The sequence below is a fragment of the Homarus americanus genome, unplaced genomic scaffold (genome assembly GCF_018991925.1).
Source record: "Homarus americanus isolate GMGI-L3 unplaced genomic scaffold, GMGI_Hamer_2.0 scaffold7626, whole genome shotgun sequence".
Lineage (NCBI taxonomy): Eukaryota > Metazoa > Arthropoda > Malacostraca > Decapoda > Nephropidae > Homarus > Homarus americanus.
In genome coordinates this window covers 5,676,119-5,748,207 of record NW_024718273.1, presented here as the reverse complement: position 1 = coordinate 5,748,207, position 72,089 = coordinate 5,676,119, and the positions used below count along the sequence as shown (strand labels likewise).

At 42.5% G+C, this 72,089-nt stretch overlaps 1 protein-coding gene across 1 annotated transcript; it reads right to left on the bottom strand.

The window, feature by feature from the left end:
- Positions 1 to 15,888: 15,888 nt before the first annotated feature.
- On the bottom strand, positions 15,889 to 60,905 carry LOC121859394. Its single transcript, XM_042356176.1, has 5 exons — positions 60,775 to 60,905; positions 37,657 to 37,809; positions 36,564 to 36,716; positions 30,127 to 30,291; positions 15,889 to 17,805 (listed from the first exon to the last, which is right to left on the bottom strand). Exons 1-5 carry the CDS (start codon positions 60,877 to 60,879, stop codon positions 17,296 to 17,298), a joined length of 1,086 nt encoding a protein of 361 aa, XP_042212110.1. The 5' UTR covers positions 60,880 to 60,905; the 3' UTR covers positions 15,889 to 17,295.
- Positions 60,906 to 72,089: the final 11,184 nt, after the last annotated feature.

Below are 72,089 nucleotides of genomic sequence, written 5' to 3'. Positions count from 1 at the left end.
GGATTGACACAGACATCATGGTGTTGACCATGTTTGTGGCACAGGATCTGTAACCAAAAGATGAACTGTGGCTAGCGTTCGGAACTGGAAAAAGCTTCCAGTACTTTGCAGAAGAGGGTATAAGAAATAAACTGTCAAAGCTAAAGGTCCATAAGAGTCCCGGCCCTGACATGGTGCATCCCAGAGTGCTAAGAGAGTTATGCAACAAGCTTGCCGAGCCCCTGAAGAACCTGTTCTGTAAATACTTGGATGGACAAAAGGTCCCCAGTGATTGGAAAATGGCTTATGTGAGTCCTATCTTCAAAAAGGGGGATCGTCACTCCACGAAGAACTATAGACCGGTGAGCCTGACCAGCATAGTATGTAAAGTACTTGAGAGCATTATCAGAGATGCGGCGATGGAACATCTACTACGAAACAACCTTGTAAAGGATTGCCAACACGGTTTTATGCCGGGGCGCTCCTGCTTCATACAATTGCTCAAGGTAATGGATATTTGGACCCATATTCTAGAACTAAGTGGTAATATAGACAATATATACCTAGATTATGTCAAGGCTTTCGACAGTGTACCACATGAAAGTCTGAAAATCTCTAACTGGAAGGGTACGGAATTCGAGGAAATATCCTAGCGTGGATAGAAGACTTTCTACGTGACCGCAAGCAGTGTGTGGTGATTAATGACACGAATTTATCATCTGTACCTATCACAGGCGGAATACCACAGGGCAGTGTATTGGGCCCGCTGTTGTTTGTTTGTTTCATAAATGACATGCTTGATGCTGTACATTCCTCCATACAAATGTTTGCGGATGATGTCAAGTTATTTTGGGAAATAAAAAACCAAGCGGATTGTGGAGAGCTGCAGAAGGATCTCTGTGAGCTCCAAGAATGGTCGTAAAGATGGCTGCTGAGATTCAATGTCACAAAGTGTAAGAGGATGCACCTGGGGCATACCAACGGTAAGGAGGCGTATCATATGTCCCAACGAGATGAAGAAACTGCACTATTTGAGATTGAATGTGAGAAAGACCTAGGTGTGTATGTTGACAATGAGCTGAAGTTCTCGGGCCATTGCGAGAAGAGGGTAAATCAGGTAAATAAATTATTAGGCCTTATAAGAAGGTAGTTCAGATATCTAGACGGTCCGTCCTTCGTAACGATCTTCGAGAGTGAAGTGCTTCCCCATCTGGAGTACTGTCACCCCGTCTGGTTCCCGAGATATACTAGGGGCTGTCAGTTGATTGAAAAATGTTCAAAGGAGGGCCACCAGACTGGTGCCTGCCCTTCTGCACCTCAGCTACCCTGAGAGATTGGAGCGCCTGAACTTGCCTAGCTTATACTACAGACGAGCAAGGGGTAACTTAATTGAGGTGTATAAGCATCTCAAGGGGCACTACTCATTCAAGTGTCCTTACCTGGAGCTGGCGGAAGCTCACTCCACAAGGGGTCACAGCTCAAGGCTGAAGAAGCTGCAGGTCCAGAAAACTGTGAGGGCAAACTTTTTCGGAATGAGATTTGTGAACTCTTGGAACAATCTGCCAGAGAGTGTTGTGACGGCACCGAGTGTGAGCTCTTTGAAGGCCAGACTTGAACAACACTGGAGCAGGTTCAAGTACATTCAGGAGCCAGTGCATGCCACATTCTTGCCAACAGTGAAAAACAGAGACGTGGCCGATCGCCCAAGCGGCTAACGAGCCGATCAGTGGTGAAGAGGATAAACGTGAAAGTAAAAAGGATTGAAAGATCAGTAAGACAAGCATGACCTCTTTCTATGATTCTCTATATATTTTTCAAATAACCTCTTTATTTAGTATTGAACAGCAATGCCAGAATAATTCACCCACAGTTACCAAACAATATAAAAATTCCCATATCGGGATATGCTGATGATTCTAGTTTTTGTTGCTACACACCAGCCCATAATTGAGGTTAGCAGAGAAATACAAAGGTTTGAGGAAGCAACAGGTGCTAAATTAAACAGAGATAAAACAAGTATTAATTATGGGCTTGGGTGAGTGGAAGATAAAGAGATTTATGGCCTGTGCTGTAGATGAGATCAGCAGAATATTCCAAAGTCTTAGGTTATGAACACACAGGATGAATTGGAAGAAAATCTTGGAAAATTGTTTATCAAACAGAAAATTATCTTTGTACCAAAAAGCAATCACTGTTAATTCAAAAGTTTTGTCCAAGGTATGGTACCTACTCCATACATTTCCATTAAATAAAATGTACTCACAGAAAATTGAATCATGTATTTTTACATGCATATGGAGTGGTATGTACCAGCCAATTAAAAGACAAACTCTGTATTTACCTGTCAAACAAGGAGGTATTGGAGTAGTTAATGTGTTTTGTAAAGCAGATGCTATATTATGTACAACTTTCATAAAAATAGCTTCAGACCATGAAAAGAGGAAATCTTTAACTCCATATTATACAAGTAAAAGGACCAGTTATCTATTAGATAAGAAACCTTCAGATAATGATTCCTACTTGTCTCCACCTTATTATAGTACAGGGTAATGCAATCAATACCCTAAGAAGGATAGCAAGGCATGAAAACTTTCCCAATGTCAGGAATAAAGATGTATACAATATGTTAATGACATGGACAAAACCAGCAGCTGAAGAAAGTATCTTTTGTTTAAATGGCCTTTTATTTGGGAAAATATTACATGCAAATATTTGGATCTTCACCAGAGAGGCTTCATATATAGGAATATTCATGGAACTCTACCAACAACTCAGAGACTAAAAATAAAACAAAATGATAGTTGTGTAAGATGTGGTGAGGTAGATTATCCATTACATATATTTTACTTCTGCTTCCATAACAAAGAAATAATTAAATACGTAGTTTAAAAATATCCTGAATACAGTCTGCAATGTTAATAGCAAATTATTTGTATATTTTTTAATGTTTAATATTAACTGTAGTAATAATAAGGATAAGAACACAATAATCATGCTAATGTTAGATTATATTTACTGTACTGTATGTGGTTAATTGGAAGGGAAATTATAATGTTTAGGAGACTATAGTCTTTATTAAAAGCAGGATATATTATAATAAATGGATGATCAAGTGTATTTTAAAAGAAAAATCATCCAAATATATCACGGACAAATATATTAATAATGTATTCAATATTAATGTATATGTAAATTTTAAGATTTTTAATAAAAGATAAAAGAATCAGGTGTCAAATGAAAGAAACAAATACTTTAAATTGCACTGTAGTTCACAGAAGCCATCGGGTAGTGTTGCTCATGTTTTATTACTACAGAATGTCTATAAAGTTCAGTATCATAAGAAAACCAAGCTCAAGATATTGTGTGTTGTTTTACAGCTCAATATCTTACATCGAGTTTAAGAGCTTTTTTGTTTCACATTACAATACCACGGTAGTTTTTCATATTTTTTATGTGGCTTCTAGTGCTCACTCGGGGCATTTTCCTTGAAATCAATGTTTTGTTTGTTATCATTATGATAAAGCAGTTCAGGGGATAATGATGTTGGTAGCAATTTTTAGGCCAATTGAGATCTGATAAACTCTTATTCAATTATATTCAAAACAAGTCTAGATTCCTTCTCCAATACTGAGTCAGAGGTACGAGGCAGGTGAGAGAGTTGTTTGTCCAGTGCCTCAGTGTTATAAACTCTATGCTAGGGTGCTAGAGTATTTGTTTTTTACTCCTTTGTTTTATTTTTTGTGAGAGGAGTTATGTGTACCCTCAAGGAGATTTGTTATGGGTAATTAATGAAACTTCCTGGAACCCTTTATAATTTTCTTCTCTGACTTACAACTTACAGTACTTCATAGTTCAAAATTTAGAAATTTGTGGTTCCTTGATATTAAATGTCATTATTGTTTATCACAAATTATCAGCACAAATTTGGCTCACGTTTCAAGAAATTTGAGACCTTGATAGCCACTGAGAAGTCTCCAGACTTAATTCTCCAATAGAAATGTTGTGTTCTGACCTCACTAGAGGAAAGGTCACGGCAGGCTTAGCTCCCGGGGGATAATCATCAGATATGGCCAGTGCTACGTGTGGTCAGGGGTGTGCACTTTTGTGGGCCGAGTTGGAGAGGGCCAAGGAAGAAATAGAGAGGGCCAAGTTTGAGAACTTGAAATTAAAGGAAGAGCTGGCGAGGATGAAGGAAGAGGCGAGACAAGGAAAGCCAGTGTCTGACGAAAACTCAGGCGAATGGAAGGTTGTGAGGAGAGGGACGACCAAACTGGTGGTGAAAAAACACACCAAGGATACGACAACAACGACAACAACGACAACAACAGCTAAGTGTACCAACTCGTTCATTCCCTTGATAGACGAATTGGACGTTAGTACAGTCAGGGACAGGGCTGACAACGAAAGTACAAAAACTTTAATTGTTGGCGACCCACAGGTACGGTGCTTGGACAGAGCCTTTTGTGGTAAAACTAAAAATAGGATGAGGGTGTGTTTGCCAGGAGCTGGGGTGTGGGATATAGTTAACAGGATGGACAATATCTTGTCTAGTAATGGGAACAAACCCATTATCTGCCTCAGTGCAGGAGGCAATGATATTGGCCGGTGTAGGAGCGAGGAGCTACTTGATAAGTTCAAGGCAGCTATAGATCGTATTAGGTCTAAGGGAGGGATCCCTATCATATGTGGTGTCCTGCCTAGAAGGAGAGTTGGCAATGAATGGTTGTCAAGGGCAGTTGGTGTCAACGGCCGTCTTGACAGATATTGCAAGTCAATATCAGTCCCATTCATTGACAACTGGTACAACTTTTACGGCAGAAGGGACCTTTATGCTAGGGATGGGGTGCACCTGTCTAAGGATGGGATGGCAACCCTCGCTGGGTCTCTAGAGGGGGCAGTTGAAAGATATCAAAGTCTTTAAACTACTAGGGGAATATATGGGCACGGGGGTGGAGGAGACTGCAATGGGAGCGGGTAAACAAAGTGAAAGATTACAGGGAAATAGTGTTAGGAATGATGACAAAACTAAATTAGGCAGGGAGTTAAAACCTAAACGCGGTAAAGGGAGGACTCAGAACACGACTAACTTAAATGTCTACTACGCCAACAGTAGAAGTATGAGAAACAAAATGGATAAAATTAGGGCCTTGGTATGTACCGAAAAAAATCGATATAATAGCATTCACTGAAACATGGATCAACCTAGACTCACGTGAGTTACCTGTCGAATACCAAATTGCAGGTTAATAATTATTCCATACCGATAGGCAGATCAGGAAAGGAGGCGGAGTAGCAATCTATGTCAGGGATAATCTCAAGTGTGAAATAAATATGGAAATAAAAATTGAGTGGATTACAGAAACAATTTGGATAGAATTATTCGATGGTAGGGAAAAATTAATCACAGGAGAAATATATGGACCTCCCAATCTTGATAGAGTTAATGAGCGACTTATCTGGGATGAAATGCGCAGGGCTTCCATACACAACAAAGTCTGTATAGTAGGCGACTTTAACCTTGGCCAAATAGATTGGATTGACCTTACGGGTAACTCAGAATCAAAGGATTTTCTCGAAACGATCCAGGACTGTTTCCTAAGTCAACATATAACCGAACCCACCCGGGGTAATAATATACTCCTTTTAGTTCTGTCAAACAGAGAAAACCTCATTAGCAATGTCGAGGTAGGGAAAGAACTTGCAAACAGTGACCACAAAGAAGTTAGATTCCAGTTAGATTTTCAGGGCAGACGTAAGGAAAATTCCACAAGAGTCCCAGATTTCAGAAGGGCAAACTTTGATGGTTTGAAGAGACAGTTGAGAGAAGGAGTATCATGCTTGGGGGTGAACTACACCGACCTCACCCCACCCATGAACCTGACGGTTGAATCCGACCTGATAACGAGATGTGAGGTTGCCGAGTTCCACGACAATTTAAATAATGAGTTACTTAATGCACAAAGGCAGAGCACACCATACAAAAAACTCAGATCAGACAACAATGACCCTAAATGGATAAATAATTATTTAAAGAACATTATTGGCCAAAGGAAGGCTATAGGTAGAAGGATAAATCGTGGCGAAATTTACCTCCGGGATTATTATAAGGTATTGGCCAGCAGGGTTAAGACCGAGATGAGGAAAGCAAAGAGGAATCATGAGGTGAAGATAGCAAGGGAGGCGCAGACAAACCCCAAAGGATTCTATCAAATGTATCAACTAAAACACGAGAAAAGATTGGACCAGTACAATCAGATACCAGCGAGCTAAATGATAATGACAGAGAAATGAGCAATAATCTGAATAAATATTTTTCAACAGTTTTCACCACCGAAAATTTAAACATGATACCCGAAGCACCGACTCTATACAGAGATAGTGAAGAAAACAAATTAAGCGAGAGAGTAGTGACTAGTAACGATGTTAGTAAGCAAATAGACAAACTAAAGACTAATAAGTCACCTGGTCCCGATGAGATATTTGCCAGAGTATTAAAGGAATGTAAGGAAGAGCTTAGTATGCCCTTGGCAAAGTTGTTTAACATGTCCTTAAAAGCAGGTGTAGTACCAGAATCTTGGAGGATAGCGAATGTAATACCACTTTTCAAGAAGGGGGATAGATCACTATCCTCTAACTACTGTCCAATCAGTCTAACATCAATAGTAGGCAAATTACTGGAAGCAATAATTTCAAACTCTATTCGAAATCACCTGGAGAAGCACCAATTGATCAATGATTCCCAGCATGGCTTCACAAGCGGGTGTTCATGTCTAAATAATCTATTAACATTCTTTTCATCAGTTTTCGAATCGGTGGACGAGGGGCACAATTATGATGTGGTATATCTCGACTTTAGCAATGCCTTCGACAGAGTCCCCCACGAAAAACTTATTAGAAAGGTAGAAGCACATGGCATCAAAGGTAATATCCTTAAATGGATTAGGACGTGGTTACAGGACAAGAAACAGCGAGTGAGCATTAACGGCACTAAATCCCATTGGAGCAACGTCACTAGTGGAGTTCCTCAAGGCTCAGTACTTGGACCATTATTATTTATTATATACATAAATGACATAGATATCGGCATAGACAGCAACATAAGTAAATTTGCTGCTGACACTAAAATAGGACATGTAATTAAATCTGACGAGGACTCTGCAAAACTACAGGAAGATCTAAACAAATTTTTCGAATGGTCTGCAAAATGGCAGATGAAATTCAACGTGGACAAATATAAAGTACTCAGTATAGGAGATGTAAACAGGGAAACCAGATACCAGATGAACAACGATGCCATTGAGAAATCCGACTGCGAGAGAGATTTAGGAGTAATGATAAGTAGGAACCTTAAGCCAAGTAAACAATGCTCGTAACAAGGCTAATAAAGTACTTGGGTTCGTACAAAGGAGTGTTTGTTACAAGACTAGCGAGGTCATCTTACGATTATATCTTGCGCTTGTGAGACCTCACCTGGATTACGCAGTTCAGTTCTGGTCACCGTATTACAGAATGGATATAGAATCCTTGGAAAGAATTCAGAGGAGAATGACAAGACTAATCCCGGGCATTAGGAACCTTGAGTAGAGAGACAGGTTAAAACAACTTAATTTGCACTCCCTCGAGAGACGTAGAGCGAGGGGCGACTTGATAGAGGTGTATATATGGAAGTCAGGGCTAAACATAGGGGACATTCCAAAGTACTCAAACTATCCAACTAGGAGCGAACTCGTAACAATGGTTTTAAATTAGACAAATTTAGTTTTAGGCCCGAAATAGGTAAACACTGGTTTGGAAACTGAGTAGTGGATGAATGGAACACGTTACTAAATATCATTATTAACTCGAATACGCTGGATAGCTTCAAACATAGGTTGGATGCTTATATGAGCAATAGGGGTTGGGTGTAAATGGGACTGCCCAGTATGGGCCAATAGGCCCGCTGCAGTTTCCTCCATTCTTATGTTCTTATGTTAAATCAGATCACTGGTATGACAGTAGCTACCCCAGTGTCCAGTATTACTCTACTGAGCTCTGTGGATGTCAGTTGGAGAGTTCATAAGGTTATAGCCAAAATGAAAGTAGGGATAACTCCCCTTGTAGAGTACAAGTTAGTTAGCACTTGGTGCCGCTCCTTTCCATTAGCTAGCTGGTTTCAGATATGCAACCAAGCTATTAATCCATCTCCCAATGGGTAACTTGGAAATCAGCTGGAACTGACTGTTCTGTTGCCTGGAGTTCCATTATAGTCAAACCAGCAGACAGATGAGGCGTGAGCATACTGGTGTTGCATCACAACTCATTGCCTTCTACTTTAAATGGAGACTGTTACTTCATTAAGTGAACTTTCAGGGACTTGGTTGTGATAGAAAGGTGATAATAGTTCATGAAATTGTCCCAGCCACTGATATTTGAGGGTTTGTCTGAGTTTCCTGTCTGTGAACTTAGTACTAAACATTAAAAAAATATGTCTAATAGTTCTGAACTTGACCATGCAATAGGATTTCAGGATCAATCCTTTAATAATATTTTAGTACAATATGTCATTGAAAACATTGTTTATATAATTTGTTAGAATATAGAATCTCTCATTAGAGCAAGACACTAAATTACCTTCATAATTTTAATTTAATCTTTTGTTCAGGTCCCTACCCTTTATAATAAAATATTTTCTCCTGTTTGTGTACAGATGACCTTGGCAGCTGTAATTCCACCAAGCACTGCACAGTCCTTCACTGAAAGTGATGACAATTTGCAAAACACACATTTTATATTTGCAAGCTTATTATTGCTACATGTCTGTATTATCCTTGATGAGCAGCATGAACTGAGATGAATTAAAATTGCCTTCTCATATAAAATCATTTTGTCAATTGCTGATCTGACTTTCTGCCTCATTTACACACAATTACAGGGTCTCAATTGTTTCTCTTACTTTGACAACACAACATATATATATCAGTTCTCACTCTTGATATATTTTTTTTTATTTATTTATGACTCTTTATTATTATTACAGGTATTATTATTATTATTATTATTATTATTATTATTATTATTATTATTATTATTATTATTATTTATGTACATTTAAATTTTTATTATTATTATTATTGTTATTTGTTTTCATATATTTTATTAATTTTATTATTATTATTATTATTATTATTATTATTATTATTATTATTATTATTATTATTATTATTATTATTATTATTATTATTATTATTATTATTATTATTATTATTATTATTATTATTATTATTATTATTATTATTATTATTATTATTATTATTATTATTATCATAATTATTATTTTATTATATTTTCGCCCCTCAGGCCTTTATGTGGGTCATTAAAAATGACCTGTGCCCGGGTGGGCTGAAGGGAACGGGACACCACAAAGAGTCCTCCACCGCAACCCCGTCACAGTGACCGTCAGTGACACGAGACTAAGTGTGTTAACCTAGGTTGTTATCCCCGTGGAAATATCACGTGTGGATGCCTGGTTGTGACAAGAGCAATCCAGGCTGGCCTATCAAACCTACAGTAAATGGTTAATCAAGTCACTCTTACAGAGTTAGAAGAAGAAGAACATAAGAAAATAAGGAGTCTGCAATAGGCCAGTTGGCCTGTGCATGGCAGCTCCTGTCGAGAGTTACTACCACTCTCTCTTATCCATGAATCTATCCAGCCTCCCTTTGAAACTTTCCAGGGTTCCAGTACTTACTACAAAGTTGCTAAGCTTGTTCCACTCGTCCACCACCCTCTTTGTAAACCAGTTCCTTCCTATCTCCCTCCTAAACCTAAGCTTATCCAACTTGAATCCGTTGATCCGAGTACTATCCTGCTCGGATATTATAAGAACTTTATCTATATCACCTTTATTGATTCCTTTCACCCACTTGAATACTTCTATCATATCTCCCCGCACTCTTCGTCTTTCTAGGGAATGCAAGTTTAGTTTCTTTAACCTATCATGATATGGAAGGGTTCTAAGTCCAGGAATCATTTTCGTCATTCTTCGCTGCACCGACTCTAGTGAATTGATATCCATTCTATAATAAGGGCACCAGAACTGAACCGCATAATCGAGGTGCGGCCTGACTAGCGCAAGATATAGTTGCAATAAGACCTCTGCACTCTTATTACTTACACTTCTAGATATAAAACCCAATACAGTACTCTGTTTGCCTTATTTCGAACATTAACGCACTGTTTTCTAGGCCGTAGGTCCGGGCTTACAAGTACCCCTAGGTCTCTTTCACAAGTCGACTTCTCTAGGTTGATGTTGTTAAGGCTGTATACATTGACAGTATTTGTTCTTCCAATATTAAGTACGCTGCACTTGCTGGTGTTGAATTTCATTTGCCATTTTTCAGACCACCCCTGCAGCTTATTTAGATCCTCCTGTAATGCATTTACATCCTGCCCTGAATTAATCTGCCGCCCTATTTTGGTGTCATCCGCAAACTTGCTAATGTCACTGCTGATCCCAGTATCTAGATCATTTATGTAGATAATGAACAAGAGTGGGCCTAGTACTGACCCCTGGGGAACCCCACTGGTTACACGACCCCACTCAGATTTAACACCATCTACGCTGACCCTTTGCGTTCTATCGGTGAGCCATGATTTTATCCAATTTAAAACTTTCCCCTCGATACCATGAGCCTTAATTTTTCTCAGAAGCCTCTGATGCGGTACTCTGTCAAATGCTTTGGTAAAGTCTAAGTAAATAACATCGTAATTTTCGTCATTATCTACTGTTAGGTATTCTGGGTAATAAGTTCTATATACAGGAGAGAACACAAACACCTGTATAGTTTTGTAGGTTCGGTTTACTGGATAAGAGTATGTACACAGAGGTGGATAGCACTGCTCCCTAGCTAAGGTCCTGGTCAACTACCATAGACGACGTATGGCAAGTGATACATTAGCAGCTTCCATACGTCGCCAGGCACATTAATTAAGCGTGTGGGATATGGTAATAACATTGCCACACGCTGCTAGCTAGGCTGAATAAATATAAATGGAGCACATACATAATATACATACATAATACATAATCCAGCATACATAATATACATACACCTCCCTCCCCCCTATACGCTCATAGCAAAGTCTTGAGCGGACCTCTTCTTCTGGATCCGTTCTGAGCGTCGAGGGACTTCATCACTGGGAAGGGTGTGGGACTCAACACTGGTGGCGGGGCCAGCAGAAGGCAGTGTTACGGGGCGGAGAAAACGGCGGTTCCTCCACCACACGCGACCACTGGGTAACCGCACCTGGTAGTCCCGTGACCTGCCGAGACCCATGACTACGCCTACTTTGTCCCAACGTAGGGAGGTCGGGTCCTGAACACGGACTTGGGTACCGACACTCAACCTGGGGAGAGAACGGGCGTGGTCGTTGTAGCGGGCGACGACGTCCTGAACACGTTCGGCGGCTCGGCGATCACAATCCTCTGTCTTAGCCTGCCACTCCTTGGAGAAGGATTGAGGGTGAGCAGGGACACAAGAACGAAGGGGGCGTCCATACAAAACCTGGGCAGGGGAGCGTCCGGTGTAGTTAGGTGTGTTGCGGAGTTCAAGAAGACCCCGGTCGAAGGCCTCGCAGTCAATATTCCCAGAAGGGGCCACCTTAAGGATGAGGTGCTTCAAAGATTTGACAGCAGCCTCAGCGTGGCCGTTGGACTGCGGGTAATGGGGCGATGACAACACATGCCGGACTCCCCATCGGTCAAGGAACGCAGCAAAGTCCCGGCTTGTGAACTGAGGCCCTCCGTCGGTTCGCAGGCGTACAGGAACGCCCACGTCACGGAAGTAGTGGCGGAACTTGCTGATGGTGGCGGCAGACGTCGTGTCATTACCGCCCTTGATGACAACCGGCCAACCAGAGAGACGGTCGACGATAACCAGGAAGGACTTTCCTGACACACAGAAAAAGTCGGCCGACACAGACTCAAAGGGGCGGGTGGGGTTGTCGTCACTCATGAAGGGTACCTGCTGCTGGCTGGGTTGTAATACGTGGCGGGGCTTACACACCTGGACAGCATTGGAGATGTCGGGGTCGATGCCAGGCCGGAACACAGTCTGTCGTGCACGTCGTTTGGTGGCCTCAGCTCCACGGTGACTGTCGTGAAGGCGAGCCAAGGCGTGGGGACGTGATGCAGCAGGGACAACTACCGAAGGAGAGGTGTCACTGGCCAGAGGTAGGGGTAGGGCGGCAGCAGGGTAGTTGCTGCTCCCTTCATGCACCCTGTTGGCGTAATTTACCTCGAGAATCGGTGTTGGGAAGTCCTGGGAGATGATGGCCAACTCTTGACAATGTCTGTAGGACAGCAAGGGAGTCGGGACACCATTATGCACGTCAATCCAGGCCTGACACGACCTGTTGCCAAAGGTGACATGTGCATAGAGTGAACCCAGGGCTGGGGCCATCTGTGAACCATCTGCCATGACGCAGAGGTCCTCGGGAGGCGGTCCTAGATCGCTTGGAGAGAGCCCCAAGCATCGCAAATGCTGGGGACCGATGACTGTAGCATCAGCGCCGGTGTCGGGCAACATCTGAAGACGGGATGACACACCGCCGTAGGTCACGATGACGCTGATGTACTGGGGGACTTTGGTCCTGGGATGCGAGGAGTACACCCTCCTAAAATGGGTCGGGCTTTGTCCAGGGTCGTCGTGCCTCTGATTTGGCGACTGTGGGCGGCCCTCACTGGTAGAAGGGCGCCGAAGCTTCCGCCGACGCTGTCCCTTGGGTTCGTGGGTAGGGCAACACTTGTCATAGTGGCCCAGACGACCGCACACATTGCACTGTACGTACTTAGCTGGGCACCGCACTGTGAGCGACCAGTGGCCCATACGGTCACAACTGTTGCAGGTAGACTGAGCAGCTGGACACACCTGTGTTCCGTGCTGCTTACCACAGTTGTTACAAAATGAACCGGGCGTGGACGTGGTGGGCGAAGGCGTAGGAGCAGACTTCTTGTCCTTCTTGTACCGGGACACAGCGCGTACAGCTGTAGGGGGAGCTCGGATGGCAGAGGTGGCACACCTGGCAGCCTCATAGGAGCGACATATCGTCAACACATCCTGAAGAGAAGAGGAAGAGTCGAGGGAGGTGAGGCGTTGGACAAGTTCCTCGTCCTTAACACCCATCAGGATCACCTGCTTCAACTGGGTCTCCTCGCACTGCTGGTGGTGGCCTAAACATATATCTACCTCTTCCGAGGCTCTCTTAAGACGTACATAAAAAGCGTCAAAAGACTCACCCTCCATCTGTCTGCAGCTAAACAATTCCCTCCTGCGCAGAGCTTCATTCTGCTGTCCTTTGATGTGCCGTTGTAGAACGTCCAGTACCTCCTCTACAGACAGCGAAGAGGTTGGGGGTACCTGCAACGTATGTTCTAAGACACGCTGAACTTCCAAGGACAGGCACATACGCAGCTGGATGAGTTGTTTAGGCTGTGACAAACTCTGGAGATCCACCATTGTAGCATAATCAGCCCACCGCCGCCGCCATTCGCGAAAAGTCTGGAAATTTACATCAGGCTCCAAGATGGGCGGCGTTTGAGCTGCTGCTTTAGGTGGGGCTGGGGGGCGTGAAGGAAGCATGGATGAGGTATCTGAACCATTCAGTACCGAGGCAGTGTTAGAGCCAGGGGCTTGGTTAACAGTGAGGCGAGATATCAAGGCTTCAAACCGTGCACTGTCTTCCATTCTCCGTTGGTGGTCTCGTTCTGCCTCTGCTTGCCTTCTGTGCTCATCCGCCAAACGTCTGTGAGCTTCATCCTCGCGTCTCTCATCTCTCATAAACTTCATTAAGGCAATTATCTCTGGAGATAACGCTGAATGTTGAGGTGAAGGGCTGCGCGATGTTGTGGGAGCTGGGCCGGCCTGGTCATCCATCTCTGGGGGACTATCATCCGCTTGACTCATCCAGGCGCTGGGTCCACGGCTACGTAAGGCATGAGACATAACTACTTTATCTGTGTACTGTGTCTTAAATCAGTGTTGACCGGTCAGCCCGTCGTATCAACAAGATTTCAGACAAAAAATTTAATTAAATACACAGATAAGTAGGTTATATATATAAAATATATATAAGAAAGCCGCGCGGTCAGCAAGTGTTAGTACATGTATGTGTGTGTGTCCCAGGCAGGCAGAGCGTCTCGCCCCAGCTGTGAGGGGGGGTGGAGGCGGCGCTGTGAGGGAGGGGGGTGGAGATAGGAGTAGCTCAGTCGCTCTCTGTAAACGGTCAGAGGAGGGTGCGCTGAGCTCTACACCCCACAAATGCCCAGAACATGCCGTATACCTTGGAAATCCGTTCGAACAAGGTCACACATGAATGGCACGAAACACACAATGCACTAAACACTTCACAGAAAATCACTGTCACTGACACTGCTCAAAGTTGCGAAATTCTTCGAGGGATGACGCGGGGTTGACCCAAGGCGGGGATCCATCAGCCGGCTTTCCACAAACTTGCACTAATCACTCGTAATAATCCAGTAAAACTACGCACTGCGCCATGTTAGATGTTCTGGGTAATAAGTTCTATATACAGGAGAGAACACAAACACCTGTATAGTTTTGTAGGTTCGGTTTACTGGATAAGAGTATGTACACAGAGGTGGATAGCACTGCTCCCTAGCTAAGGTCCTGGTCAACTACCATAGACGACGTATGGCAAGTGATACATTAGCAGCTTCCATACGTCGCCAGGCACATTAATTAAGCGTGTGGGATATGGTAATAACATTGCCACACGCTGCTAGCTAGGCTGAATAAATATAAATGGAGCACATACATAATATACATACATAATACATAATCCAGCATACATAATATACATACATCTACTACCTCGAAGAGTTTCCTAAAAAATGTCAGCAGATTTGTTAGACAAGATTTTCCCTTTGTAAACCCATGTTGAGAGTCGTAGATTAATTTGCTTTTCTCTAAATGCGATCGGATGTTATCTGCTATAATTGATTCAAGAAATTTCCCCACTACTGACGTCAAACTGATCGGCCGGTAATTTGACGCTGATGCTCTGTCTCCCTTTTTGAATATGGGTACTACATTTGCCTGTTCTCCTGCTCGACACCCGTCTACAGTGACCGTGATCGACACGAGATTAAGTGTGTTCATCTAGGTTTGTATTCCCGTGGAAAAATCACGTGTGGAAGCCTGGTTGCAACAAAAGCAATCCAGGCTGGCCTATTGAACCTAAGTGGTTAATCAAGTCATGCTTACCAGTTCTCCTTGGGCGACAACCATCTACTGTGTCTGTCAGTGACGCGAGACTATGTGTGGTATCCCAAGAGTACCTTTTTGTTGTTATTCCCCGTGGAAAGAAGTTCTTGCAGAAGCCGGGTTGCAACAAGAGCAATTCAGGCTGGCAGTAAATGTATCACTTGAAGACTTTAGGCTCTGTTAAGTCATACTCATAGTAAAGTAATCATATGTGTCCCCAAGTTGAAAATTCCCTTTTTTGGAAGATTAATTTTATTACAGCGTGAATGTAAGTGACTCATATATCCATGCAAATTGTAAATCATTGTATGGAAGCTTGCCAAATAAATGTAAGCGCAATTATCTGTCCGTGATCCTATCTTATTATTACTAAAGGTTATGATTGATTGGTTATGACAAAGTATAACCAATAACTTAGATGGATGTTGGAAATTAATGGAACTCATTAAATCATCATTTATCAAGTATAAATCATGGAATGTAGGGTGGTGGAGTGAATTTCTACGTAGATAATCTCCTGTAAGTAACTAGTGTGGAGGTATCGAACACAATATAATATAATATAACCTTATTTAACATCCACACCTTGACATTACAATATAAACCACGACAACTTTTGTTAGAGAATAATGAAAATTGTCATACAAACTCTTCGGGGTATTATTATTAAAGACTTGGACCTTGCATAAGAAAACAATACCACTTGAAAGCAGGTTCATTAGGCCTTGACAGTCTATCAGGAGTAGTGTAGATAAACATGCTGCTGTAGGCCTTCAGTACACAAGGAGGCAGTATAGCCAGCAATGCACTCAACTGCCTTCACTTCTCCAACTGTGAAGTTAAACATTACCACAGCTGGGTTAACTGGGGGCTGCACCAGGAATGAACCAGCAAACTTTAAGACTCAACCGGCACACCAAAAAAAGCACTGATAACATGCTAAAAAAATAAATAAATAAAATAAATAAAATGCAGAGCAACCTCTCCGAGAATTGCTACACACTACAATTCATCAAACATGTCCATTTATAGAAAACAATTGCTAGTCACAAGAAATCACGAGTTAATTAAGACAACAAACCCCCTGATAAACAAAGTTTGAACCTGATGCCCCCCAACAGAAGGGTACTAACACTGAAGTGCAGATGGTGGCCCCTTCTAGACCATATCTTATAAACATTGCCCACCAATGTAAACTGAAGAACGAAAGAGTTAGACGAAGAGGAATTATTGGTCGTGTAATCTTATTAAGAGGACAGGTTATTATTCGGTTTAGCACATCTTCAAATCACAAAGAAGCACTTACTTTTTTGGCAATTTCTACCTGATATATACATTCCTCAGCCCTTAAAGCCTCTTGGAAACATATTTCTTTCAGAAAAATCGCACAAGTCAGGAACGCCTAAGAAATTAGATCAATAAACCTCCACCCGCCATTTCTTGTCCCACCCGAGCTGTCTGGAGACATGAGGCGTGTCAAACTGCCTGCCTCCGCTCACTTCCGCAGGGTTTAGGGCCCCCCGCAAGGGTTAGGTGAGGTTAAGTTAGGTTAGGTTAAGGTAGGTTAATTAAGTAAAAGTTAGGGGTCTAGATGTCTGGTTTCTGATGTATTTGGATGTATTTTGTTCAGATCTCACCTTCGTTTTTGATGGAAAATAGCCGTTTTTGATCAAGAATGACTTGCATCTTAAAAAAACAAAAAACACGACGCATTTCCCAATGGAAATGAAGGTCAGATCTGAACAAAACACATCAGAAATCAAACATCTCGAGAAAAATTCGATGGTGTGCTGAAACAAATAATTACCAGTGGACAACTTTGTAATAAATAATTAGTTAATTGATGTGAAGCATGTTTGTATCTTATAATCTAACAGAATATTAATTTTGTATTTATTTTCAAGGAATGAGCTTACAAATGATATAACCAATAATATATGTCATAAGAACTATCACCATGCATCAAAAACAAGTTACTGTATCAATTAACATTAATAACCAAACTGTTCTTGAATGTGGTACATTATATTTCAATTACATAAGACAACAGGAGTTACAATGACACAAACACTCCACAGTCTTTTACTTTTACATCCTGTGGGTTGCTTAATCCAACAACTGCCAACAGAACATCCATGCCAACTTTGACTTTGCCAAAACTCATACAATCTGAACTTCCTGGAAGGTCTTTTGTATAGATAAGAAACTGGCTGCTCTTGTTGCCATGGTTATGACCTGAAACTAGTCCTACAACAATATTTCGTGGGATCCCTTCACTATGATCCAGGCCTGACAATACGGCAGCACCACCAGTTCCATCATTGTGCTCATAGTCACCACCAATGATGAACTCTCCAGGGTTACCCCTGTTACCAACACTCAAGAACTTGGTGTCGATGTAAGATGGGCCCCTTTCTCCTGTGCACAATTCCAGGAACTGCTGACCACGTCCAGAAGTAGCATCTAATCGGATATGAACTTGTCCTTGTGTCACATCTCCCCATTCTAAGTCCAGAAAGACGGAAACTGAGGAATCACCTACAAGACTCCGCAGGTAACTGTACTGAAGAGATATAAACCATGCTTGTTAGAATAATAGTTGTGCAAAAAAAATGTATTAGTTACTACAAGTACAGTATACACATTTAATATACTTCTGGGGAAAAGATATGTAAACACTAATAACTACATTACCAACGCACCTGGATGTAGTACCTCGTCTGCTGATGTTACACCTACAACTGACCAACTAGACGGAGAGGACTTACATAAGAACATAAGAAAATAAAGAGCCTGCAATAGGCCGGTTGGCCTGTGCGTGGCAGCTCCTGTCGAGAGTTACTACCACTCTCTATCATCCATGAATCTATCTAGCCTCCTTTAAAACTTTCCAGCGTTTCAGCACTTACTACAAAGTTGCTAAGCTTGTTTCACTCGTCCACCACCCTATTTGTGAACCAGTTTCTTCCTATCTCCCTCCTAAACCTAAACTTATCCAACTTAAATCCGTTGCTACGAGTCCTATCCTGCTCGGATATTATAAGAACTTTATCTATATCGCCTTTATTGATTCCTTTCACCCACTTAAATACTTCTATCACATCTCCCCGCACTCTTCGTCTTTCTAGGGAATGCAAGTTTAGTTTCTTTAACCTATCTTGATATGGAAGGTTTCTAAGTCCCGGAATCATTTTCGTCATTCTTTGCTGCACCGACTCCAGTGAATTGATATCCATTTTATAATAAGGGCACCAGAACTGAACCGCATAATCGAGGTGCGGCCTGACTAGCGCAAGATATAGTTGCAATAAGACCTCTGCACTCTTATTACTTACACTTCTAGATATAAAACCTAATACTCTGTTTGCCTTATTTCGAACATTAACGCACTGTTTTCTAGGCCGTAGGTCCGGGCTGGAGTACCTGGCTGTAGTACCTCGTCTGCTACACATACAACTGACCAATCATAGAAAAGTGATGAAATTAAACGGCATGATATTGAGTACATTGAAACTGATCTTGGGAAATGGAGAAGACCAATATCACAGGAACTTCAAATTTACTGGTCAAAGGCTGGGCCAGATACTTGTCAGCATCATAACTCTGAGTTTAAAGGAGCATTAAGAACGTATGGTTCAGGTGAGCATCAGAAACGCCGTTTCCTCTCTAAGCCTGCATTCTTCAGAACTTTGGGTAATGGCGAATCAGTAAAGAGAGAATAGTTGCTCTTCTCTAAATCACAAGGTAAACTCTACTGTTTCACATGTTTGCTCTTCTCTAGTATATCTACAAGTTCACCATTTGCGGATGGTTTCAATGACTGGGCACACACCAGCAGAGCTCTTGGGGAACACGAATGTTCAGTGGATCACAGAAAAACAACTCTAGCCTATGTACAGCGATCAAAAATAGGTGTGTGCTACACCCGATAGGAGGCATTGGTTGAGGTGGTTGGTACTGGTCAAGGGTATTTTGACCGTGTGTGGAGAATTTCACAACTTGTGAGAGTGACAGCTGGTCCTGGATATCAGTGGTGTCAATTTCATTATAATCCCAGCATAATACTAACTTGGCACATGGGTACCTAACTCTTAGGTGGTCTGAGGTAGTAATGAGATGATTGATAAGAGTGTCTCTGGTGGGTGAGCGAGGCGGATGGTATGACACACAAATTATGATAGAAGCAGTGTGGCGAGGTTGGGTCCGTGGCACAACATGTACCCATAATGCTTCCACATCTGCTGGGACTTGAACATCCAGGCGTGGTGGGCGTAGGTCATCTTGACAGAAGAGGGCAACGCCTCCTCCGCGTCCATGTGAACGAAGGTGATGAAAGAGTTGATATCCCTCAATATGACACGTTTCAGGCACAATTTGCCAAGCCTCACATATGGTAACAACGCTAGCGGCGGCTGACCTGACTGTGTGTGTGTGTGTGTGTGTGTGTGTGTGTGTGTGTGTGTGTGCGCAGTGTGTGTGTAGTGTGTGTGTAATAATAATAATAATAATGATAATAATAATTAACGGTTTATTGAAAAAATTCTGCAGCCCGAAGGCTGAAAATATACATTGGACATAAATGACTTATTACATACATTGGTGGTTTAACAAAAGCCTTCATTAGAGAAAGGTAAAGGAACATACAGTGAACATACAGATTAATGTAGGTGTTGAACAGCAAACTCGTAGTGTAGTAACTCCCTCCCAGATGGTGTTAGGAGGAACTCACGTGGTGTAGTAGTTCCCTCAGATGGTGTTATGAGGGACCTGGCGTGGTGTAGTAATTCCCTCGCAGATGGTGTTATGAGGGGCCTCACGTGGTGTAGTAATTCCCTCACAGATGGTGTTATGAGGGACCTCACGTGGTGTAGTAACTCCCTCACAGATGGTGTTATGAGGGGCATCACGTGGTGTAGTAATTCCCTCACAGATGGTGTTATGAGGGGCATCACGTGGTGTAGTAATTCCCTCACAGATGGTGTTATGAGGGACCTGACGTGGTGTAGTAATTCCCTCACAGATGGTGTTATGAGGGACCTCACGTGGTGTAGTAATTCCCTCACAGATGGTGTGATGAGGGACTTGACGTGGTGTAGTAATTCCCTCACATATGGTGTTATGAGGGACATGTGGTGTAGTAATTCCCTCACAGATGGTGTTATATGAGTGAGGTTTGGTCTTAGGCCTTCCTATCGTAGACGGATTAACACATCTCTGGTTGTTGTTGGGTCTCACGGGCCGTTATCACTGGGTACCTGGGACCTCACTGTGTGAAGGTTAACTTGGGTGCGACTGTTACTGTTGAGTTGTTCTCACTGACTTAAGCACTGTTCACCACTGTTCACCTCTGTTTAACACTGGTTCCGTTCCTTTCCTAAATGAAATTGTAACTTCTGGCGAGAACTTGTTGATATTCCGGTGGGGAGGAGGGTTCAGGGGAGGGGGTTGGTATGGGCCAACTTAACAGTTGACCTGGCTGCTCCGAGAGGAGCGCCAGGTACGTCTTGACCCTTCGGTGGTCAAGGATGTGTGTGTGTGTGTGTGTGTGTGTGTGTGTTGTTTGTAGTGTGTGTGTGTGTGTGTGTGTGTGTTGTGTGTGTCTGTGTGTGTCTGTGTAGTGTGTGTGTGTGTGTGTGTGTGTGTGTGTGTGTGGAGGGGGGGTACAAAATATGGGATGTTTATACATAAATTAATCGCTATCTTACAAGAATTACAGCAATGCAAGTTATATCTCCTACCCAACCTTCATCGCAAGTGTTAAGACATGATTAGTTAAGTATTACAGTCAATTGAGTGAAGTGTGTAACAGAGACGTGACAGATCGCCCAAGCGACACACGACACGTTCTCGGTCCGTCCGATACCGTCATTCAGTGCTTACATAACTCTTGTTGTTTGAGGATCATGGCCGGTCGGTCTCTTAAGAATTTGGCTGCAATTGCTCTTTTACTAGAAGAAGAGGAGGAAGAAAAAGTTCGTGGAAAGAGGAAAAGGTTATGGGTACATCAGTCACTGAAAAAGAGAAAGTGCGAGGGAGAATTCTGGACCCTCTATAAAGAACTGGCAGATGATGAAGCAAAATTCTACCAATACTTCAGAATATCCAAGGCTAAGTTTAATTATTAACTAGAAAAAATCGAAATGGACCTGGCAAAGATGAACGCCAACCTCCGAGAAGCAGTATCCCAAAAGAAAGACTAGCAGTTGCCGCCGTCAAACCGGCCAGGATTTCTCGAGAAGAAATCCGCGACGTGTCGGTCGGCTGTCGGCCGCCTGCCGCCGTCAGCATGACGGGTCGTGTGAACAGTTACATTAAAATGCATTTAAGAAATGTTGACGGCGTCTAGCCGACGGCCTGACGGTCAGAACAGAAACGGGTAGTGTGAATCGGCCTTTATCGGCCTTAACGAGGCGATCATGGTGAAGAGGATAAAAGTAACACAGCCCGTATCATGTAGAGCTTTTTATTACGTTATATATATATATATATATATATATATATATATATATATATATATATATATATATATATATATATATATATATATATATATATATATATATATATATATATATATATAAAAGAATGGATTTCCCATCAATTTATCATATATAAATATTTCGTTTAAGGATATCTTATTGGTAAAGCTTGGTAGAGAATTTATTAAGTATCACTATGGTATCAAATTCATCTCCCTATCACAATTAGCCACGCTCGAGCGAGGAAGAGGGGGGAAGACGAACCACGCGACCCTACCCCCCAAAAAGGTTCACTTCCGTCAACATGAGAACATAAGAATGGAGGAAACTGCAGCGGGCCTATTGACCCATACTGGGCAGTCCCATTTACACCCAGCCCCTATTGCTCATATATCCATCCAACCTAAGTTTGAAGCTATCCAGCGTATTCGAGTTAATGATGATGTTTGGTAACTTGTTCCACTCATCCACTACTCTATTTCCAAACCAATGTTTACCTATTTCGCGCCTAAATCTAAATTTGTCTAATTTAAAACCATTGTTACGAGTTCGCTCCTGGTTGGATAGTTTGAGTATTTTTGTTATGTCCATTTTGATTAAACCCTAACTTCCATTTATACATCTCTATCATATCGCCCCTCACTCTATGTCAATAGAGGGAGTGCAAATTAAGTTGCTTTAACCTGTCTCTCTACTCAAGGTTCCTATTGCCCGGGATTAGTCTTGTCATTCTCTTCTGAATTCTTTCCAAGGATTCTATATCCATTCTGTAATACGGTGACCAGAATTGAACTGCGTAATCCAAGGGAGGTCTCACAAGCACAAGATATAGTTTTAAGATGACCTCGCTAGTCTTGTAACTAACACCCCTTTGTATGAACCCAAGTACTTTATTATCTTTGTTTCGAGAAAATACACATTGTTTACTTGGCTTAAGATTCCTACTTATCGTTACTCCTAAATCTCTCTCGCGGTCGGATTTCTCAATAACATCGTTGTTCATCTGGTATCTGGTTTCCCTGTTTACATCTATACTGAGTACTATACATTTGTCCACATTGAATTTTATCTGCCATTTTTCAGATCATTCGAAAAATTTGTTTAGATATTCCTGTAGTGTTGCGGAGTCCTCATCAGATTTAATTACACGTCCTATTTTAGTGTCATCAGCAAATTTACTTATGTTGCTGTCTACACTGATATCTATGTCGTTTATGTATATACTAAATAATAATGGTCCAAGTACTGAGCCTTGCGGAACTCCACTAGTGATGTTGCTCCAATTGGATTTAGTGCCGTTAATGTTCACGCGCTGTTTTCTGTCCTGTAACCACGCCCTAATCCATTTTAGAATACAGTATATTCTCGATTTACGCGGATTTTGTTTAAGCGTTTGGTCATTTACGCAGTGCCTTGCCAGAATGAAATGTTTGAATTACGCGGAAAATTTTATCATTTACGCGCTAAGCGGCTGGAGAGGTCCAAGTGCCGCGCCATTTTGTATTCAAGAGGTCCATGCTTGACCATACGCGGGATGCGGCGCGGGTGTGGGTGCGCACTGCGCAATATGTCGCTGTTGCATTATCGCTGACGCCATATGACGTATAGGACTGTGATTGGGCCACGCATCCTTACCTCCCTCCCCCTCTAGCTGTGATTGGTTTAATGTAATATGACGTGCCCTGCCACCAGAGAGAAGGAGTCATTGACCTAGCCGGGCCACTCTCATTGTTCTCAGTTCTCCGCGTATACAGTTCTCTCTTGTGCCCGCTATTCCCCTCACAATGGCCTCCGCTGGACGCCCACCACCCCAGGAAAACCTTGAACCTGGAACAAGCCATGAAAATGTGAAGGAATTCATCGAGTTGGGGGAAAAAATCAAGCTCATCCTTGACAAAGACACAGTCAAGCATCGGTATGAAGTGTCTAATAACCTTCTGTCGAAAATTATGGAGCCGTATGTCCAGATGTATCACGACAGCATCAATGCTAGTCTCGCCCGAAACCCACCACAACCACAGCCAGCCCAAGTCAGTGATAGTGACAGTGACGATATGGACTTTGAGGAGTTTGTCAGGGAGGCCCTGCAAACCTTTGTGAATAGTGAGAGTGATTCACTGGAGGGCATTCCCGTATGCCGACCCATCTCTTCTACTAATGTAAGTGTTAAACCTGATTTTTCTTTTACCTGGTACAGTATATTATTCTCTTCTTGATATTTCTCTTCTATATTATGTGTGTGTGCATACCATCATAAAATTAAGATACTATTTTTACTACAACTTACGTTTTGTGTCGGAAAAAGTGGAGTTTGGGGGTCGGCCCAGTCTCTATTTCAATTAATCCCATATGTTCTGTTATTTCATTTACGTTTTTCTCGTTTTACACGGACCTCCACGGGTTGAATTGACCGCGTAAATGCAGACTATACTTAAATTAATCGCTATCTTACAAGAATTACAGCAATGCAAGTTATATCTCCTACCCAGCCATGAGCCTCCACTATTCTTATTAGTCTTTTGTGGGGGACTCTGTCAAAGGCTTTGCGAAAGTCGAGATATTCCACATCATAATTGTGCCCCTCGTCCACTGATTCGAAAACAGATGAAAAGAATGTTAATAGATTAGTTAGACATGAATGCCCACTTGTGAAGCCATGTTGGGAATCATTGATCAACTTGTGCTTCTCCAGGTGATTTCGAATAAAGTTTGAAATGATTGCTTCCATTAATTTGCCTACAATTGATGTTACACTGATTGGACAGTCGTTAGAGGATAGTGATCTATCTCCCTTCTTGAAAATCGGTATTACATTCGCTATTCTTCAGGATTCTGGTACTACACCTGCTTTTAAGGACATGTTAAACAACTTTGCTAAGGACATACTAAGCTCTTCCTTGCATTCCTTTAATACTCTGGCAAATATCTCATTGGGACCTGGTGACTTATTAGGCTTTAGTTTGTCTATTTGCTTACTAACATCGTTACTAGTCACTACTATCTCTCTTAATTTATTTTCTTCACTATCTCTGTATAGAGTCGGAGCTTCGGGTAACATGTTTAAATTTTCGTTGGTGAAAACTGTTGAAAAATATTTATTCAGATTATTGCTCATTTCTCCGTTGTTATCAGTTAGTTCGCCGGTATCTGACTGTATTGGGCCAATCTTTTCTCGTGTTTTAGTTTGATACATTTGATAGAATCCCTTGGGGTTTGACTTCGCCTCCCTTGCTATCTTCAGCTCATTATTTCTTTTGGCTTTTCTTATCTCGGTCTTAACCCTACCGGCCAATACCTTATAGTAATCTTGGAGGTAAACTTCACCACTATTTATTCTCCTACCTATAGCCTTCCTTTGTCCAATAATGTTCTTTAAATAATTATTTATCCATACTCCACTGCATCACACACAAACACACCCTCCAACAACCACACACACGCCCTAACACCACTCACACACCCCCAGCAAGGGAATTAAGACACATCTGCATGTGAGTGACTGCATGGTAGCTCTTGAGGAGCACTTGGCAACGCTCATTTCCTCTCCATCTGTTTATTTACCCACACCTTTCGGCTTTCTCACTCCATATTTTAAAATGTTATGAAACGTAATGTTGAAGGTATACAATTTTGCTCATTTAGACTTATATCTGTACTTACCACAATCTCTCTAAAAATATTTAAGGTTTCGTGTTTATTCAAGACGTCTTCAGGTCATGAGACCCACTAATCCTCCACCCAAGAGAGGGTAACCTGACATTCCATCAGATCAGTAATATGAGACCGCTAATCCCCCATCCTACCTCCACCTGACATTGCATCAGGTCAGATCAGTTACACAAGACCCACTAATACCCCACAGCTCTATGGGAGTGGAAAATAACAGTCTTTGCTGTAACACACAGCTTCATTCATGCCCATATCCTTTAGATTTTAAATTTTTAAATATTCAATTTATTTAAACAAACTTTTCGATAAACTATTCTGGATTATTATAGTAACGAAATGAAGTTTCTAACTTAATTAGAACTGTATTTACGTATTCCAGTAGTTTAAACTCGAGGAAAACATCTCTAGTACCCAGAAACGTTCTGGGGAAGTGGGCTAGTGTGCGACTGTGCAAGAGGTCTAGTTTAGACACTTAGAAACTTTTCCCAGTAACCGGAAAAGGTTCCGGGGATAAGGAATTTTTCCGGGTTTGAGAGAGTCGTCTCGTTACCCGGAAATCTCTCGTGCCCGTAAGTGCTCTGCTCGAATTGTTCCGGCTAATGGGAATATCACTGTATGTATATATATATATATATATATATATATATATATATATATATATATATATATATATATATATATATATATATATATATATATATATATATATATATATATATACATATATATACATACATATATATATATATATTGTGTATATATATATATATATATATATATATATGCAAGTAAATCACTGTAGGTGTGATCTAGGTATAGCCTTCAGGGTGAGTACAGTCTGTACCACCCCTGAAGATGTGAATTACAAGAAGGCTTGGGAACTTCGTGTTTCTTTCCTTTTTAGAATATATATATATATATATATATATATATATATATATATATATATATATATATATATATATATATATATATGTATATACTCATTTTTAGTCCATATAACACGGACTTTGAACATATAATCAACGACCTCACCAGCAAGGGATCGAACCCTCGACCTACTGGGTGGGACTAGGGAACGCTATTGCCAGGGCCACAAGGACACTAAAAGCAGTTCTAGACTCTATATTTCACACAAAGCCTGTTCATCGAGCTGATGGCGCCGTGAACCTCATTGGAAACTGCCCGTGCCTCTTATGTGGTGTCAGTAGCATTTTACCGAATCCAGCTGGTATGAAACGCGAGGTGCATATATATACTTCATTTTTAGTCCATATAACACGCGGACTTTGAACATATAATCAACGACCTCACCAGCAAGGAACCCTCGACCTACTGGGTGGGACTAGGAACGCTTACCGGCTAGGCCACAAGGACACTAAAAGCAGTTCTAGACTCTGTTATATTTCACACAAAGCCTGTTCATCGAGCTGATGGCGCCGTGAACCTCATTGGGAAACCGTCTCTTATGTGGTGTCAGTAGCATTTTACCGAATCCAGCTGGTATGAAACGCGAGCATATATATGCTTCATTTTAGTCCATATAACACGCGGATTTTGAACATATAATCAACGACCTCACCAGCAATATATATATATATATATATATATATATATATATATATATATATATATATATATATATATATATATATATATATATATATATATATAATATTAGCGGAATCGCTGCCCTCTGCGGCTCTTTTCACTAGCCCACGGTAGGCTCCACATTGTCTCACTGTAGTGCATTAAGGTAGACCACATTTTTGGTTTTGCCATTAGCAGCAAGTATGTACAGATTTTTGCCAATTCCCACTCTGGAGCATCCAACATAGAACTATCCATGAGAGAATCAAGGAAACACCAGGTTTAGGCCAACCATCTTTAGGGACTGTCCCTGGCTTTTATAGATGGTCATGGCAAAGCTCACTTTAACCGGGAACTGAAGTCGCTTGAACTCAAATGGCAGATCAGTGGTGATGAGAGGTATCCTTGGTAAAATACGTCCTCTCCTTCAGCTTTTCCTGTCAGTATTGTAGCTTCCAGTACATGTGGCATCATGCTCTTCACCACCAGTCTTGTGCTATTGCAGAGGATTGGTGGTTCAAGATTTCTTAAGAGCATTATAGGAGTTCCAATCTTGAGAGTGAGGTGGTGAGGAGGCATTCCAGCGGGCTCCAAAGAATTAAGGAATTTTGCAAGGTACTGGACTGCTTGATCCTGGTCGATTACTGTATTAACAGATTTAAATGAGGTCTCACTGCCTGGAAGCTGTCTGAGTAGAGTCATGTTGATTTCAGCCACTGTTTCATTCTTTGGTGCCAAAATTGCGCGTTCACGCAGCCACTTGTGATCCTTGTAGTGGTGGATAATGTTTGGGTAGACCATGTTAGTGAGCTCAGTTGAGGACTTTACAACATTTCCACATCCTTGAGGAATGATTATTTGTCCTTCTGAATCAACAGGGAAAGTTCCATTCCTAATCTGTAGTAGAAGGTTTGCAAACCGTCCAGCATCCTGATCTCCTTGTAGATGTGTTCTCATGTTTGTGGATAGGGTGAGTGTCTGAACACTTCTCCAAAGGTATGATGCCTTGAGGCACGCATTCAGTTCATCAGCTGGAGTGCTTCGAGGAATGACAGGTAGGGTCTGGCCACGGTAGGACGCCACCCTCCGGGAAGCTCCACATTGTCTCACTGTTCAGTCCCCAAAACTTCTACGTCCATCAATAGTTCATTAATGGTGTATGTAAGTTCCACCATGTTTTTCACTACAACGGTACAGCAAAGTATATTTTTTTAGCATTAAACTGTTATTATTTTATTGTCTAATCATCACTACATATAACACCACCCATCATCACTACATATAACATCATCCATCATCACTACATATAACACCATCCATCATCACAGCATATAACACCACCCATCATCACTACATATAACAACATCCATCATCACTACATATAACACCATCCATCATCACTACATAAATAACACCATCCATCATCACTACATATAGCACCACCATCACTACCACCATCATCATCACTACCACCACTACTACCATCATCATCATTACCACCACCATCATTACCACTACTTTCAACCAGTTTCTACCACCACCACTATCACCACAAACATGCCGCTATCACCATCACCACCACTACCACTGTCACTACCACCGTCACCACCACCACTACATATAACAACATCCATCATCACTACATGTAACACCACTCATCATCACTACATATAACACCAACCATCTTCACTACATATAATACCATCCATCATCACTACATATAACACCATGCATCATCACTACATATAACAACATCCATCATCACTACATATAATATCATCCATCATCACTACATATAAACCCAACCATCATCACTACATATAACACCATCCATCATCACTACAGATCGGTAAAGTAGTTTCCGAGATTCTCGTGCGGACACACAAACAAACACACAGACATACTTCTTTGTTTTATATATATATATATATATATATATATATATATATATATATATATATATATATATATATATATATATATATATATATATATATATATATATATATCAATACATATATAAATACATATATAAATAAATATATAAATAAATATATAAATACATATATATATATATATATACATTTATATATACATATATATATACACATACATACATATATGCTACATGGTTTCGCAACCTCTTAACCTGGACTCTCCAATAGCTGGAATTGAAATTTGCTCAGAAATTTTCCGGAAAATTCTCTCAATTTCGGGTTTGAGAACAAATTCCAAGGTTGAAAATAAGAAACGTTTTCTGAAAATGGAACAGATGGGAAACAAAATCATATCTATTTTGTAATTTTTTAGCTTACCATGAAAAAAAAATTAAGTTAAAAATAAAATAAAATAGCCTCATTTATACTGTTTATGATAGGTGCATTGGTTAATATTAAATCCTTAATAGGTAAAGGAATTACTGTACAGTAACCCTCACAATAACACAGACTTCACTTTAACCAAATATCTGGATAAACTAGATTATCCTGTTTATACATTTTTATGGAAAGATTTTTTTTAAATTTTAGAAATATTTAAAATTTCAGCTTACTCAATAAGTTAATACCAATACCAGACAGGGCATTCAGATTATATCCCTAAAAACTGAACAAACACTAAAATATTATAATAAGTATAAATACAAACTTGGTTCAGGTAGGGATGGTGTGAGCAGAACCCTTATCTTATTGACATTTTGTACCTGCACACAAACCAAGCTCTCAAGACTATGTACTGTCAAGCTATTTCTGTTATTCTTTTTTAGCATGGTATAGTACTCCCTATTTCATCACTAGTGCAAGTGGTAGCGGTGTTGGCACAAGACTGCTCATAAGGAGAATAACAGAGAATCTCCAACTCAGATCACACCACGTTACCTATACCACAACCTAAAAAACAGACACACTGAGTTCAACAAGCCATCCCTTCACTACCTCCATCTCAGCCTCAGGGGGTGTAACTGAATGAGTTAGCTCATATTATTTAATGTTTTTGTGTATTACTGTTATGCTATGTTCATGTACATATTTTTCAAATTTAATTCAACAGGGTACAGTACTGTAATTGTTCATATATGTCCACAAGGTTATGCTGTGCTTAAAATGGTTGTAATGTACTATAATCAAGAAATCTTCACTGCCACTTACTGGCATTTTGAAGATGTTTTGAGGAAGAGGTTCTGCTTTCAGGACATGGAGAGCAAGTCGAGTGTCTGATGGATCCTCAAGTTTTGAAAGTTGAGCAACACCTCCTCGTGGGTCATCTTCATCAACTGCATACACCAGACCAGCTTTAATCAATGTGTCCAGCAGCTGAGGATGAAGATAATTTTCAAGTAATATTTATTGGTAATTAAACATTCTCAAGGAGGTGCACTAGTTCACCAGCTGATTAGGAATACAAAGGGTTACTAAAGATGAAAAAAAGTTTAGCCTTTCTACCTTTGATAATTTTTCTTCGATCTAGACACACTGCACACAGACTGTTGGTTTAAACACATTCTTAAAATTTCACGTTACGGGGGTATCCTTCAACATTGTTAGTACCATGTATTTCATATCTTCAGACAGAATTTTTGAAAGAAAACATTTTATGAATTTCAGATTATATCTAAGTTTATTTATATTTGTGAAGCTTCCTATAAATTTTTATACGAAATATTTTTTCTTATATGATATTTTTTTTAAATCATAAAAAGCCTTATACAGCTTGTACAGTACTAAGAAAGAATCCTTTTCAGACTTACAATTCAATTCAATTGTTCCCAGCAAACATTGTGAAAAATTTAAAGCCCCTACCAATGGCTTCTTGTGAGTGACAACAATTAATGCATAGCAGAATACATTTTTCTCAGTCAACATTAATATCGAATGTCCCAGCATACAATGCACATATCCTCCCTATATTTATATTACACTAATTCCAAAAACAAAAAATATTTTTAAAATACTTGTTATGGTACTATAGTACAGTATGTTCCATAAAGTGATTTCATTAAGAAGGTGAGTTTTTAACTGTTTTATGTAACTACAAGAAATAATTGATTAAACCTATGAAATCTACTTTGATAGCAGTAAGGGTATACCATAAAGGTGGAATACCTGTTAAACTGAAAATGGTTCCTATATTTCTGATCATCATAAGCAAAGAACCACTGTACAGTATAAATAACAGAAGTACTGCACTCCACACCATTAGGAGTCTTTCTCTTCTTTTCTTTTTTTTCATACATCCTCTTCACCACTGATCGGTTGGTTAGCCGCTTAGGCGATCGATCACGTCTCTGTTACGCACTGTTGGCAAATGCTGGGCATGCACCGGCTCCTGAATGTACTTGAACGTGCTCCAGTGTTGGTCAAGTCTGGTTTTGAAAGAGCTCACACTCGGTGCCGTCACAACACTTTCTGGCAGATTGTTCCAAGAGTTCACAACTCTTTCTCCGAAAAAGTTTGCCCTCACAGTTTTCTGGACCTGGGGCTTCTTCAGCCTTGAGCTGTGACCCCTTGTGGGGCGAGGGTCCGCCAGCTCCAGGTTAGGACACCCGACTGAGTAGTGCCCCTTGATATGCTTATACATTTCAATTAGGTCGACCCTTGCCCGTCTGGAGTATAAGATAGGCAAGTTCAGGCGCTCGAATCTCTCGGGTTACTGAGGTGCCGAAGTGTAGGCACCAGTCCGGTAACCCTCCTTTGAACATTTTCAATCAGCTGACAGTCCCTAGTATATCTCGGGGACCTATCTCGGGGACCAGACGGGGAGCCAGTACTCCAGATGGGGAAGCATTTCACTCTTGAAGATCGTTATGGGGGATGGTCCATCCCTCATAACGATCTAGTTATCTGAACGACCTTCTTATAAGACCTAATAATTTATTTGCCTAATTTACCTTCTCACATTCAATCTCAAATAGTGCAGTTTATTCATCCCGTTGGGACATATGATACGCCTTCTTACCGTTGGTACGCCCCACGTGCATCCTCTTACACTTCGTGACATTGAATTTCAGCAGCCATCTCTTCGACTATTCTTCTGCAGCTCTTCACAGTCCGCTTGGCTCTTGATTTCCCGAAATAACTTGGCGTTATCCACAAACATTTGTATGGAGGAATGTACAGCGTCAGGCATGTCATTTATGAAACAAACAAACAACAGTGGGCCCAATACACTGCCCTGTGGCACCCTGCTCGTGACAGGTACAGATGATGATTTCGTGCCATTAACCACCACACACTGCTTGCAGTCATGTAGAAAGTCTTCTATCCACGCTAGGATAGAAGCCATTCATGGGGTACTCTGTCAAAAGCCTTGGCAAAATCTAGGTGTATATTTTCGATATTACCACCCCGTTTCAGAATATGGGTCCAAATATCCAATACCATGAGCAATTGTGTTAAGCAGGAGCGCCCCGGCATACAACCGTGTTGGCAATCCTTTACAAGGCTGTTTCGTAGTTGATGTTCCATCGCGGCATCTCTGATAATGCTCTCAAGTACTTTGCATACTATGCTGGTCAGGCTCACCGGTCTATAGTTGTTAGTGGAGTGACGATCGCCCTTCTTGAAGATGTGACTCACATAAGTCATTTTCCAGTCACTGGGGACTTTTTGTTCATCCAAGTATTTACAGAACAGGATCTTCAGGGGCTCTGCAAGCTCGTTGCACAACTCTCTTAGCACTCTAGGATGCACCATGTCAGGGCGGGGACTCTTATGGACCTTTAGCCTGGACAGTTTATTTCTTATAACCTCTTCTGTGAACACAATTTCGGTCAGTGCTGTGTCGAACCGTCTGTCCTCAAACACAGGAAGGTTAATCGCATCCTCTCTTGTGAACACCGAGGAAAAGAAGCTGTTCAATGCCTCAGCTTTATCCTGGTCAAAATCTGCGTAACTACCATCTTCAAGCCTCAGGTCTGATACTCTTATAACGGTTTCTTCTTCGTAACAGTAGTTTAACACAGTAATGGGGAGAACATAATATCTCTACCTTTACCAACTGTGTATCTGTTGAGGTGACTGTTAGTGTGTATAATAGTTATTTGTGAAACTGTCATATATGTAATAACCTTCCTGGGGTGTCACCACTTGCATCAATCACTTTAGAAGCACGTTACCTTATATTATAGACATACTAAAATATAGATCAAAGTTTATTGGGTCTTCTGTAGTGAAATCCAATGCGTTCCTTTTCTGTGTTTATTATAAAAGGTTTCTATATACACTTTTAAAAAGGAGCATCACCGTAAATTAATCACTGTAGCTATGAGTGTTAAATGAGGATGGAGGCAATGTTAAATAGCTCTTCTAAAACAAGTCCTGTTGGGGTGAGGGGTTGAGTAAGAGTGCCTGTAATACCCGTCGAGGGAGAACGGAAATATATCCGACGTCCTCCTTCGAGGGAAGACGGAACCATCCACGATGGATCTCAATAACGTCTTCCTCTAGTCAAGGATATCAAACTACTGCCGCATTAAGTGGTCAGAGAGCCGGTTACTCAATTCCTTAGCTCAGCAAGTGACGCGACTTCCTGTGGGTACACCTTGTCACGTGCTCAGAACATGCTACCTCATAGCTAGTGGAAAGTTACGGAGGGTGATAGAGTATATAAGTCCAATGTAATAAACCCATTTATATAAATACGTCTGCCTATAAGACAGGGACTATTACACTCCTGCGTTTTTAATTTCGACTTTGCCTCGCGGTAAAACGCCTTTGGGTTTGACTTGACCTCGCTTGCAACCAGCCTCTGGAACGCCCTTCTACACTCTACCTTTGTTGGTTTCTGGGTCTTGCATATATTCTCCGGTCCTGCTCATCGTTTGACCTAACCCACGTCTTAAATTTCTGGTTTTTTTTTCTTAATTTTGACGACCGCCGCATGGTTCATGTGTAGGGGTCCCCTCGTATTCCTTGAGGCACTGGGTTTGGACTTGGGTATATATTTATCGATCAAATGGGTCACTTAACTGGTTATGATATTCAGCATAGTGTCTGCGTTCTTGTGCCTCAGTGAGTCAGGCCAGTGGATTCCCCTCATATCTTCCCTCATTCCGTCGTGATTTCCCTTGTAACATTTGTACCTTGGCCTGGCTTTATCGTGAACGCGGTAAAAGTTAAATCAGAATGACAACACTACATGGTGACTGGTGCCAACTGGAGCTAGATGTTCCAGTTTGGTCACCATACCCTCTTCGTTTGTTATGATGAGGTCTAGTGGCTTGGGTGATTGCTCCCCTCTGTAATATGTCGGGTCTTTAACATGTTGGAACAAAAGATTATCTCTCAAAGTTTCTACAAAAAGAGCAGCAGGGTTATTCAAGTCATTTGGGGTGATCTCGTTTCTCCAGTCGATGTTGCCATAGTTATAGTCCCCCAAGATAAGGAGGTGGCTAGGGTTGAACATCGCTGCAGTGTCTATCAAGTCTCCCAAGTTCCTAAGGTTTGGTAAGCTACAATTTGGGGATCTATAGATACACCCGACATTAAGTAAGTCCCCTCCCCCTTTAATTTAATTTTGCACCACTTGGACTCTTCAAAAACCTCCTCTCCCTGTACCCTCGTCTGGCTGGCTCTAAGCTCTTGCCTAGCATAGATAACCACACCCCTCTTGCAAGTTTCTTGAGAAAGGTTCGTAAATGAGTCATATCCAGCAATACTGAACTCGCATTCCTCTGGGTCGATTCTCCTGTTCTTGTACAACAGTTCTACAACTCCTACAATATCAGGTTGGTGTATCTTCAGTAGTGTTTCAAACTCTTCTCTCTTATCAAGGAACGTGTCAGTATTAGTGTACATGACCGTCAAGCCAGAATTTGTTCTCGGTAACGTCTCTGCTCTTAGTAGTAACTCCGGCACCCTTCCATTCTCAGAAGCTGCAGCATTTGTTAAGTACACTGTTTTGAAGGGTGTGGTTAGAAATGTCATTGTTTACACGGCGCTCGCCTCCTCCCGGCTGGTAGGCGGAGGCGTTGGTGCCTCCTCCCAGGTGGGGGTAGAGCTGGTGGAGGGTGCTCTGCTTTCCCCCTGGCTCTACTGTATGTCGGCACACTTGTTTCCACTACCCTCCCCCTGAATATAACCCATGTACACCAGTCCCCATTCCTCCTTGACTCCTCCCTCTTCTGCCTCAAGCCCTGTAGGAGCTTCTTGTGCTGTTCCCTCTGCATTACCGTGCGATCTGGGTGAATGAATACACTCCGAGATGTATCGCTCCTTGCTAAGATTTTTGCCTGCCGAATAACCTCCCATTTCTCCTCCTCACTCACTAGTGTGATCTTGAGGGGGCGAAGTTTATCCCCCTGTTTTTGTCCCAGCCTCCTCACATCCTGAGGGGGAGGGGTTGGCGTAGTCAGAGGCTCTGTACAAATGTTCACAAATTGCATCTTAGCGTGTGTTTTCCTAGTCTCCGCTTCATCCGCCTGGCTCTCAGGGACTCCATAGACTATTACGTTGTTCCTGCGCTGGAGACGTTCCCGTTGCTCTTCGTCTCCCCTAACAATAGCTCTGCTAGCTGTCATATCTTCGACACACTTTTTCAGAGCCCCTTGGTGCTGTAGAACCTGTTCTGATCATGCATCACTCCCTGCTACTTCCCGTGGCCCTGCTAAGGCCTGAGTATAACTCATCTTTGCTACAACCTCCATTATATCAGCTACTTCCTCAGTCTTAACAAGGATCTCTTTCTATAATGATACTTTTTTTTTACCATTTGTATTCAATGTCTTTGTACAGTATTGCGTCTTATTTCTACCATTGCAAAAATCCATGTGATCCAACTTAAGTGATAGTACCAGTTAATTGTGAAACTATGTGCTAACTATGTGTTTAATTATGTACTTATGGCTTTATCAAAAGTAGACATCTGTAATTGGTGCAAACAATACTGTACACTACACCAAGGTGCCAGATTTTTATTTTACCTAAAATTATCTCAATGTTGTAGAGGAGGTAAATACTATAACCATCAACGTAATTTGACAGTGGTAATGATGATAGCCAACTGTGCCAATTCAAGTTGAACAATCCACCAAATCAGTTCAAACTGACTGCATTACACAGCTATCAGACCATGGAGAAAATGCTGCAATCTCACCTCAAACTAAACTTCCAAAGCTGTAGTTATCAAGCCACTTACATTCCTATTGCTAACTAGAGGATCTACAGGATATGAGTGAGTTCGGGTCATATCCGGCTCAATCAGTGAACAGGCTAACCAGTGGCAAAGAGGATTAAGTAAAGTAAATAATGTCTTCAACCCGAATAAAGTCTAAACAAAGGACCCTACTGGATATCATCTGATGAGTTTGTCAGCTATCCTTCATCGAATTACCTTATTTCAGTATTTATTATTGCTATATACCTGCATTGTCTAGATACATTAGAAACTGTGTACTGTATCTGCATGGTCCATGTACACACAATCAAAAAAGTATCTGTTTACATTGGGTCCGATGATTTCCCAAACAATGAATACACCTATGCTGCAATACTGTAATATATGATAATGTCTGGCATGCTTCAGTGGTTCACACATCTTGGAAATGGATGTGAAACATTAAGACACCAGACTCTATTCAGTGACTTACAGGTATCTTGCAGGAGTATGCTGGTATGCTCATCTCCCTCAATGAGTCCAAACAGAAACCTCCATTAACACATGTGGTCCGGGCCACAAGCTGATGAGATCCTTTACAAACTACAGCATAAACTGGAGCAGTCTGGTTCACAAACTCATTAAACTGTGGGGATAAATAAATTAAATAAAGTGTAAATAATTTTTCTAAAAATGTTTATTTACTTTTTTTTTTTTTAGAAGTACTGTAATCTATATCTGTTAGTCCATTCTAGTCGGGAATCGAACCCCGAACCTCTGCGTGTGAACAGGGATCTCTACAAGGTGGTTTCGATCCCTGTTTGTAAATGGAAGTCTGCATGCTATAGGGACTGATGAGATATCAATGTATATGTTTAGCTTAAGGACCAAAAACAACCTTGTTTGGAAAATAACCAGAAAGCAAATTTTTGCTATAGGTTGTTAGGTTCGGTTAGAATAAGTGTGTTTAGGTTTGTTTGGGTTGGGTTAGATTAGGTTTGGTTAGATTAGTTTAGGTTTGATTAGATTCGTTTAGGTTATGTTAGATTAGGTTAAGTTCAATTAGGTTTTTAAGTTAGATTAGGTTTGTTTTGATTAGCTTAGGTTACATTAGGTTTGGGTAAAACCCAAGACACAAAATTCACTTTCTGGTTATTTTGAAAACTTCCATAATGAGCTGTGGTCGTTTTTGTTCTTTGAGCTTAACATATGTACAGTACAGTACAGTACAAATATAGTGTACTGTACTACCAATACTGTATTTTAAGCAAAAAATATTAATGAATAAAAATATCAATCACGGATGCCTAAATTTACTTAATAGGAGAAATTTTAGTAAAAAAAAATCAAATTAAAATTCTAATACTGTACAGGTTTTTCTACCCCAAAAATTACTGGATCTTCTTTATTATTAATAAATCTGTTGCTTTTTTTACTTTATATTTTCTATTATTTCCAATTGTTCAGCAAAGCTTACAAAGAACTGCTGGTAGGTAATTATAAAATGATCCAGTACAGTAAACACTTTACCTGACATTAGTAATGCAGATACGAATACTTTTTTAATTTCACATTACTGTACATACAGGCAACTTTAATGCACTGGCAGAGGGCTGCTCCTCCTGCAGAGCTCCAAAGGTGAAACAATCATCTTCCCAGGTCAATGGTGCAAAGCATTGGTGATCTCCCTTATCCATCACTGCAAATACTTCATTTGCCTTCACCAAAGAGTGCAATACCTAAAAAAGAAGAAGAAAAAATCTAGGTGTCAAACCTGACCTTTTCATATGTACTGTACAAGTATTCCTGTTCATGACACAAATAAAAACTGAAGTCTGAAAAGTTATTTCCCCTCATATTAATAGAATCACTGGTGCAATTCAGAATGTATCCATCGGTGAAAGGTCAACCATTCACTTTAGAGGTTAATAGTACAGTACAGGCATAGGTCCTAGAACAATGTTTCTATCTACTGTACAGTAACACTCATTTTTCTGTAGGAAATTCTTACTAAAATATTATAAAATTAATAAAATCTCTAAAATGGTTCAAAAGTTCCACACAGCACAAATATTTTTGTCTGAAACAAACACTCAACCATTGACAGCGATATATACAACTGTATGTATAATTACAACTCTGCCAATCACACATCACACAAACGAAAAATTTGCTAAATTTAAAATTTAAAAATTCGAAGATATTAACACCTACTGCTGTGCCCTCTTTGTTTACAAATATATCAATCACTTGCTTGACAATAATTATTTCCAGTTCCGGAATAATCAGATAATCACCTGGAGAAGCACAAGTTGATCAATGATTCCCAAAATGGCTTCACAAGTGGGCATTCATGTCTAACTAATCTATTAACATTCTTTTCATCTGTTTTCGAATCGGTGGACGAGGGGCACAATTATGATGTGGTATATCTCGAATTTAGCAAAGCCTTCGACAGAGTCCCCCACGAAAGACTAATAAGAAAAATGGAGGCTCATGGCATTAGAGGAGATATTCTAAAATGGATTAGAGCGTGGTTATAGGACAGGAAACAGCGAGTGAGCATTAACGGCACTAAATCCCATTGGAGCAAAGTCACTAGTGGAGTTCGCCAAGGCTCAGTACTTGGACCATTATTATTTAGTATATACGACATATTTATCGGCGTAGACAGCAACATAAGTAAATTTGCTGAGATCACTAAAATAGGGCGTGTAATTAAATCTGACGAGGACTCCGCAAAACCACAGGAAGATCTAAAAAAAATTTTCGAATGGTCTGAAAATGGCAGATGAAATTCAATGTGGACAAATGTAAAGTACTCAGTATAGGAGATGTAAACAAGGAAACCAGATACCAGATGAACAACAATGTTATTGAGAAATCCGACTGCGAGAAAGATTTAGGAGTAATGATAAGTAGGAATCTTAAGCCAAGTAAACAATGTGCATTTGCTCGAAACAAGGCTAATAAAGTACTTGGGTTCATACAAAGGAGTGTTAGTTACAAGACTAGCGAGGTCATCCTAAAACTATATCTTACGCTTGTGAGACCTCACTTGGATTACACAGTTCAATTCTAGTCACCGTATTACAGAATGGATATAGAAACTTGGAAAGAATTTAGAGGAGAATGACAAGTCTACTCCCGGGCATTAGGAACCTTGAGTACAGAGACAGGTTAAAGCATCTAAATTTGCACTCGCTCGAGAGAAGTAGAGCGAGGGGCGATATGATAGAGGTGTATAAATGGAAGTCAGGGCTGAACAAAGAGGACATTACAAAGGTACTCAAACTATCCAACCAGGAGCGAACTCGTAACAATGGTTTTAAATCAGACACATTTAGATTTAGGCGCGAAATAGGTCAACATTGGTTTGGAAATAGAGTAGTGCACGAGTGGAGCAAGTTACCAAATATCATCGTTAACTAGAATACGCTGGATAGCGTCAAACATAGGTTGGATGGATATATGAGCAATAGGGGTTGGGTGTAAATGGGACTGCCTAGTATGGGCCATTAGGCCTGCTGCAGTTTCCTCCATTTTTATGTTCTTATGTTAACTTAAGGTACCCAGAGCTACTAAGACCACACCCATGCACTTCTCTTAGTCCCAGACCTCCATAAAATATCACGGTGTAAAGGAGTGGAACAATTTACCCCTACCCATCTGAGCAAAGACTATGCTCCCTTCCTTTAAATCATCTCTTAAAAAATATCTATTGTAATACCTACTATATATACCTCCTTTATTGTACCATCACAACCGTTTTATCGGAAATTATCATGTAAATAGATAAGAAATTACCATTGCAATAAATAGATTTGCCAACTAGACATAATCCTGACAGCTCTGTCCTTTCGTTAAACCTTAATACTGTACAACCCATGTTGTACTGCTTCCCGCAGTACAGTCAACCAAGAGACAACGTCCACATCAAAACCTCGATCCTCGCACAGCTACAGGAATTCCAAAGACAAAATCGCCCAGTTGTCTTACACTGGATTCCCAGTCATGTAGGGATTGGGGGAAATGACATGGCAGACGAAGCAGCCAAGGCAGCCACTCGTTCTAGAAGCGTAGACATTCAAGTTCCAGCAAGCGTGCAACAAATCAAGAACCACCTCAGAAAGACTACCAAGCTCCACATCCAAAAGAGCTTCCTTGACGCATTCAACGCTGGTTCCCAATCAGCCAAATGGTACCTGGTGGCTACAATAGGGGAACCACCATTCGCGGACAAGAAAACACCAAGACAAACCCAAGTTAGCCTTCATCGACTACGACTAGGGTACAAGTGCACCTGGCAGACGATCGGAAATGTCGTCAGGGAATGCACCTACTGTCAGGAGCCAGCGGCCAACCCACTGGAACACTATCTCCTTGACTGCGAAGTCACACAAAGTCTCAAACAAAATTCGAAACTTCCAATAAGAACACACAACAGCAGCGGCCACTCTAACCCGAAAGGCCCAAACAAACCACATTCACCACCTTCTCCGGGTCATCAAACGATACCCACCACCCAGATAGCTTAGGAAGAATCATCCCCCAGCAAGTGCAGACCCCAGTTCGGGGGGCGCGCCATTCTGAAACTGACCATGTCCAAGAGTGGGGGTTGGTGGTAAGCGTTCACTGACCGAGGGTCCGCCCACACTTGCAAACCTGCAGTATTCTTTCATATCTGCAGGTAGGACAACCTCCAATCCCAAATTCGGTCTGGCTGCTCCAAGAGCTCCAGCAGGAACTACCAAACGGGCCGCCTACAGGCAAAGGCCCGTGTCAGACTAAGGTTCGACAATCTCTACAACAACAACAACAACAACGACGCCGTGAAGGTCAGACGTCAGCTGAGCAGTGAGGTGAGAACACGCATGTCGCAGTTACTCCCGACCCACGTGCTTCCACTGGCTCACGTCGGCGCCTGGCCAGACTTACTGTCGCCACACATGCCACTCTCACTTTGACGTGGATATCTCGTCTCTGTTGAATTGACTTGCTTGTTTTTCTGTGTTTTATGCTCACATTTCTTAGTGCCTTCACCGATTCTCCCAGTATTAACGAACCCTGTGGGAACTGTCGTTAGCTGGGCCGGTGAGTTTAGCTGATAGGGTAGAGAAGGCTCCTCCTTTTTGGGGAGGTCCTGTTGCGAAACCAGAGCCTCCAACCTACGACCCCCTTGGGGGGGGGGTTGGCTACGGCACTGGTCTAATGGCAACAAGGAACTAGGTAGGTGTAGTGAGCCTTCATTGTCAATTTATTGATATAAAGACGAGCGAGAGAGACGTAACCGATGGAAGGAAAATGCCACAAGAGGCCTCGGAAGGAAAACAACATCTTCGACATAGACAATATGTCCCCAGCAATCCATCCCGTGGCAGAATCACCCACCTTCGCGATTCCGACTGTGATGAAGTACAAGATTCCCGAAGAAACCGAATTCAACCATGCATACGAGGTAGTGGTAGCACTGGAACTAGAACACAAGAACATCAAGTTCAGTGTGAAGCCCAATCTAGTTGGAGACCCGATACTCTCCCCCCAAGACCACAACACAGCCAAGATCCTCAGCGAGGTCACCAACCTCAACGGGAAGACGGTCAAGATAATACCATTAGCCCCAGAGTAGAAAACAACCAGAATGGTCCTACTACGATATCCTCTGGAACTACCTGTAAAAGTCATCATAAAACATCCAAAAGTGACCAAGGCAGAGCGTTGTGTTACGAATCAGGACAAAGCACAGACAAGGCAAGTGCTAGTGGACATCAAGGGGACAGTCCCAGAGGAGGCAGACCTAGGCAGCTAGGGGACTTACAAGTTGTGTCCTTTTTTCCCAGAACCACTACGATGCTACAAATGTCATAAATTTGGACATCACCAATCCAGGTGCCACAAAAAAGTGAGATGTGGCACCTGCAGCCTAAGCCACAAGACAGAAATGTGTATTCAAAAACACAAAGAAGGAACCACCACGACAGCCAAGTGCCCAAATTGTGGAAACAAACATTAAGCTTGGAGCACATCATGCCCAGAGAGGAGAGAGCTGATGAAAGTTGCAATGGCAAAAATTCAACCACAAAACACAACAGAAGCACCTCAGAGCACATTCGTATGGGGTCAACAGCGACAGAAAACACTCAACCCAACACCCACTCCCCAACTGTCAGAGGATTCCTTCCCTGCACTTCCTCCACCAGGCTACAAGACAAAATTGAAGACACCGGGACAAAATCAGTCCATGCAGGAAACCATGACAATTCGGTGGACTCCACAACCGCAGCTCCAGAGCTGTATAGCAGTAAAAGCAGAGAACACTCCAGTAGTGGTGGAGAACATCATATTGCCTGGGACACTGCAACCCCCTCAGGCGACTACCCAACTGAATACACCCCAGCCTGCCAATCCACAAGCGGCATTCACCGAAGAACAAATCAAACAGATGATCACCATTATGATAGTGACTTTCTCTACTATAATAAAGAAACAAAATACCAGCACCGAAAATATAATAAATGAAGTTATGACACAGCTCACAGAAAAGATGCAGGAAGACCAGACCCCCAAAACTCAACAATTACAAGTGGAACTGACGACGCCCTTGAGTCAGATATCAGACAAGAAGAAGAACTTGCCATCCGAGAGATCACTCAAAACCGTAAAAGTTCAAGCCCCTTGCAACAGATCACGAGAAATAGAACAACAAGCACAGACCGTCAGCAAACACACGATCACAGACAAGAGCGACAGCACCCTGAAGAAAGCAGAAAAAACTCCCGAGATACCTCCAAAAACAAGCGGAATTCCACCTCCTGCTCCTCCCTTAGAGCAGATGCCCAAGAAACAGCCACCAATGAGCACACCATTCCTAACAGACGAGGAGGAGAGCGACTCAACCATGAACGCCAGAGCAACTACAGCACCAGAGAAGAGGAGATAATGATAGAATAGCCCACCTCCTTGTCATCTCAAGATAACACAGTGGAATATACAAGGCCTGTCCAACAAACGGCATACTGTACAAGCAGCAGCCATAGCTAAAAATATTGATGTCTTCATTCTGCAAGAAATCCTGATGTCCAAAGATAAACAATTCCGCTTGCCTGGATACCAACAGCACTCTGTACCAAAGGGGCCCAACTCCCATGGCAGCATGATACTCGTCAGGGCGACCATCCCCAGTTCAGAAGAAGAACCAGTTCACTGTGGAGATGGAGTAGAGGCACAAGCTGTTCGGATACACCTGGCAAACGACAGTCTTGTAGTATACAATATCTACAAACCGCCTACCAAACGACTAGAAGCCGGTGAACTACTGACACAAGCAACACAGGAACTTGTGCTCATTGCTGGAAACTTCAATGCCCACCATCCAACGATTAATCCGACCACAACAATGAACCAGGATGGTCATCACCTAGTGGAACTGCTGACAGATGTTCCAGAAATAACTCATTAATACTGGGGAACCAACACACATACTGGGAGGAACATTGGACCTCACATTCATCTCCACTGAGCTCGTTCCAGTAGCTCAGTGGGAGGTAGATGATGAACTGACCAGTGACCACTTTGCAACGACAACTACTTTGAGGATGGAGCTACTCCCTCCTCCCCCACGTCAGCCACCCAGATGGAATACCAAGAAAGCATATTGGAAATTATATCAAGATGAACTCCAAAAATGGTATTCGAACTATGAACCAGCAGAAGATATTGACCAACTACACCAGGACCTTACTGATGCCATACAACACGCAGCAGAGGAAGCAATACCAAAAACAAACCCTACAAATAGACACCACAAAGACTATTGGTTCTACAATGACGAAGTCAGAGAACAGAATCACAGAATCAACACATTCAGAAGACATCTCCGACAATACCCTTCCCCTGAGGGAGTGAAACTCTTGAGAGCTGCTGTTCAACATGCTCGTCAAATTACTCAGAAAATTAGGGAAAACAAATGTCTCGAGTGGTGTGCAACCTTTAATGCACACAGCAGCCTGAGTGAACTCTGGAGAAAACTCAGGATAGCAACAGGAAAACTGCCCAGAGCTCCAGCTTACCCCCAGCCACTACAGGAAGCAAATCGCTTGGCAGAGCACTTTGCAGAACGCTCGTCATCAGCTCAACTACCTCCTGAAATAAGACTTCATCTACAGCAAGTACAACTGGAGAGAGAAGTAGTAGTCAGACATGCAATTGAACAAACTGACACTACAGACTGTCTGTTTACTATAGACGAAATCAGAAGGGCCAGGAAAACAAACAAAGACACCGCTCTTGGCAGTGATGGTATAACCTATTCATTGCTCAGCAATGCAGGACTTGCTGGTGACCTTGCTCTCCTAACAGTTATCAACGTATCATGGTCAGCAGGCAAACTCCCGTCAGCTTGGAAAAGGGCAAACATTGTTCCCATTCCCAAATCCAATGATCCCCAGAATTTCAGACCAATATCCCTAACAGCATGCAACGGTATAACCGCCGAAAGGATGGTCCTTACACGATTCCTCTGGAAAACTTGACCACTTCACCACAATATCTTTGGATTCACCAAAGGTCTCAGCACTGCACACAGTTTGGCCACTCTCCTGGGATCGATTGGTCAAAATAAGGCAATCGTAGTATTCCTTGATCTAGAGAAAGCATTTGAGCTGGCAAATCCACAGGTCATTGTAATCACTCTGGCCCGGAAAGGCATCAATGGATGCCTACTGGCTTGGATTGCCGACTATCTCCAAAACAAAACAGCAAGAGTTACCTGTCAATGACAAGTCTCAGATCACCAAAGACTGGAAAATGGCACACCACAAGGAGGAGTTCTTAGTCCAACTCTTTTCACCATCCTGATGGAAAACTTGTGTCGGCTCGCCTTTCAAGAGGATACCAAACTGCTATGCTATGCTGATGACTTACCACTGATAGTAAAAGGCAGAAACCAGATCAGCAAAGTCCAAAGAGCACTAAACCTCATCAGTGAAGAATGTATGAGTCTCGGGCTCAAGATATCAATCCCAAAATCGAAAGCCATGAGGATTGGACACAATGAGCCGGTGACACAACTACAAATACAAGGTATTGCCCTACAATGGGTATACAAATACCTGGGCATCTGGATTGACAAAGGCCTCAAATTTGACAATGAGATAAACTATCTAAAAGACCGAGTGGGGAAGAGAGTCAACATAATGAGAGCCATGACAGGACCCAAGGTGGGTGTGCTATATATACACGCCATTCAATCATTAACATACTATGCGACACCGGCTCTTAACACACTGTCTGGGTGGCAGTGGGAGAAATTGGAGGTTGCCCAGAATAACGTTATGAGAGTCATTGTCAAGGCACCTATGTGGACAAAATATGAAAACTTACACATGGAGACAGGTCTCACATCTCTCCAAACCAGGACGGAGCGATTAACAGCGTGCTTTGCAACAAAACTGATTACCAGGCCTCGGTAAAGTGACATCAAGAATGAACTCTTACGAGCACTGAATCTTAACAGAGATGTCTTTAACAAGAAAACATGGCTATTGTGCGCAGTTGACGCCGTAAATCGACTGGAATTGAAAGACACAATCCTCAGGAAAGGACCTGACACAATGAGCCCAGACTACAGCATTCCAGCACCATGGGAGTCCCCGCCAGCAGTCTTCAACATTCTACAAACTGGGACAAGAAAGGCCGACTCTAACCCACATGAGCTCCGACAGGTAGCAGAGAGAAACTTGAAGGATCTAACACCACACAATAGTAGTGTATTTACACAGACGGTTCCGTAGAGCCCACCAGTACGAAGGCAGGAGCAGCCTTCACTATAGAAGGAGGTAACACGTCCCTTTGGAGAACCTCAGATGGCTGCTCTACTTTGCAAATTGACCTAGCTGCCATACTTGGAGCCCTAAGACACGCTTCCATTAACAGTCAACAAGGCGTTGTAATACACACTGACTCACGATGTGCTATTGAAGCACTACAATGCAGAGAGCATAGAGACAACATTCATCTCATATCATCCATTGTTGGACTACTGCAAGGGTTAAAACTACAAGATCAGCAAGTTATCATTAACTGGGTGCCCAGTCATATCGGAATCCCAGGGAATGAACAAGCTGATGCTGCTGCCAAGGCTGCGTTAGGACAGCGAAACATTGAGATGAACATCCCACCCAGTCAGGAGCAGATAAAGGAGACCACAATAACACGAACTGCCCAGTGGAAAATAGACAAACATAGAAGATTAACACCAGTATCACGATCGGCCAGGTGGTACTATCTGGTCACGAATTATGAGAGACCACCACTCATGAAGGATATAACAAGAAGGAAAGAAGTCAACTTCCACCGAGTGAGACTGGGATACCCATGCATATGGGAAATCATTGTACCAGTATCAGCAGAGCAGCGCATGTGCAAGACCTGCGACAGCGGAGCAGAAAACTCACTGCAGCACTACCTCATAGAGTGCCCTGGAACACAATTAGCTAGGAGAAACATACAACCCCCCTATCACAGCAGAGGTCGCCAAAATGCTAACCACCAACCACTCTCAAGAAACCCTGCAGTTTCTTACCGAGCATCCACCCCCACGTTAGTGGCGGAGATGCAAAGTTAACTAAAAAGATGCTGGTGTTTTATCCCAGCAGTGGGTGGACCAGCATTTTAGCTTAAGGTCCGCGTAGGTAATATTCCTACAAATCTTCAAAAAATAAATAAATAAATAATTAAAAAAAAAGGCCGAGAAGGTCATTAAATTAATCATAGAACAAGGATGGACGCCAGAATACAGAAGACAATATAACACCATACACGAACAACTAAGAAACATGTCCAAAGAAACATACTTGAATAACTGGGAGAAACTAATACTGTAACAGACACATTAGCAATTTACCACAACACGAAACAATTCTGGCGGAAAATTAAACACCTAATGGGAATCTCTAGCAACGAATCAAACTACATTCTGAACAGTAACCAAATCAAATTAACCGAACCCAAAGAACAAAAACCTGAATTCATGAAATATTTGAGCAAAATATTTCAAATAAGCCAGGAAGACAACCTGAACTTCTGTATGAACAACGAGCAACAAGTAACCAATCACATGACACACACAACCCACATCTGGCAACCAAGTCCCAACATAGACATAAACACTCTTGACGATTTTTCCACACTGATCAAACCAATCACCGTAGAGGAAATACACAAAACAATAAACAATAAAATAAACACACCCATACTCCAACATCTACCAATCAACATGATATTCCAACTCAGAAACATTTTTAATGCCTCACTCGCCTCTGGTTACTTCCTAAGGAAATTTAAAACAGCAAGCATCAGACTTATACCAAAACAAAGTAAATCTCCCACTCAAGTATCAAATTACAGACCGAGCTCTCTTCTAGAAACACCGGGAAAAGTCCTAGAAAAAATCATTAACCACCGACTGAGAATACACCTCGAACTTGAAGAGAAATACAACCCCAGGCAGCGCGGATTTAGAAAACACAGAAGAACCCATACAGCCTTAGATATAATTTACGAAAACACAGCAAACGCAATGCACAACAGAGATCAATGTAACGTAGTGTTAAGGGACGTAGCAAAAGCATTCGACAAGGTCTGGCACTTAGGGCTCAAATACAAAATTACCAACCAAGAACTTCCCACCAACTTTACTTCTTTTCTTTGTAACTTCCTTGACAACAGAGAGGCTAAAATAATCATTGGTAACCACATAGGCCCAAGCATCAAGTTATACAGCGGAGTACCACAGGGAAGTAACCTATCGCCCACACTCTACAATATACACGGCGGACATGCCACCTCCTACACACGGAGAATACATAGCTTATGCTGATGACGTCACTCAAATCATCCGACATCCAGGCAAGGGCAAACAGATGATGACACGAAACACAGCTCACGCCATCGAGCAAATCAACGAATATGAAAGAAAGTGGAAAATACAAACCAATATACAGAAACTAAAGATCATTCATATTGCCAAAATAATCCCAGCACCAATCACAGTCAACAACGTGCTTATACAATACTCCAATGAAGGCAAAATTCTGGGACTCACAAGAACAGGCATAACAAAACACATAAAACAACGCAAAACGCTTGCCCAATCACAACTCACAAAACTACGAGGATTTAGCAAAATGGACACCAAAATTCAACTACACCTATTCAAAGCACTTGTCCACCCCCCACCTGCAGTATCCACCAATACCACTTAGCACGATCAGCAAAACCAGCCAACTTAAACTTCAGTCAGTACAAAACAAAGCAATCCGTAGAGCATCAAAGCAACACCCCCCTCCCCCCCCCCATACACCACCAAAATACAAGAACTTCACGAATTACACAATATCGAACCACTGAACACACGTACACACAGCCAAGCCCAGAAAATCTGGAGCAAACTTGAAGAGTTGGAGGACCCAATATTCTCCAAGTTAAAAGAAGAAGTAACTACTAAAACACACAGCTGGTGGCCCAAGAGCTTCCATGCTACCATAGAAGAACAAGGCCCACTTCACACATATATGTGAACAAATAACACCACCATCTAACAAACATAAATTAACACCCATTACACTAATGAATGTCTAGCTAGCTTAGCTTCCCCCCACCTGCCTCCATTGAGCTGGCGGGCGTCTGCTGTGTGTGGCCACCACCCCAACTAATGACCTCGTCTCGGCTGGGTGGACAGCCCACCTGCTATCTCCCCCTACTACTTTACTTCCCGTTTCTATGCTTCTCTCTCTCCTCTCCTCTCCCAGGACAAAGTCATTTGCCACTTTACTCCATTATCATCATCATCAGTGAAGGTCCTTCAACCCAACACTCTCAAGCCGACTAGACATCCTCTCAAGAAGCTCCTCACCACACAGCAACTCCCCAGCCCTTCATTGTACATACAATACATGAAGAGTTACCCTATTCTGAGTTTCCTTTCTCACCTCCATCCTGAGTGAGAGATATCCTTTATCTTATCTGTGTATGTGGATCTAAAAAAGAGAAAATTGACACATAACAAAGAGAAGTTTGACTACCTACAGGTAGTAGGTAGCATGCAGCTACCAAACAGGGAGGTATTACCGCCTGGGAAGATGGGAAGATATTGGAAGCATAATGTATTATCTAATGGTAGACCCTGCTGCCATATGACACCATGAAAATTGTGACCAAGTCCCAGGTTGCTGATCTGACTTTCTGCCTCGTATAGACACAATTACAGTCTCAATTGTTTCTCTTACTATTCACAACACGACATATATATATTGTTTCTCACTTATTATGTATATATTTATTTTTTGTATTTCTTTATGGTTCTTTATTATTATGCTTTTAAATATTTTATTATTCTATTTTTAATTTTTTATTATAAATTTTATTTACTATGGATCATCATCATCATCATCATCGTCATCATCGTCATCATCATCATCATTATTATTATTAGACATTTTCGCTCCCAGGCCGCGATGTGGGACAGTGACTTGTGCCAGGGTGGGCTAATCCCCGTAAAAAATAAAAATAATATAAAATCAAATAAATAATACACTACGCTACACCATTATCATTCAAAGCTATTCTTTCTATCTAAAACATTTCAATAATGGCACTCCTTAACTTATGTAAGAGTTACGTTCCTGGAACCAATATGTAACTTCAGTTTTACGTAGGTTGGATTTTACTCGGTAACCTTAAGGGTGTAGCCTAGTCCAACCTACAGATTATAATACTGTCCTGTACTGTACTGTACTGTATATGCAATACCTAAAGTGAGGTAATGCAATCTTGAAGATGTACAGTACATAATGATTCTGTATCCATTAAGTTGAAATAAAATAAACTGTAATATCTCCACTAGCCAGAACAATTGGTTTAGAGCACTTCCAGGAATGAGAATTCTGGGTTATGAGATGACTCGCAAAGCTGGAAAATAATAAGAACATAAGAACATAAGAATGGAGGAAACTGCAGAGGGCCTATTGGCCCATACTGGGCAGTCCCGTTTACACCCAACCCCTACTGCTCATATGAGCATCCAACCTATGTTTGAAGCAACTCAGCGTATTCGAGTTAATGATGATATTTGGTAACTTGTTCCATTCATCCACTACTCTGTTTTCAAACCAGTGTTTACCTATTTCACGCCTAAATCTAAATTTGTCTAACTTAAAACCATTGTTACGAGTTCGCTCCTGGTTGGATAGTTTGAGCACCTTTGTAATGTCCCCTTTGTTTAGCCCTGCCTTCCACTTATACACCTCTGTCATGTCGCCCCTCGCTCTACGTCTCTCGAGGGAGTGCAAATTAAGTTGCTTTAACCTGTCTCTCTACTCAAGGTTCCTAATGCCCGGGATTAGTCTTGTCATTCTCCTCTGAATTCTTCCCAAGGATTCTATATCCATTCTGTAATACGGTGACCAGAACTGAACTGCGTAATCCAGGTGTGCTCTCACAAGAGCAAGATACAGTTTTAGGATGACCTCGCTAGTCTTGTAACTAACACTCCTTTGTATGAACCCAAGTACTTTATTAGCCTTGCTACGAGCAAAAACACATTGTTTACTTGGCTTAAGGTTCCTACTTATCAATACTCCTAAATCTCTCTCGCAGTCGGATTTCTCTATGGCATCGTTGTTCATCTGGTATCTGGTTTCCCTGTTTACATCTCCTATACTGAGTACTTTACATTTGTCTGCGTTGAATTTCATCTGCCATTTTTCAGACCATTCGAAAAATTTGTTTAAATCTTCCTGTAGTTTTGCCGAGTCTTCGTCAGATTTGATAACACGTCCTATTTTAGTGTCATCAGCAAATTTACTTATGTTGCTGTCTATGCCGATATCTATGTCGTTTATGTATATAATAAATAATAATGGTCCAAGTACTGAGCCCTGGGGAACTCCACTTGTGACGTTGCTCCAATGGGACTTAGTGCCGTTAATGCTCACTAGCTATTTCCTGTCCTGTAACCACGCCCTAATCCATTTAAGGATGTCACCTTTGATGCCATGAGCTTCTACCTTTCTAATTAGTCTTTCGTGGGGGACTCTGTCGAAGGCTTTGCTAAAGCCGAGATATACCACATCATAAATGTGCCCCTCGTCCACCTATTCGAAAACTGATGAAAAGAATGTTAATAGATTAGTTTGGCAAGAACGTCCGCTTGTGAAGCCATGCTGGGAATCATTGATCAATCCGTGCTTCTCCAGGTGATTTCGAATAGAGTTTGAAATGATTGCTTCCAGTAATTTGCCTACTATTGATGTTAGACTGATTGGGCGGTAGTTAGAGGATAGTGATCTATCCCCCTTCTTGAAAATCGGTATTACATTTGCTATCCTGGAGGATTCTGGTACTACACCTGTTTTTAAGGACATGTTAAACAACTTTGCTAAGAGCATACTAAGCTCTTCCTTACATTCCTTTAATACTCTGGCAAATATCTCATCGGGACCAGGTGACTTATTAGGCTTTAGTTTGTCTATTTGCTTACTAACATCGTTACTAGTCACTACTATCTCACTTAATTTGTTTTCTTCACTATCTCCGAATAGAGTCGGTGCCTCGGGTATCATGTTTAAATTTTCGGTGGTGAAAACTGTTGAAAAATATTTATTCAAATTATTGCTCATTTCTCCGTCGTTATCAGTGAGCTCGCAGTCTGACCGTATTGGTCCAATCTTTTCTCGTGTTTTAGTTTGTTGATACATTTGGTAGAATCCTTTGGGGTTTGTCTTCGCCTCCCTTGCTATCCTTACCTCATTATTCCTCTTTGCTTTCCTTATCTCGGTTTTAACCCTACTCGCCAATACCCTATAATAGTCGGAGGTGAATTTCGCCACGATTTATCCTTCTACCTATAGCCTTCCTTTGGCCAATGATGTTCTTTAAATAATTATTTATCCATTTAGGGTCATTGTTGTTTGATCTGAGTTTTTTGTATGGTATGTTCTGCCTTTGTGCATTAAGTAACTCACTATTTAAATTGTCGTGGAACTCGGCAATCTCAGATCTCGTTATCAGGTCGGTGTCATCTGTCAGGTTCACGGCCAAGGGCGACACCCCCTCCCTCAGCTGCCTCTTTAAACTGTCAAAGTTTGCCCTTCTGAAATCTGGTACTTTAGTGGAATTTTCCTTATGTCTGCCCTGAAAATCTAACTGGAATCGAATTTCTTTGTGATCGCTGTTTGCAAGTTCGTTCCCTACCTCGACATTGCTAATGAGGTTTTCTCTGTTCGACAGAACTAAGTCCAGTATATTATTACCCCGTGTAGGTTCGGTTATATGTTGACTTAGGAAACAGTCCTGGATCGTCTCGAGAAAATCCTCTGATTCTGAGTTACCCGTAAGGTCATTCCAATCTATTTGGCCAAGGTTAAAGTCGCCTACTATACAGATTTTGTTGTGTATGGAAGCCCTGCGCATTTCATCCCAGATAAGTCGCTCATTGACGCTATCAAGATTGGGGGGTCTATATATTACTCCTGTGATTAATTTTTCCCGACCGTCGCTTAATTCTATCCAAATTGTTTCTGTATTCCTCTCAGTTTTTATTTCCTTATTTATTCCACACTTCAGATTATCCCTAACATAGATTGCTACTCCGCCTCCTTTCCTGGTCTGCCTATCGGTATGGAACAGTTTGTAACCCGCAATTTGGTATTCGACTGGTAACTCACGTGTGTCTAGGTTGATCCATGTTTCAGTGAATGCAATTATATCGATTTTTTCGGTACATACCAAGGCCCTAATATCATCCATTTTGTTTCTCATACTTCTACTGTTCGCGTAGTATACATTTAAGTTAGTCGTGTTCTGAGTCCTCCCCTTACCGCGTTTAGTTTTAAACTCCCTGTCTAATTTAGTTTTGTCATCATTCCTAACACTATTTCCCTGTAGTCTTTCACTTTGTTTACCCGCTCCCACTGCAGTCTCCTCCACCCCCGTGCCCATATGTTCTCTTAGCAGTTTAAAGACTTCGATATCTTTTGAACTGCCCCCTCTAGAGCCCCAGCCAGGGTTGCTACTCCATCCCTAGACAGGTGCACCCCATCCCTAGCATAAAGGTCCCTTCTGCCATAGAAGTTGTCCCAGTTGTCAATGAATGGGACTGATATTGACTTGCAATATCTGTCAAGACGGTCGTTGACACCAACTGCCCTTGACAACCATTCACTGCCAACTCTCCTTCTAGGCAGGACACGGCATATGATAGGGATCCCTCCCTTAGTCCTAGTACGATCTATGGCTGCCTTGAACTTATCAAGAAGCTCCTCGCTCGTACACCGGCCAATATCATTGCCTCCTGCACTGAGGCAGATAATGGGTTTGTTCCCATTACCAAACAAGATATTGTCCATCCTGTCAATTATATCCCCCACCCCAGCTCCTGGCAAACACACCCTCATCCTATTTTTGTTTTTACCACAAAAGGCCCTGTCCAGGCACCGCGATATATTCTCATAAGTTCCAGAAATTGCACGTTATGTACAGTCAGCCAAAGCTTCACCGACCCCACCCTGGGTCTCGTGCTCGCAATTTTACCTGGTAAAGGAAGGCTGTATGTAAAGGTGATTGTGATTGGTGGATCTCTTTTTCGGCTGTATCATTGTCAGGATAATTATTAAAGAAACCAATGGTAGTATTTTTTTAATATTAAACTATTTATTGTTATTTAAGGTCATGAGGAGTTTCAAAATGATCATATATTTGTTTAAATAATGAAAAAAAAATAATGTGAGAATCTTGTGGCACTGTGGTTGTAGTTGAGTTGCCAATTGATTAATATAATTTTCTTCATTATTTAAGCATATATACCAAAAAAATGGAATCTTCTCATGACCTTAAATAACAATGAATAGTTTATTTTTAAACAAATTTTACCTCGGAGTTTCTGCAAAATGAGCCTGATTTTCGTCTCTCAAAACTGGAAAAAAAAATCCCACATCCCCAGAATTTTCTGGGTACCGGAAAAATTGTCTTTAAATTTTTTTTCAGAAAATGTACACCTCAGAAAATTTCAATTTCAGCTCTCAGAGTTCTGGTTAGAGGGATTCCGGCTAACGAGATATTAATGTACTGTAATAATAGACTTTAGATGATTAATTGAACAATTACAGTTCTAGTACATTACCTTAATGTCTAGTGTTGACTTGCTAATTTGAAGGGATGGCAGTGGTGGTGTGATGGTGATGTTACTACATCACAGAGATAGGAAAGGGAGAGGAGGAGGAAAGGACTACAAACTCCTTGGTAGGATTGTCAACACTCCTCCTCAATGCTAAGTGACCACAAGTAGTACAGTCCCTGAGTTTACCTATACATACTGCTACATATAAAATCTATGCATCTCAGATACAGTATTTATATTATATTCAATGGGACTTATGTACAGAGTTGAATTTATGTATGTCAAGTACTGTACTGTACAGTATTGCAAAACCCAAGGAATCCATGTATATAGTTATCATGTGTACAGCAGACCCCTTTAAAATCCTGGTCTGCAAATGCTGGAATGAACAAAAGATCCCAATGATAGGAGAAGGCTTGTGTGAGTCCTATATCTAAAAATGCTGGAGATTATTATCTGTGATGTTCGTAACAGAACATTTACAATGGAACAAACAAGTGAATGAATGCCAGGGTGGTTTTATACCCGGTCTCTCCTATTTGATGCAATACATACCCAGTACTTGCCAACAGTGCGTAACAGAGACGTGACCAACCACCCAAGTGACTAACAAGCCAATCAGTGGCGAAGTGGATAAAAGTAAAAGTAAGTTGCTTAAGTGCCAGGGGATTTTGAAGTAAATTCATAAAAGGATGAAAATTAAACTGGAAAGGTTACAGGACATGAAATTGTTATGGATTTAAAGGAAACAACCTAGCATCGTGGATTGGAGTTTCACTGTATGACTGCAAGCAGTGCGAGGTGACTAATAGTACAAAATCGTCCTGTGTACCCATAACAATTGTGATGTCAAGGCAGTGCACTTAAACCATTGTTGTCTGTTTGTTTCATAAATGATGACAGATACTCTTCACTCTTTAATAAAATTGTTTTCAGATGACACTTAGATATTCGGGGACTTTAAGAGCTGAACTAACAGTGAAGAGTTACAGGAAGACCTCCATAAGCTTCAGGAGTGGTCAAAGAAATGGCTGCTAAGATTCAACATTACAAAATCCAAGAGGATCTACTAAGATCAAACTAACAGCAAAGAGGCACAGAGTATTACATGGCCCAAGAGGATGCAGAGCCACCATTAACCGAAACCATAATGTGAAAAGAACCTGGGTGTTTATCTTGACAATGAACTGAAGTTCTCAGATCATTTTGAGAAGAAGGCAATCAGGAAAATAGACTGGTAAGCCTTACGCAACGATCATATACACACTGAAAGAAACAATCAGTAATGAGTTCTACACCATGGTGGTTGTCAACACACACAACCTTGTCAGTTTCATTATTAAGCATGGATAAGTCACTTCAGAACATTCTGCAATAAAAAAAAATAATATGACTAATGGTTTATTCCAATTTTACAGCATTGCACTCCTGTCCTGTATATGCGAGAGACGTGCTTCATTTATTTTTATCCTCTTCGCCACTGATCAGCCTGTTAGCCGCTTGAGCGGTAGCCGGTAGGTCATGTCTCTTACAAACTGTTGGCAAATACTGGGCATGCACTGGCTCCTGAAGGTATCTGAACCTGCTACAGTATTGGTCAAGTCTGGCCTTGAAAGAACTCACGCCCAGTGCCGTCAAAACAACTCTCTGGCATGGCAGATTGTTCCAAGAGTTCACAGTTCTCACTCCGGAAAAGTTTGCCCTCGCAGTTTTATGGACGTGTGGTTTCTTCAACCTTGAGCTGCCACAGCTCAAGGTTGTGGGGCGGGCGTCCGCCAGCTTCATGTACGGGACACTTGACTGAGTAGTGCCCTCTGACATGCTTATACAGTACTTCAATTAGGTCACCCCTTGCCCGTCTGTAGTTTAAGCTAGGCATTTGCAGGCATTAGAATATCTCTGTATATTCCTCAACTGTATATGTATTAACCCCTGGCTAACAGTAAGAAATATTTATTTAAATAAGGTCTGCATACATTATTTTTATATAATTACAGCACCCACGGTAATTAAACTATGAGCAAGTGTATAGAAAACACTGTCTAGTAAATACTGAAGCAGGTGATGGAGATGTTCGGGGTACTTGGTTCTAACTACAGGAGCGAGCATAAACACCTGTAGAGTTCTATAGGTTCTTATTAACGGAAATATACAGGGGTGCGCTTACAAGCGCAGGTAGTCCTTACACTCCTATAGGGTCAACTGGCCTCACTCTGACCTCTCGGGCGACATGTGGTAAGTGGTATACTAGCAGCTTCCAGATGTCGCCAGGCACATTTATCTAAGCGTGTGGTGACATGAAACAGGGGCATTGCCACACGCTACTGACTAGAGAAATAATGTGTATATATAGAGTACATACATGGTATACATACAACATACATAATATACATACACCTCCCCTCCCCCCGCTATACGCTCATAGCAAAGTCGAGTGGATCCGTTCTGAGCGTCGAATTAATCACTGGGGGGGTGTGGGACTCAGCACTGGTGACGGGGTCAGCGGCATGGGATGCGTTACGGGGCGGAGGAAACGGCGGTTCCTCCACCACACCCGACCGCTGGGTAACCGCACCTGGTAGTCCCGTGACCTGCCGAGACCCATGACTAAGCCCACTTTGTCCCAACGTAGGGAGGTCGGGTCCTGGACACGGACTTGGGTGCCGACACTCAACCTGGGGAGAGGACGGGCGTGGTCGTTGTGGCGGGCGACGACGTCTTGAATACGTTCGGCGGCTCGGCGATCACAATCCTCTGTCTTGGCCTGCCACTCCTTGGAGAAGGATTGAGGGTTAGCAGGGACACAAGAACGGAGGGGGCGTCCATACAAGACCTGGGCAGGGGAGCGTCCGGTGTAATTGGGTGTGTTGCGGAGCTCAAGGAGACCCTGGTCGAAGGCCTCGCAGTCAATATTCCCAGAAGGGGCCACTTTGAGGATGAGGTGCTTCAGGGATTTGACAGCAGCCTCAGCGTGGCCGTTGGACTGCGGGTAATGAGGCGGTGACAACACATGCCGGACTCCCCATCGGTCGAGGAACGCAGCAACGTCCCGGCTTGTGAACTGGGGCCCTCCGTTGGTTCGCAGGCGTACAGGAACGCCCACGTAACGGAAGTAGTGGCGGAACTTGCTGATGGTGGCGGCAGATGTCGTATCATTACCGCACTTGATGACAACCGGCCAACCAGACAGACGGTCGACGATAACCAGGAAGGACTCTCCTGACACACAGAAAAAGTCGGCCGACACAGACTCAAAGGGGCGGGTGGGGTTGTCGTCACTCATGAAGGGTTCCTGCTGCTGGCTGGGTTGTAGTACTTGGCGGGGCTTACACGCCTGGACAGCATTGGAGATATCGGGGTCGATGCCAGGCCGGAACACAGTCTGTCTTGCACGCCGTTTGGTGGCCTCGGCTCCACAGTGACTGTCGTGGAGGCGAGCCAAGGCGTGGAGACTTGAAGCAGCAGGAACAACTACTGTAGGAGAGGTGTCACTAGCCAGAGGTAGGTGTAGGGCGGCAGCAGGGTAGTTGCTGCTCCCTTCGTGCACCCTGTTGGCGTATTTTACCTCGAGAATCGGTGTTGGGAAGTCCTGGGAGATGATGGCCAACTCTTGACAATGTCTGTAGGACAGCAAAGGAGTCGGGACACCATTATGCACGTCAATCCAGGCTTGACACGACCTGTTGCCAAAGGTGACATGTGCATTGAGTGACCCTAGGGCTGGGGCCATCTGTGAACCATCTGCCGTGACGCAGAGGTCCTTGGGAGGCGGTCCTAGATCGCTTGGAGAGAGCCCCAAGCATTGCAAATGCTGGGGACCGATGACCGTAGCCTCAGCGCCGGTGTCGGGCAGCATCTCGAGACAGGATGACACACTGCCGTAGGTCACGATGATGCTGACGTGCTGGGGAACTTTGGTCCTGGGATGCGAGGAGTACACCCTCCTAATATGGGTCGGGCTTTGTCCAGGGTCGTCGTGCCTTTGATTTGGCGACTGTGGGCGGCCCTCACTGGTGGAAGGGCGCTGCTGCTTCCGCCGACCACACACATTGCACTGGACGCATTTGGCTGGGCACCGTACTGTAAGTGACCAGTGGCCCTTGCGGTCACAGCTGTCGCAGGTAGACTCAGCAGCTGGACATACCTGTGTTCCGTGCTGCCTACCACAGCTGTTGCAAAGGGAGCCGGGCGTGGGCGTGGTGGGCGTAGGCGTTGGGGCAGACTTCTTGTCTTTCTTGTATTGGGACATAGCCCCTACGGCTGTAAGGGGAGCTCGGATGGCAGAGGTAGCACAACTGGCAGCCTCATAGGAGCGACATACTGTCAATACAGCCTTAAGAGAGGAGGAAGAGTCGAGGGAGGTGAGGCGTTGGACAAGCTCCTCGTCCTTAATACCCATCAGGATCACCTGCTTCAACTGGGTCTCCTCGCACTGCTGGTGATTACCGGGACATATGTCTATCTCTTCCGAGGCTCACTTGAGTCGTACATGGAAATCGTCAAAAGTCTCGCCCTCCATCTGTCTACAGCTAAACACTTCCCTCCTGCGGAGAGCTTCATTCCGCTGACCTTTGATGTGCCGTTCTAGAACATCCAGTACCTCCTCTACAGACAACAAAGACGTCGGGGGCACTTGCAACTTGTGTTCCAACACATGCTGTGTTCCCAAAGATAGACACATACGTAGCTGAATGAGCTGTTTAGGCTGTGGCAAGCTCTGGAGATCCACCATTGTGTAGCATAATCAGTCCACCGTCGCCGCCACTCACGAAAATTCTGGAAAGTCTCATCAGGCTTCAAGGTGGGTGGGGGTTGGACAACCACTTTGGTAGAGGGCATTGACGAGGTATCTGAGCCAGTCGGTACCGGAGTAGTGGAAGGGCCAAGGGCTTGATTAGCAATGAGGCTAGATATCAAAGATGCAAACCGTTCGTTATCTTCCAATCTCCGTTGGTGGTCCTCAGCATGTCTTTTCGCTTCGTCCTGACGCATTTCCTCCCTCATAAGCTTCATCAGAGCAATTATCTCTGAGGACGAGGCTGAGGGTCGGGGGGGTGTGGCTGGGAGAGGGTGGGGCGTCGCGCACTGACTGGTCATCCATCTCTGTAGAGCTGTCATCCGTCTGAATCATCGTGGCGCTAGGGACACCGCTGCTTGAGGCTCGGGGCATAATTATTTTATCTGTATATTGTGTCTCGAAGCAGTGTTGACTGGTCAGCCCGTCGTATCAACCAGATCTGAGACAACAAAATTAATTGAATACACAGATAAGTAACTTATATATATATATATATATATATATATATATATATATATATATATATATATATATATATATATATATATATATATATATATATATGAAGAAATGACCGCGGTCAGTGTGTTAGTGCGTGGGTTGGTGTGTGTAGGCGCGGTGGAGCGCGGAGGCAGGCGAGGCGAGGCGGTGGGGGGTGAGCAGTGGGGGTAGTTACCCTCCAGGCAGCCCGGGACGGTCGCGCTGACTCTTCACGAATGCCCTATATCAGCCTTCCACCTTAGGGAATCCTTTAAAACAAGGACACACACTTTAACAATACACACACACGAGGGGCACTTAAAGACACTTCACAGGAAATTGCGGTCACTGCACACTGCTCAAAACTCGTTGGCAATTCAAACGAATTTTTGTGGGAGACAATGGCGACGGATGACGGAGTTGACGGAGGAGGTCTACCGGCCTTGATTTTACATGAACGCACTTATTTCCACTTAATCGATCACTTGATACTCACTGCGCCATGGAGATGTTCGGGGTACTTGGTTCTAACTACAGGAGCGAACATAAACACCTGTAGAGTTCTGTAGGTTCTTATTAACGGAAATATACAGGGGTGCGCTTACAAGCGCAGGTAGTCCTTACACTCCTATAGCGTCAACTGACCTCACTCTGACCTCTCGGGCGACATGTGGTAAGTGGTATACTAGCAGCTTCCAGATGTCGCCAGGCACATTTATCTAAGCATGTGGTGACATAAAACAGGGGCATTGCCACACGCTACTGACTAGAGAAATAATGTGTATATATAGAGTACATACATGGTATACATACATCATACATAATATACATACAGGTGACAATATGTCACTTAACTTCAATGTCTTTCAAATGACCTATGCGCACCACTGTCTAGCTGAGGTCAACAAATAAGCAGCCGGTTACTCTGAGTCAACCCTAGTCTCTCATATACACCACATGTGTGTTAACAAAGCTCCCTACAACTTGCTTCAAACTATACTAACAGTCATTGCTCATAGCTTTAGTTATGGTGATATCATACATTAATTGTGTATTGAATATTTTCTTAATAAAAAGAGAAAAGTCAATCTGGGTTTAAAGATTTTACTCAGAAACAATTATTTGTGTACTACTGTGTGACCAATCCACCAGATCTTCTAGCAAACATTTCACAAGGAACATAGAGGTATACATATAGATCTAAGACACAATAAGGTAAAAATCATACAACCAATAGAAAATTCTACAAACCTTTCCTTTGGTGGCTTGGATTATCTCACTGAGGTCCTCTTCCTTCAGGTGGGAAATTATATCCCAGTTCATGAGCTCCAGGGAAAACTTGGTCATTACCTGCATCTGAAGAAAGAGAAAGAAAATCAATGGAAGAAACCTTAGTGAATTGTTCATGTAACCTTTTTCCACTATTGTGTGATTCATTCCAAATATCTGTACTGTACAGAGTACTATGATATCTCTGTTTTTCTGGAGTCTTCAGACAGTTAATTAAATGACCCCAAAGGTTTCTCATTTCTGCTTTCTTTAATTTCTCTCTTTAATTACTGAGGTTTATACGGATAGAAAGGTATGCCTAAATCATATTCCTTTAAATTCTATTCAGACTATGCTGACGTTTTCATTTTTATGCCCAACACTCCTCCCAGCTTAAGTGTCCTAATCTATCTACATCTACCACCTATGGAATTTTAAAGTAAAGTAGTGTACTGTACTGTAGACTTTTATACTTTTATCCGCTTTGCCACTGATCAGCTCTTTAGCCACTTGGCAAGTACTGGCTCCAGAATGTATCTGCACCTGCGCCAGTATTGGTCAAGTCTGGTCTTAAATGAGTACACACTTGGTGCCATAACAACATTCTCTGGCAGATTGTTCCAAGAGTTGACGATTTTCGCTCCGAAAAAGTCTGCCCTGAAAATTTTTCCAAACTTGTGGCTTCTTCAACCTTGAGCAGTGACCCCAAGTGGGGTATGAATACTCGATTGAGTAATGCCCCTTTGAGTTGTTTATAAACTTCAATTAGGTCGCCCCTTGCCCACTTATAGTATAAGCTAGGCAACTGCAGGCATTCTAATCTCTCTGGATAACTGAGGTGCCATTGTGAAGGCACCAGTCTGGTGGCCCTCCTTTGGACATTTTCAATCAATTGACAGTCTCTAGCATATCTCAGGGACCAGATGGGGTGACAGTACTCCAAATGGGAAACACCTCACTCTTGAAGATTGTTATGAGGGACGGACCATCTAGATATCAGAAAGACCTTCTGAAAAGACGTTCTGGCTTAGTTGCTTGATTTACCTTCTTCTCACCATGGTCCGAGAACTTTAGTTTACTGTCAACATACACACCAGGGTTCTTTTCACATTCAGTCTCTCTTAATGCTGTTTCTTTGTTCTATTGGGACATGTGATACGTCTCCTTACTGAATCTTACACTGAATCTTAACAGCCATTTCTTCGACCACTCTTGAAGGTGACAGATATTTCTATAGCTGTTCACAGTTCATTTGGTTCTTAATTTCCCTGAAAATACTTGGCATTGTCTACAAACATTTGTATGGAGGAATGTACAGCTTCTGGCATGTCATTTATGAAACAAACAAACAACAAGGGGCCCAGTACACTTTCCTGTGGAATCCCACCTGTCACGGGTACACATAACAATTTCATGCCATTAATCACCAAACATTGATCAGGTAGTACACTATACCCTTGTTAATTTAACAAAAAGGGTGCTCTGGGTCACTCGAGTTGCTGAAAAATCCAAATTAACCAAGTGCGGTATTTTTTAACATTATTCAACAATTTCCAAATTTTTGTGTTTGATGAGTCGTTCGTTTTGTTCAGTTTTTGCTCCATGCCTTGGCTGCCACCTAAAATAATCTATTAATAATTATTGTGCAAGCATGAGTATTTTCTAAATGTACGTAAAGCAATAATAAAGTGTAGGATGTAACGGTACGAGATGTTTTCCCCAGGTCACTGGCGGCAACGAGTACCAGGCGTCACCAGTCTCTGGAGACAGTTGCTGTCTGGTTATCACACAATAAAGAAGGAGACTGATACTAGTGTTTCTGTGCCCCACCGAAACAACCAACATAGCGCAGTGAGAATTCTTCATGGAGCCTACGCCCTTACATGATGACACCCCCCCAGCAGGCCCACCCACGCTACACCCAGGGCCCGCTGGACCCCTGCTGCTGTGATACCTCGCTGCCTTGTAACTTCCATGGCCCAGGCTCAGGCAGTTATGCCGGCCCAACAACAGGCAATCCAGTCCCTCCAAGCCAACCTCGCTACTGTCAATCTCCGAGGACATGGAGCATCATCACCACACGTCCCCACCTCTGCGGCCCCAGAGAAGTGTGACATGAAGATGTCATCTGTTGCCTTCAGGTCCTGGAGGCGCTCAATGGTGTATTGGTTACAGCTCTGCAGGCCGTCCACCACGTCAGGCTCAACTGTGTTCCTGCTCTTCCTGACACAGCCCTGAACGTCATTAGTGTTCCATTCATCAAACTAGGCACTGCAGTGATCCGATTTTGCTTAGTGTAGTACAGGGCCAAGATGAGCCCATCAGTGATTATTTCATTTGATGTTCTCAAAAAACTGCAGACTGTGATTTCAAGTGCCCTAATTGTGCCCACAATCTGTCAGAGTACACAAGAACATTAGAACATAAGATTCATCCATGAATCTATCTAGCCTCCTTTTAAAACTTTCCAGCATTCCAGCACTTACTACAAAGTTGCTAAGCTTGTTCCACTCGTCTATTACCCTATTTGTGAACCAGTTCCTTCCTATCTCCCTCCTAAACCTAAACTTATCCAACTTAAATCCGTTGCTTCGAGTCCTATCCTGCTCGGATATTATAAGAACTTTATCTATAACTCCTTTATTGATTCCTTTCACCCACTTAAATGGTTCTATCATATCTCCCCGCACTCTTCATCTTATAGGGAATGCAAGTTTAGTTTCTTTAATCTATCTTGATATGGAAGGTTTCTAAGTCCCGGAATCATTTTCGTCATTCTTTGCTGCACCGACTCCAGTGAATTGATATCCATTCTATAATAAGGGCACCATAACTAAACAGCATAATCGAGGTGCGGCCTGAAAAGCGCAAGATATAATTGCAATATGACTCCGCACTCTTATTACTTACACTTCTTGATATAAAACCCAATACCCTGTTTGCCTTATTTCGAACATGAACACACTGTTTTCTAGGCCGTAAACTCATGGTAGGCAACAGTGATAAAGTATTGAAAAGGCAGGTGTTTCAAACATATGACTCATTCTCGAGTGTTGAAACCCATAGGGCTTCGTGTTGCACATTTGAGGCTGTGGGGCAGGATGCTGCAGGCGTGAGATTTTGGCAGGAGTTCCCTTGCATGGTTTGTGCGGCTCCCATGGATGATGTAACCCCTGAAGTTGCTGCCGCCCTCCAGAGCGTCCCTGCCATACCCCCAGCGCACACCCCTGCGGAAATTGTGGAAGCCTCCATGCACCTGACTGGGCATCAAGTCCGGCCAGATCTGTTATCTGCCACTTCTGCCAGAAGACCAAACACCTGAAATGGGGTTGCAGGAGCATGAAGGCATATGCAGGTGGCCAAGCAGCTTCAGCCACACCCTCCCCGGATGTCACCCGAGTGTCTGGTGCATTGGTCATAGCCGACACCCACTTGTTCTGACCTCACTCAGTTGTCTTCTGACCTCACTAGAGGAAAGGTCACGGCAGGCTTAGCTCCCGGGGATTAATTGTCAGCAATGGCTAGTGCTACTTGTGAACAGGGCTGTGCCCTTCTGAGAGCCGAATTAGAGAGGGCCAAGGAAGAAATCTTTAAATTAAAGGAAGTGATAGCGAGGATGAAGGAAGAAACGAGACAAGGAAAGCCCGTGTCTGACAAAAACTCAGGCGAATGGAAGATTGTGAGGAGAGGGACGACCAAACTGATGGTGAAAAAACACACCAAGGATATGACAACAATAGCTAAGTGTACCAACTCTTTCAGTCCTTTGATAGACGAATTGGACGTTAGCATAGTTAGGGACAAGGCTGACAAGGAAGGTAAACAAAACTTAATTATTGGAGATTCCCAGGTACGGTACCTGGACAGAGCTTTTTGTGGTAAAAATGAAAATAGGATGAGGGTGTGTTGGCCAGGAGCTGGGGTGTGGGATACAGTTGACAGGGTGGACAATATCTTGTCTGGTAATGGGAACAAACCCATTATCTGTCTCAGTGCAGGAGGCAATGATATTGGCCGGTATAGGAGTGAGGAGCTTCTTGATAAGTACAAGACAGCTATAGAACGTATTAGGTCGAAGGGAGGGATCCCTATCATATGTGGTATCCTGCCTAGGACAGTTGGCAATGAATGGTTGTCAAGGGCAGTTGGTGTCAATGGCCGTCTTGACAGATATTGCAAGTCAATATCATTCCCATTCAGTGACAACTGGGACAACTTTTACAGCAGAAGGGACCTTTATGCTAGGGATAGGGTGCATCTGTCTAGGGATGGGTTGGCAACCCTGGCTGACTCTCTGGAGAGGGCTGTTCAAAAGATGTCGAAGTCCTTAAACTGCTAGGAGAATATATGAGCAAGGGGGTGGAGGAGATTACAGTGGGAGCTGGTAAACAAAGTGAAAGTTTACAGGGAAATAGTGCTAGGAATGATGACAAAACTAAATTAGGCAAGGAGTTAAAAACCTAAACGCGACAAAGAGAGGAATCAGAACACGACTAACTTTAACATCTACTAGGCAAACAGTAGAAGTATGAGAAACAAAATGGATGAAATCAGGGCGTTGGTATGTACCAAAAAACCCGATATAATAGCATTCACCGAAACATGGATAAACCTAGACTCACGTGAGTTACTTGTCGAATACCAAATTGCAGGTTACAAATTATTCCATACCGATAGGCAGATTAGGAAAGGAGGCGGAGTAGCAATCTATGTCAGGGATAATCTGAAGTGTGAAATAAATAAGGAAATAAAAACTGAGCGGCATAGAGAAACAATTTGGATAGAATTAATCGATGGTTGGGAAAAATTAATCACAGGAGTAATATATAGACCTCCTAATCTTGATAGAGTTAGTGGGTGACTTATTTGGGATGAAATGTGCAGGGCTTCCATACATAGGAAAGTCTATATAGTAGGCGACTTTAACTTTAGCCAAATAGATTGGATTGACCTTACGGGTAACTGAGAATCAGAGGATTTTCTTGAAACAATCCAGGACTGTTTCCTAAGCCAACATATAACCGAACCCACCCGGGGTAATAATATACTCGATTTAGATCTGTCAAACAGATATTCCAATTAAAATTTCAGGGCAGCCGCAAGGAAAATTCCACTATAGTCCCAGATTTCAGAAGGGCAAACTTTGATAGTTTGAAAAGGCAGCTGAGAGAAGGGGTATTACGTTTGGGGGTGAATTACATGACCTCACATGAGGTGACCTCACACAATGTACCCACGGAGGGCGACCTCACCTTACCTGGAGGCCTGACGGTTGAGGATGACCTGATCACATGATACGAGGTTGATGAGTTCCACAACAATTTAAATAATGAGTTACTTAATGCACAAAGGCAGAACATACCATACAGAAAACTCAGATCAAACAACAATGACCCGAAATGGATAAACAATTACTTAAAAAACATTATTGGACAAAGAAAGGCTGTAGGTAGGAGAATAAATCGTGAAGTTTACCTCCGAGATTATTTTAAGGTAATGGCCGGTAAGGTTAAGACCGGGATAAGAAAAGCCAAGAGGAATAATGAGCAGAAGATAGCAAGGGAGGCGAAGTCAAACCCCAAGGGATTCTATCAAATGTATCAAACTAAAACACGAGAAAAGATTGGCCCAATACGGTCAGATACCGTCGAACTAACTGATAACGACGGAGAAATGAGCAATAATCCGAATAAATATTTTTCAACAGTTTTCACCACCGAAAATTTAAACATGACACCCAAGGCACCGACTCTATACAGAGATAGTGAAGAATATAAACTAAGCGAGATAGTAGTGACTAGTAACGATGTTAAAAAGCAAATAAACAAACTAAAGCCTAATAAGTCACCAGGTCCCGATGAGATATTTGCCAGAGTATTAAACGAATGAAGGAAGAGCTTAGTATGCCCTTAGCAAAGTTGTTTAACATGTCCTTAAAAGCGGGTGTAGTACCAGAATCTTGGAGGATAGCGAATGTAATACCACTTTTCAAGAATGGAGATAGATCACTATCCTCTAACTACCCTCCAATCAGTCTAACATCAATTGTAGGCAAATTACTGGAAGGAATCATTTTAAACTCAATTCGAAATCACCTGGAGAAGCACAGGTTGATCAATGATTCCCAACATGGCTTCACAAGCGGCAGTTCATATCTAACTAATCTATTAACATTCTTTTCATCTGTTTTCGAATCAGTGGATGAGGGCCACAATTATTGTGTAGTATATCTCGACTTTAGCAAAGTCTTCGACAGTCCCCCACGAAAGCCTAATAAGAAAAGTGGAGGCTCATGGCACTACAGGAGATATTCTAAAATGGATTAGGGCGTGGTTACAGGACAGGAAACAGTGAGTGAGCATTAACGGCACTAAATCCGATTGGAACCACGTCACTAGTGGAGTTCCCCAAGGTTCAATACTTGGACCATTATTAATTATTATATACATAAACGACATAGATATTGGCATAGACAGCAACACAAGTTAATTTGCTGATGACACTAAAATAGGGCGTGTAATTAAATCTGACGAGGACTCAGCAAAACTACAGGAAGATCTAAACAAATTTTTCGAATGGTCTGAAAAATGGCAGATGAAATTCAATGTGGACAAATGTAAAGTACTCAGTATAGGAGATGTAAACGGGGTAACCAGATACCAGATGAACAACGATGTTATTGAGAAATCTGACTGCGAGAAAGATTTAGAAGTAATGATAAGTAGGAATCTTAAGCCAAGTAAACAATGTGTATTTGCTCGAAACAAGGCTAATAAAGTACTTGGGTTCATACAAAGGAGTGTTAGTTACAAGACTCGCGAGGTCATCCTAAAACTATATCTTACGTTTGTGAGACCTCACTTGGATTACGCAGTTCAATTCTGGTCGCCGTATTACAGAATGGATATAGAATCCTTGGACAAAATTCAGAGGAGAATAACAAGACTAATCCCAGGCATTAGGAACCTTGAGTACAGAGACAGGTTAAAGCATCTTAATTTGCACTCCCTCGAGAGACGTAGAGTGAGGGGCGATATGATAGAGGTGTATAAATGGAAGTCAGGGCTAAGCAAAGGGAACGAACTCGTAACAATGGTTTTAAATCAGACAAATTTAGAGTTAGGCGCGAAATAAGTAAACACTGGTTTGGAAATAGAGTAGTAGACCAGTGGAACACGTTCCCAAATATCATCATTAACTCGAATACGCTGGATAGCTTCAAACATAGGTTGGATGGATATATGAGTAGGGGTTGGGTATAAATGGTACTGCCCAGCATGGGCCAATAGGCCCGCTGCAGTTTCCTCCATTCTTGTGTTATTATGAATAGCCAACCCCTGATCTTGGTGGCCGTCGGGCATGAAGGAGGAGGGAAGGCGATGCCAGCCTTCGCCATGGCTGACACAGGGGCCCACATTTGTGTTGCTAGCCTGTCCTTATTCGCGTCTTTCCATATCAGGCCTGTGGCTGACCTCCAGCTCAAGTGTCTGTCTGGGGTCTGCCCTCTGCAGGGTCAGTCTCGGAGAAAGGTCCACCCTGCAAGACATCTACTTCGTCCAGTCAGCCAAAAACTTTTACCTGTCTCTGGATGCCTGCAAGGGCTTGGGCTGGTACCCACCACCTTTCCCCACCACACCCCGTCAATGGCACACATGCAGGTGGAGGAGACAGCCCGCACAGCGACGTCCCCAACCAACCAGGCCGTCTGCCATACCATTTGCACCACTGGAGGAGAACGTCCCGAGACTAGAGCAGTGGCTGCTACAACACTTATCGTCCACAACTTTCAACATTGCCATAGTCACTTCCAGTCATGACTGGTAAGCCCCATCACATCCACCTTGCACCTGGTGCCACCTCATATACCTGCCACACACCAGCGTCTATGCTGAAGCACTGGGAAGACGAAGTCAAGGCACAGATATACAAGGGCATCGAGAAGGGTGTCCTCCAGCCCGTTCGTGCAGGAGAAGCGGCGGAGTGGTGCACTAGGATGGTGGTGTGGCCAAAACGTCTGGTCAGCCGAGACGCACAGTGGACTACCAGTGGCTCAATTCATGCGGGTCGGGTCGGGTCGTGTTGCATCTAACAAAGCGTGTTGGCATTCGGGTCCTCGTTGTTAAGATGCGGAAATTGGACAGTGATTACATAAGAGCATGAAAATCGTCTTAGTTATGTGAATGTGTAAATCGATGTAGGATTTTTACAGTTATTCGCGATTGTTTAACTGAAAATCACTCTCCATCGACTGGAGGTACTGTACAGCCTAGGCCGGGAGGCATACAATCACAAAATCATTGCCATAAGACAAGATTTATCCATTTTTTTTAACGAGTTGTGTTCATGGCTGTGATTGACCATCCAAAGGCCAACCAGAGAGTGTAGTAGTGTGCCTTTAGCTAAGACAGTTCATAGTGACATCACTGACCATGGAGGAGGTTATAAATAATTTGAAGAGAAGAACAAATTGGGACAAGCAATCAGACACCACTGCCAGCAGTAACCAAGTCGTATTATTGGTGCCACAAATATTTTGTTTTTCTTTTGTGTGTGTGTGATTTCTCAAGGACTGAAATTGTGCCTACAATCCACCATTCATAAGGAGATACAGTGTACACAGAGCTAGCTCATAGATATATATAAATTGACGAGAACTGGAAAAGAGAACATAAGTATATAATAGTTATAAAAAAAAAAAGCCAGGCTATCTCGAACGACATTTTATTGCCGCCTCAAAGTAAGTTTTTTTTTCTTTGTTTTCTAAAGGACTCACTGGGCATATGGACCGTCATTCATAGCAAGGTACAGTGTACATAGAGACAGCACATAGATACCAACAACTCGTCGAGGAGAACTGAAAAAAAAACAGAAGACAACTCAAACTGTCTTGGGCGGCAACACTGGACACATGAGAGTGCCGAGGAGGTCAAGGCCAACAGAAGGCAGCTAAGTGATTTTTTATTTTTTTATTTTTTAAATAACATTGGTTTGCCACAAGGGCATGATCACTCCACATCTCACTTCATTTAGACTTCAATTAGTATATGTAATTAAAAAGGAAGTCATCCCACTAAGAGGTAAATTTCTTTGTCAGAAGAAATTAAGTGTGCTAGCCCGGTGGGTGGCATCAGTCAGAGTGGCCTAGATATGCTGGCAACGAAACGGGGCTTCTAAAGGGACCTTGGTGCTAAAGCCCTGTTATCAAGGCACAGATTAGAAGCAATTATCATGATAATAATAAAGATCAATATTATTATTATTATTATTAAGATGACAATTAGAAGTCCATCACATGGCAAACTGGTGGGCTTAAGGCTGAGTAGATCCGTACAGAGACTACGCTCCTCCTCCCCAACAGCAACAACCATGAGGTGTAAGGAATTAGGGGCTGAAGCATCACCAGGAAGTTTGTTGACATGCAATTACTGCAGGGCGACGTCAGGTGTGCAGTGTGCGGGTCTGAGCAATTCAACATTGAGAACTATACAGAATGCAGTAAAGTATGAAGGCTGTTGCTGGTATTGATTGCCCTGACTGCATAGTCCGAGTGAAAGAGGCGATTGCAAGCCATAGGGGAATGAGGTTCGGAGGAACGAAAATAGATGAAGCTGGATCTTTGCTGGTTGCCAAACCAGAACAAGTTGGGAAAGAGATCATTACTAAGACTGAGGAAGTAGCCAATAGAATGGAGGTGGTAGCGAAGAGGAGTTATGCTGAGGCCTTAGCAGGGCCATAGGAGGTGGCGGAGAGTAATGCAGGACCCGAACAAGTTCTACAGCAGCTAGGGACTCTGAAGATGTGTGTTGAAGAGATGACAACTAGTAGACCTACTGTTACGGGAGAGGAGGAACAGCGGGAACGTTTTGAGCGCAGGAACAACGTAATAGTTTATAGGGTCCATGAGAGCCAGTCGGAGGAAGGTGAGAGTAGGAAAACACACGATAAGATGCAGTTTGAGAATATTTGTACTGAGGTTCTCAATAAGCTATCCCCCCTCAGGGTGTGAGGAGGCTGGGGCAAAAGCAGGAGGACAAGCCTCGCCCCCTTAGGATCACACAAGTGAGTGGGGAGAAGAAATGTGAAATTATTCGGCAGGCAAAAAAGCTTAGCAAGGAGCGATGCATTTCGGAATGTATTTATTCACCCAGATCACACGGTAATGCAGAGGGAACAGCACAAGAAGCTCCAACAAGGCTTGAAGCAGAGTAGGGAGGAGTCGAGGAGGGACGTGGACGGGTGTACATAGGTTATATCCATGGGGAGGGTAGTGGAAGCAAGAGCGCCTGCACAGAGCCAGAGGGCAGCAGTACACCCTCCACCCGCTCTACCTCCCACACAGGAGAAGGCACCAGCTCTACCTCCCACCCAGGAGGAGGCGAGCGCCGTGCGAAAAATGACATTTCTAACGGCACCCTGCAAAATACAGTGTATTTAGCAAATGCTGCAGCTGTTGAAAATGGAGGGAGGGAGCAGAGTTACCACCAAGAGCAGAGACGTTACCAAGAACAAATTCCGGCTTGAATGTCATGTACACTAATACTGACACGTTTCTTGAAAAGAGAGTGGAGTTTGAAACACTACTAAAGGTACACCAACCCGATATAGTGGGTGTTGTAGAACTGTTGTACAAGAACAGGAGAATCGAGCCAGAGGAATTTGAGTTCAGTATTGACAGATATGACTTATTTACGAACCTTTCTCAAGAAACTTGCAAGGGGAGTGTGGTTATCTATGCTAGGCAAGACCTTAGAGCCAGCCAGGCGAGGGTACAGGGAGAGGATGTTTTTGAAGAATCCAAGTGGTGTAAAATTAAATTAAAGGGAGGCGACTTGCTTATTGTCAGTTGTATCTACAGATCCTCAAACTGTAGCTTACCAAACCAAAGGAACTTAAGAGACTTAATAGACAACGCAGCAATGATCAACCCTAGCCACCTCCTTATCATGGGGGACTTTAACTATGGCGACATCGAGTGGAGAAATGAGTTCAAGCCAAATGACATAAATAAATAACCCCACTACGTTATTTGTAGAAACTCTGAGAGATAATTTTTTGTTCAAACATGTTAAAGACCCGACGCATTACAGCGGGTGAGCAAACACCCAAACCACTGGACCTCATCATAACAAACGGGGAGGGTATGGTGGCCAAACTGGAATATCAAGCCCCAGTTGGCACCAGTCACCATGTAATGTTGTCATTCAGATTTAACTGTTACTTAGTTCACGACAAAACCAGGCCAAGGTTCAAATATTGCAAGAGAAAATATGCCGAGGTGAGGGAGGAGATGAGGGATA

Coding starts and splice junctions, on each gene's coding strand:
- LOC121859394 (XM_042356176.1), bottom strand. CDS start 60,879: ATGCAGGTAATGACCAAGTTTTCCCTGGAGCTCATGAACTGGGATATA. Junction 30,292..36,563: donor CATACTCCTGCAAGATACCT/GTAAGTCACTGA, acceptor CTTCATCCTCAG/CTGCTGGACACATTGATTAA. Junction 17,806..30,126: donor AAAACATCTTCAAAATGCCA/GTAAGTGGCAGT, acceptor ATATCTCTTCAG/TACAGTTACCTGCGGAGTCT.